We start from the raw sequence: 72,089 nt of genomic DNA, 5'->3' as shown, positions 1-72,089 counted from the left end.
TATCATGTATAATGGGTAATTCTTATTACCTCTCACTCATCAGCTTCCATCTCTACCCCACTCCCTTTTACAAGAAGAGTGAAATAAAGGAACTAAGCTACTTTATCAAGACGAAGACAGAAGTACATAAAACACAGATTTGAACGCCGGCTCTGCCCCCACCAGGACGCGGCATACTTTCCCCTCTTACAAAGCATGGAACTTTGCACATTCTAAGTTTTGGTTCTCTGTGTCTCTGCTAGGTGTGGTAGAAAGTATCATTTTGAAGTGATTCGTGTCTTCTGCTTTCTTAAGCTGACCGGTCGTTTCTGTGACATCAGATCTAACCCATAATCCCTCAACACCCTCACAGTCACATGCACACAGAACTCTTGAACTCCGTCACCTTCTAACCTTCTGCTGACAGTACGTGGTCAAGAATTGCTTCAAAAGAATATGGGATTAACAAACTCCAAGTTCTTTTAGTTCTTGATTTTAACCTTGAATTCAAATTGTATACTACTTGGTGACCTTGGCAAGTTATAGAACCGATTTCTTCCTTTGAAACAGTATGACAGAACTATTTTTCAGAGTTAATGTGAGGATGAAATAAAATTATTTGAGGCATAGAGTCTAACATAATGCAAATACTCAATAACAGTATCTAGTACTATTGTTATTGTCCTGAAAACAGTGGCAACAACAGAAAGGATGAAGACTGATATTCCGTCGCCCACTTAGCTTCTCAGTAAAAAGAGGCAAAGAATTCAGAGGCCAAGTTAAAAAGTCATGTAGATACGAATTCTTCCATTTTTGAGATGAGGGAATTGAGGCCCTAGATAAAATGAATAGTGATTCTGATTTCTGTAATGTTTCAGCTGCCGCACAGCCAGAATGACCCGCTGTGTTTTAACAGTTATTGGGATGATCTGTAAGAAATGTTATATTCTGAATAGACATCCTTGTCTCCTTTTGAAACTTCTCTGTTAGACCTTCTCATGGCCACCCGGCCCAGGCCAACGTGAGCTCAAAGAGTTAAGTTCATATTCATTTCAGCTAGAACGAGCCATATTTCAATAAGGCAAATCACGAGCTATAGAAAAAAAGTAACACAAATCTCAGATTTTAAAATTTAAATTATTTTCGATTGAAGTTTTAAATTTTAAATCATTTATTGTTTTGTAGAGCATGGGCAAGTTTTCTTTTCGTTGAGAAATCTGTATAGATAGAGCAATATTGAAATCGCAAATCTTTTGTGAACTCATTCAAAGACTACCAGTATGCCTTAGTTATCAGTAGCAAAAAAGGCATGTTTCTTTGGCAGACGCACACACACACACTTATATGTACTCACGCGTGTATCCACACATGTGCATTCATGCATGTGCGCACACACACATGCTCACACACACACATGGAATCACACACATTCACATTCATATAGTCATTATATGTTGATTATCCACAAGCTACTAGAAAATTTAGAATCCAATCTATGATCCATGTCTAGCATTAATATAAAATGGTTTGGTGTTCATTTGCATGTGAGTTAATACTACCCTTGGCCTTATCTTCATACTTGATTTTTTGACCTGGATCGCCCTAATATTTACCGTCTTTCTTTGTCAGGCATAATTTGGTAAGCTTCTCAAGTCCTATGGAATAAGAGAGAATGAATAAATGAAGAGCGAGAATGAAGATAAAGCTTTAACGTACACAGTTGGTCAGATGGTACTTAACTCCTGGTGTCCCAGAAAGACCACTTACCTGGGGGTCAAAGTAGGGTATTGCCCGTCTTCACTAATTTAAAGTTAGGGGGTTTCTGATTTATGGCATTTTATCTTCCATCTGCCTGTTTGTTAGGAGAACCCCTTTCTTTGTTCAACAGTCTTGAAAATTAGTTACAATTTACAGAATGTAAGTATAAAAGGGTGCTTGCAAATACACTGTAACAAAACAGTTTAATTTGCAGGACAATGTTAAGTTTGAAGTGGTGTGTGAATGTTATCTTTAACAAAATGTGATATTTGACTGAGTTTTTTAAGTATGTGTGGCCCACCTGGTCCTCAGAAGCCCAGATGGGATCCCCTACCTCTCTCCGTAGGTGCTAGGTCTACACCTGTCATATGACCCTGTCTTCCTGGAGCAGCCCCAGATGATAAGACCCACACCTGTTTCTTGCCATGGACGTTGCACCTACAGAGACCTGCCCTGGGAATCACTATCCCTCTGTTAACAAGGCAAATCACGATCCAGTTTGTAGGGGACCCGTGGTCTTGGAGAACAATGTCTCCCCTCCTTCCTCACTACCAGCCTACCCCATCTGCTTAAAGAGGCGAGACAAGGACATCCCATTCCCTCTGAACTCGGATACATCTCTTTCCTGGGTCAATGGAAAAAGGGATGCAGCATTAGTCCTGTCTTTTTTTCATTCCTACAACAAGAGTCCGTTGTCTGTGTACAAAGGCCCATCGATGTTGAATAAAGGGAACCTAACTGATCTATTTTTGAAATCGGAAAAAAAAAAAACAACCCTACACCAATACCGTTTGATCCAATTAGCGCATCCACTAGCTAGCTGAGCAAACTGCTTCAAGTCACCAGGACATTCTAGATTGTTGTTTCCAAGATTAGTGATCCTCCAGTTAAGCTCTCAAGTTCCTTCCAGGTCTATTTAAGAATCTGTAATTTTATCCAGTATCCTGCTTCTAAGCCAGAACTTTAGCTCTCATAGATGAAGGACAAAAATAATTTCTGTAGAGAGTATGCCACATGCAACATTCAGCTCAGGAAGGACAAAGGTTCTTCCCATTTGAAGCTAAGTGTCATTGCTAATATCTCAACGTACATTCCCTGTTAAACATGACAGTGGCAGAAATTCAAAATAAGCCTTAGGAACGGCTTCCTGATTTTATTTGTTTCCCACTGAGAGTCTGGGCTTTTTTAAACTCACTCACTATCTTTCAGGAGATTTTTTTTCTGAGCACAGGTCTGCACAGAATCAAAGACATGAAATGATGGTCTCAAGAGCTCTTGCATCCTTATAGCTTATTTTTCCTCCCATAATGCTTTTTTATTTTTCCCCTGATCATTGAAAAAGAAAACATTGCTACTGTTTCACTTCATCATAATTGCTATAAGACAAACTTAGGACATGCTCTCAGACACTGTCTTCTGAGTCTGTTTGACAGCCTTTTAAAGTCTTTCGCTCTTTGGCAGGGGAATTCAAGATCTGGGCTTCATATTGGGTGGGCGCCCAGAGTAGAAGAGACAATATAGATGATTCTTCAGAAAAGGACAGGGCACGTCTCTCGTCAGGAACACTCAGAAAGCACTCACTGAGCGCTTAGGCGTGTTAAACGTGGGAAGAGAGCACTGCCGGTGAGTGACTCTAGTAGCAAAACGGAAGCAGCTCAATTCTCGCAACTGGAGGGAGCCTTAGGGCCAGAGAGATCCTTTGCTCAAGGTCCTTTATGAAGAGCTACCTCGTCCTTCTCTTCCCTCCCTCCCGCCATTTCCCTTTTCTTATGTAAGACAAAGCCTAAAGCTAAAGGAGTGACCTAAGACTTTGAAAGAGACGTGAAAGCATCTACATCATAAAGGAAATGTTTGCTCAGGAGCTGGTGATATTTTTTCCAAGTCGGACAGGTCTTTTCATGCATTTTAGAACAAGTTTCACCTTTCTAAAAGGCAGAAGCACCCTTTCGAGCCTTAGAACAACACTGCCCGTTCAAGGCTGTGCCTACACTTGTCCCCTGATCAGTCTGATTAACTGGCCGCCAGGACGGAGCATGCTGGGAGCAGAGCATGGCTGAGAACCCAAATTCTTGGGCACAAGGAGTACAGCTCGTTTGTGTGATCTGCTCATATGTGTGCAGCACTTTATCCCCAAAGCCCGTGTTAATCCTTAGGGGAGTTACGAGAACTCTCTGTACCACTGAGAGCTAATATCATGAAATGGAAATCAGGCAGTCCCTACCCTGGCAAACCAGTCCCTAGATTTTACATAGAACCTAATGTTTCCTTTCAATTGCCAGGACAACGTAAAGTATTAAGTTCGTTCCTTTTTCGAGTGCAATGCCCCATGAGTGTTTGTTTCATATACGATGCCACCTACCCCTCAGATCCCCCCCTGACTCTTTCTTCCCTTACCTCCTTCTTGAAACTCCCAGCACCTCTTATTCCTTCCATGCTAATTTTTTAATAAATGTGAATGACATGAATTGAATTTGGAAAATATGCGGATCATTAGAAGTCACTGGGATTGCTACACAGCACACCTGGGAATTAATGGTTTTGAGCAGGGGTCAGGCCAAATCCGGTCCACCTGCTGTTTTTCTTTGTCTCATAAGCGAAGAATGTGTTTACACTTTTAAATGATTTTTTAAAATCAGAAGACTGACATTGCCTAATATGTGAAAATTATGTAAAATTCAAACATCAGTGTACATGACTACAATTTATCGGAACACAGTCCTGTTCATGTATTTGTGGATGGTCTAGGGCTTCTTTTCTGCAACAAGAGAGCTGAGAAGTTGCAACAGAGACCCCACGGCCTACAAAGCCTGAAATATTTACTGTCTTGCCCTTTACAGAACAGGTTTGCCAGTCACTCGTTTAGAGTTTCACCTTTATTTAACCCTCTGAGCTTTATATCTCTCAAAAACAAGGGAGTTAAGAACCTGTAGGATTCACGGAATTTGAAGTCTCAACTTGCTTCAGCCGCAGGGCTCTCTGGGGAAAAGCTGAGCTTTGCCTGTAGAAATGTATTGTGACTAAGGAGATATAGGTCGTTGAGAGACATATTTTACCATCTGCAGATGCCTGGGAGTCAGCTAGAGAGGGGTAATAGGTATACTCTGAGGTCAGAATGCGCTTGCTCTGAAAATTTGAAGACACTATGGGTAGGAACATGTGTATCTCCTTATGGGATATGCATTTCCCTGAAAAAGTTGCACTTAAAAGAGTTACACTTAAAATCTTTTGTTTTTCTTTTTTTTTAGTAAATTGAATAAGGTCCACACAGGAGAGAATCTATGTATTTAAATTCCCTTTTGTTCATATTATATACGGTATTATTTATCTCGGGTCACATAATAAATTATCGCAAACGTAGCAACTTAAAACAACGTGTATTTATGATGTCACTGTTTCCGTGACGGGAGTTCACGCATAGCTTAGCTGGATGCTCTGCTTCAGGCTCGCAAAACGCTGCCATCCAAGTGTTGGCTGAGGCTGTAGTGTAAACAAAAGGTTCAACTGGGGAAGGATCCACTTCCACGCACACATGGCTGCTGCAGAATTAGATTATTTGTGGCCTGTTGGACTTGGAGCCTCCGTTTCTTTTTTTTCCCCTGTCATCTTTAACTCTTTATTTCATTTAATTTTATCTTTTTATTGGAGTATAGTTGATTTACCATGTTGTGTTAGTTTCCGGTGTACAGAAAAGTGATTCAGTTATTTATCTATATAATGTACATATACCTCCTGTTTCAGATTCTTTGCCCTTATAGGTTATTAGAAAATATTGAGCAGAGTTCCCTGTGCTCCACAGCAGGTCCTTGTTGGTTGTCTATTTTATATAGAGTCCTGTGTGTCTGTTAATCCCAGCCTCCTGAATTGGAGCCTCAGTTTCTCACAGGCTATTGACCAGAGGCTGCAATCCCTTCCATGTCATGTGGGCCTTTCTGTAGAGCAGTTTACAACACAGCACTTTGCTTTATCAAAGCCAGCCACGGGGAGCATCTTCCAGCAAGACAGCTTATTATCTCATGAAACGTAATTATGGAAGTCATAACCCATCACCTTTTCCATGTTCTGCTAATTAGAAGCAGTCAAAATTTTCACTCACATTCAAGGGGAGAGGAGGAGCCTGAGGGTGCAAGTACCAGGAAAGGGGATAATTGGGGGACGATCTTAGCAACTAGACACAACATAAAAGTATCCTTTTTTATTTCTGTGGATTAACCAGGGATGTCCTCAGTGATGAGTACACAAATGTGAGACTTGCAAAGAAAGTCCAAAGAGAACTATTCATTTTTATTTTTTTTATTTTCTTAAGATTTTTTTTTTTTTTTTTTTTTTGGTGTGGACCATTTTTAAAGCCCTTATTGAAACTGGTTCAGTATTGCTTCCGTTTTATGTTTTGGTTTTTCGGTCCTGAGGCAAGTGGGATCTCAGTTCCCCGACCAGGGATCGAACCTGCACCCCCTGCATTGGAAGGTGAAGTCTCAACCACTGGACCACCAGGGAAGTCCCGAGAACGATTCATTTTTTGTTCTCCTTTGCTTGATTAAAATCTTTTTTTAATTTTTAATAATTAAAAATAAATACTTTTTTTTATAGTTTTAACTTTTCCCTGGCTGACTAATTCTGTTCTTTCATTCTCTCATTACCCCATCGTGCATCCTTCTATCCCAGCTTTCATGCTCACTGGCCAACACCAGCTGGTACATCTTGTTCCCTCACTAGAGTCTGAATTCCTTGAGGTCGGAGACTTCAGTTGGATTGTTGCAAACCTGCCTGACACAAAATAGACCCTCAATAAATATCTGCTGAGTATGTAAATGAATGAACAAATAAAAGATTTTTCTGCTCACCTTTCCCCCTTTGATCCAACCCTTACTATAACGCAGTAAGATGTAAAGATAATTTACTTTTATATTGCTTTTATAAATTCTTCATACAAACTCATATACATTTTCCCCCAAATAGTGCATCCTTAAAACCTAGAGCTTACAGAGGTTGCTCAGGGCCAGAATTTAAAACCAGTGTTTTTGATTTAAATTCCTCATTTTTTTCCCCTAGAGCTGCAACGTGATGTTTGACCTTGTCTTTGAAATGTTGACCAACTGACCTTGATTCCAAGGACCTTGATTCTAAGACATGTGCTCCCCTCTAAAGTGTGGTATAAAGGAGGGGGGAACCAAGGGCATCTGGTCAAAAAGCTCTTTGATGGAGGTGGGAAGGATAGACGCACTTGTGTTTTCTTATGATTAGGATCCAGAATGTTCTGAAATGTACTAAAAATAAATGTCTTTTTGCAGCCCCTTTGCTGGGGAAGGCTGATTTTTGAAAGAACTTGGGAGAGAATGTTTGGGTGAACTTGTATACCGTACCATAAATATTTTTGCTAAAATTATAGAATTGTCTGTTTCCTTTCAAATTGCATCAGGACCCAGGCAAGAGCGATGAGTTTTTAATGTGGAAATTTCATGTGCACGTTTCGGCTTCTTCCTTTTCTTCTTCAGCTTTGCCAAGTCTCACTTTATGTTTAGTAAAGATTGATTTATTGGTGCTTTTTTGGCCTACCTGCTGTGTTATGCAATTCCTCACTAAATTCAGAGACACGACCATCAGTTTGCAAACTTGTTTAGTTGCAGCCAAAAAGAGGTTTGTTTATCAGAATTCAAGCTGATTTATTTGCTGTGCTGAATGATTTTTGCATTGCCTAAAGCCCGATCCTTCTCTTTTCCTCCATTTCTTCTTGGAAATTAAAAAAATATATGTATATTAATGAGACACAGTGTGACTTATTCTGTTCCTCAGGGAATCGGGAAAAAGCTCTCTGATCTGCTGCTGTTTGGAAACTGGAAAATGATAGAAATTGTTACTTGGAATGGCCTGAGAGAGGAAGCCCTGGAAGCTGGATTTTTTTTCCCAATAAGATGTCCGTAACTAGGCAGAAAAGGGGAACCCAACAGAACGATCTGTGAAAGTAAATACGCTCCTCTTCGGTAACTGTAAATAGCAGAGGAAGGTGTCGAGAGGCACTGATGCTTTTAAGTGGAAGGCGCTGTGACCAGGGTCACTGTGCCTGGCCTCCGCATTGCGGTTCACCCTCTGCGGACAGACTTCAGATGTGGTTTCAATCCCATTGAGTGTAATTGACATGAATGCTTGCTGGGTCAACGTCCCAATAATTTCTCCAGCAACTGCCTCTCTCTGGACGTTGCCAAGAATAGAATCCAGTTCAGCGCAGAGCGAGTTTGCTCCAAATTCTCATCAAACATAATTTCCACTTGTTTTCAAACTGATACATTTTGAAAGGAGCATCTCCTGTTCACTCTGGTTTCCTGAGATGACTGTTCAGCTGCACATGTCTTTGCTTTGCGTCAGCACAACTTGAGCTGTATTTATAATCCAGCGTATTAGCTCATGTTCAATAGCACATGTTGAGTGAGTGAGTCAGGAACCTCCTAATGTTGGTGGAAAAGGAATTTAAAGCTATTAACCCATGAAAATTGGGTAAGGCGCCATTAGGGGTGCCTGTTACGGGCTGAATTGTATCCCCCACCCCGCAAGTCCGTATGCTGAAGTCCTACCCCTCAGTGCCTCTGAATGTGACTGTATTTGGTTGTAGGGTCTTTAAAGACGTAATTAAAGTTCAATATGATCATTGCGGGGTGGGGCGGGTGGTATTCCAATGTGACTGGTGTCCTTATAAGAAGAAGGGATTAGGACATAGAAACCACAGACCAAGGGATCTGCAAGCCAAGAAGACAAACCTCAGAAGAAACCAACCCTGCTGACACCTTGACCTCAGACCTCTAGCCTCCAGAATGGTGAGGAAGTGAATTTCTATTCTTTAAACCACCCAGTCTGTAGTGATTTGTTGTGGCAATACTAGCAAACTAACACGAGGCGTCAGCCTTCTAGCGAGGGTGCCCTTTTCAGGCAAAATGACTCTTTCTGGAATTCAAGTTAGACGCCATGTAGATGTGGCTTCATTTCTCCTGTTGCATGATTTATTTGTGCAAGTGACTTGTCACGTTAACCCACAGGCTTTCCCTTGACTTTCTGTTGTTTATCCTGGCGTTGGGCCTATATACTGACTTCTCCATGGGTGTAAGGAAGCATTTCACAGAAGATCTAGGGGACAATTTTCTTTGAAGAGATTATATTGATGAAAATAAGAATAATTGGGGTGTAAAACAACCATTGTTTTGGTGCCTACGTGGAGAGAGTTAAATCACATTACCTAAGAGCCCTTTAAAGATGGCTACTCGAAGGGCTTCCCTTCCCTGGTGGCGCAGTGATTAAGAATCCGCCTGCCAGTGCAGGGGACACGGGTTCCAGCTCTGGTCCAGGAAGATCCCACATGCTGCGGAGCAACTAAGCCCGTGCGCCACAACTACTGAGCCTGCGCTCTAGAGCCCGTGAGCCACAGCTACTGAAGCCCGCGCGCCTAGAGTCGGTGCTCGGCAATAAGAGAAGCCACCGCGATGAGAAGCCCGCGCACCGCAACGAAGAGTAGCCCCTGCTCGCCGCATCTAGAGAAAGCTCGCCCGCAGCAACAAAGACCCAACGCAGCCAAAAATAAATAAATAAATAAATTTTTTAAAGATGGCTACTTGATATAGTAGAAACAGCATTAAACCAGAAGTAGATAGTGAAATTCCCTAAAGACTTTGAAGTGCTAGACAAGTGCAGTCTGATCTTTAGAATAACCTTGGGATGTAAGTGGGGCGCTGTAGTATCATTGCCATTTTTCAGATCAGGAGGCAAAGACTCAAAGAATTTAAGAGAGTTGTAAATTAAGTCTTCAAGCCTCAAACTCAGGTCTTCAGATTTGAAAGTCTATCCATTTTCTCTCCCTCCACACTGACCCTGTAGATTTCTACATTCAATGAGGAAATGAAAAAAGGAATGTAGCATATGTCTTTTACATAGAAAATGGTCAGCAATGTTAGATGAAACTGATATTGTTACTGTAGGAAAAACCTCAAAAAGAAGCAAGATACGTGTGAAGGATTGATCAGTTTTAGTTCATTTATTACTTAATGAGGGATCTTAATCAAATATGTCTTTTGTTAGACATTCTTGATAAAAATCATCGAAAACGCATTAGTCTATTTTATTAAAATGTACAATATGATATGCATAATTTGTATTTTATTATATTTATTAGTTATGATATAATTTCATTTTTAAATTTTCAGAGTAGGATAGACCATTATGGAAAAGTATGAGATGGTTTTATGAAGCTATTCTGACCCAGAGTTCTTCCTGAAATAAGCCATTTTGATTTAAGAAAATCAGCAAATACCCTGCAGGTACTTCGTAGTCAATGAGATTTGGGGAGATTAAATTTTACATTAATAGGAATATACTGAGAACTTATTTTGTGCCCGGCCCTATGTAGGCAACAGAAACTGTATAACGAAAGTAATACTTGAGGAAGTAGAATGTGGAGCAAGGAGAATATGTATGGGAGGAAGAGATAAGGAGAATTCATTACGAGGCCTTGTGTAACACGGGTTTGATAATATGATCATAATTAACATTTTATTGACGACGGAATTTTTTTTATGGACAGCACAGAGTTGAGTCACATTTAAAACTCGTTCTGACAATTTCTGTCTTTAATTGGTGTATGTAGATATTTATATGCAATGCAATTGTTGATATCCTCAGAATTAGGTCTACCATTTCAATTTTCGCTTGTTTGTTTTTTCCCTGTTTCCTTATCTCCTCTTGTTTGCTTTTTCTTATCTTCTACTAGCTTATTTGAACCATCCCCTTGTTTTGTATTCCTTTTTAATGCAGCTATTGAGATTTTGATTATGCCGTTTTGTAGAGTTATTTTAGTGATTGTTCTTGGGAATTACAATATACATCCTTAACTTCTGTCAGTCTACTTATAATCAAAATATTGCCACTTCACATTGAAAATAGAAACTTTACTCTTTTCTTCACTAAGTTCTTTTCATCCTCCACCCTTTGTGCTGCAGTTGTCATATATTAACCCTCCCTATACTTGAAAAACCCCATCAGGTAGTGTTACAATTTTGCTTTCAACTGGTTTAAAGAATTCAAGAAGATAAAACCCGTTCATTATTTCTACCTAAATATTTGCTATTTCCTTTGCTCTTCCTTGGTTCTCCATGTTTCAAATTTCTGTCTGGTATCATTTCCCTTCTGTCTAAAAAATTTAATTTAGCAATTATTTTATTTCAGATCTGTTGGCAAAAAAATCTGTTCGTTAACCTTCACCTGAGAATGTCTTTGTTTTGCCTTCACTATTGAAGAATATTTTTACTAAATATGGATTCCTGGTTGACAATTATTTTCTTTCAGCATTTAAAAAATGTGATGCTATTCCTTTTTGATCTTTACGGTATCTGATGAGAAATCTGCAAGAATGTAATCATTATTCCCTATTGACAATGCATTGTTTCGCTCTAGATTCTTTCAGTATTTTGTTTTAGCCTTTAGTTTTCAGCAGCTGGATTATGATGGCTCTGGGTATAAGTTTCTTTAAATTTATTCTTTCGGAGAGTCACTCAGTTTCTTGAAGCCGCAAACATGCTTTTGCCAAATTGGGGAGTTTTCAGCTATTATATCTTCAAATCATATGTCGATAAGAAAAAAAACTATATACCGTAGATGTATTAGAAGTAGAAATCTCATTTGGCTTAAAAGAACCCCAGATTTCATTCTAAACCTATAACAACCTGGTTACAAAGTAGCACCGTGTTCCGGAGAGTCTGAAGATTTAGGAGTCAGACACCTCATTTAGTTGTATGTCCTTGGTCATGTTATTTCAGTTCTCTGGGATTTATCTTACTCATTTGTAAATCCAGGGTGTTGGATTCGAACAGAATTCCCTAGTCTTTGGCTAATGGATTCCGAGTGGATTTATGTGTGGATTTCTATTAGTGAACTGCTGATATTACTGGGTATGTGAGTGTCTGTGACTATCAGTGGTTGATAACCACTAAAATGACTAAGCACCTTAACATCCATTACTATGTAAGTCTAAGATGAAAAATAGATTATTTCACAAAGTCATCCAAAAACAAGAATTAGGGCAGAATATTATTGATAAAACTGCACCTAAGGAATAAGATTGTAGGAAAAGAACAAGCCAAGAGGGATGCAAAAAGGAAAAATATCATGTGAAGGTTGTAAAATATCTTCTTCTGAGAATTTGTTTTGGTTTATTTAAGATGGTTTTGCAGAAAGATCCTGCAAAGCATGGTTTAGTTTATAAGTGACTCAGCCACAGACAAGAGAATCTTTCCACAGATACCTAATTTTTTTATTTTTGCTAATGAGTGAAGAGTAAGTAAAACTGTTGAAATGATCACATCTGCTAAATATTCTAGGTACAAGCACAGAAAATAAGAGTGAATGTAATTGTGGGAGTTGTCAAGCAATCCACAGGAAGAGGACAACTAGATCAATGGCCCAAGAAGGGAACAGATGTGTCAGGTTTGAGAGAGAAGGAAGGTCATGTGACTGGTCATGGTGGGCAGTGTGAAAATTCATATAAAATGGGGTCAGAGACAGATGAATGGATAAAGAAGATGTGGTACATATGCACAGTGGAATACTACTCAGCCATGAAAAAGAATGAATTAATGTCATTTGCAGCCACATGGATGCAACTAGAGATTATCATACTAAGTGAAATAAGTCAGAAAGAGAAAGACAAATACTGTATGATATCGCTTATATGTGGCACAAATGAACATAGATCTAAGAAACAGACTCACAGACATAGAGAACAGACTTGTGGTTGCCAAGGGGGAGGGGGTTGGAGAAGGAATGGAGTGGGAGTTTGGAATTAGCAGATGCAAACTATTACATATAGGATGGATAAACAACAAGGTCCTACTATGTAGCACAGGGAACTGTATATTCTATATCCTGAGATAAGCCATAATGGAAAAGAATATGAAAAAGGATGTACATATGTGTATAACTGAGTCGCTTTGCTGTACAGCAGAAATTAACACAACATTGTAATTCAACTATATGTCAATAAAAAAATAAAATTAAAATAAATGGGGTCAGAGATGTAGGCAGGAACTGGGTCAGGTAGGACTTTGTAAATTCAAGATTTTATTCCAGTTCTCACTGGGGAACATCTGGACTATTTGAAGGCAAAAATTGAAATGATAAGATGTTGAAAAGCTCATGCTGACACTGTCAGAATACAAGTGGATTATATTTCTATTTTTATTCAATTTTCATTAATTGAGTACCTACTTTATGTCAGACATTGTGTTAGGGGCTTGCAATACAAAGATTAAGTAACAGTCTCAGAACCGAAGGGGCAAAGCAGATATATGATCACGTAACTACAATTTAGAATGATAAGGACTTTTTAAAGCATGTAAATAATTACCCCCCCAAATAAATCCCTTCTTCAGTGATTTACGTGCGTGTCACCCATATCCCTAACATGAGAATCTCCTTTACTTTAACAAATACTCCACGCCAGAACCTTGGTTGGGATTTGGTCGGGGTTGGGGGGGGGGGAGATTAAAAAAAAGGAGAAATGAAGGTCTCACATTCATTCACTCTTTTTTCTTCCCTCTGAAGTGTAAGCATGGAAGTTTAAGAATTCATTACTCTTTGCTGGAATAGTTGCATCAATAGTAGCAAGAGAAGCAGAAGTAGTAATAGTGACCGTAATAACATGGATCTCTTGTTCATTTGTGTTGTACTGTGTAGTCCGTACAATGTTTTAGACGTATCTTTTATTTGTTACCCTTCTTGTTCTCAATACCTCGTGGTGGAATAATAAAAACTGACATTTTACCTTCTCTATTTCACTGCTGAAAAAACAAACAGTAAAAGGAGTTGTGTCAGGGACTTCCAACCTTTTTAAATGACAACCCAAGGTAAGAATTGTCTTTTGCTTTTAACATGGTAAGCGCATTATACCTACATATTGTATAGTACATCCAAAATAAAATTGCATGACACAAGACTTAACCTTATTATATACAAAGCACTCCCCTATTCTGTATGTATTCTATATTAACAATATTCTATTCCATTTTTTTAAATGCTGATCACAACCAAGTAAATTGACGGGTTGCACCCTACAGTTTGAAAAACGTTTAAGTGTTTGCTCAAAATCACACAGCTGATAAACTGAGGGTTTGGTGTTTAAACTCAGGTCTCTGCGCTCAGTTTAATGTTCTTTCCACATAACTAACATCTCTGGTCCTTCTTTTGGTCCGTTTCAATCCAACCCACTAACTTAATCTTCAGTAAGAGGCTTCAGTAAGAGAACTGGGTTTTGAAGTGGAATGGACCCCGTATTCTTCCCTGGTGTCCATACATCCCCAGCAGGTGTGTGAATGAGGTTCCTGGTGTCAGTGACCCTCCCTCATGAATTTCATGCCTTCTCTCAAATCTCCCTCATACCTACCCTATGCTTTATGTAAAACATGCTTTGCCATTCCCCGAAGACACCAAACATGTCCTGACCTTGGACACATTATTTGTAATGTTCCTATTGCTGGAAATATCCCATCATGACAAACCATCAATCACCCTTAGACTAGTAATTATCTACCTCTTAGTCTTCTCTGTGAAGTGGAGAACTGTGAACTTCTCTGTGAAGTTCCTTAGGTTTGAAGTTAGAATTAACATGAGTTTCAGAACATGAAATTACACTGGGACAATGGTATCAGGTAAGTGTGACTACCTAAACAAAGTAATTAAATGAGTTTTAGTTGATCAGAGTTGAAAAAAAAAAAAAACAAAGGTAGTTTTCTCTTTAAATGCCCGGTTGTTCCAGAATGTGAAAAATAATAGTGAGTCGGGCATCCCCGGTGGCGCAGTGGTTGGGAGTCCGCCTGCCGATGCAGGGGACGCGGTTTCGTGCCCTGGTCTGGGAGGATCCCACATGCTGCGGAGCGGCTGGGCCCGTGAGCCATGGCCGCTGAGCCTGCGCGTCCGGAGCCTGTGCTCCGCAACGGGAGAGGCCGCAGCGGTGAGAGGCCCGCGTACTGCAAAAAAAAATAATAAATAATAATAAAAAAAATAATGATAATAGTGAGAGACGAAGCATGAATGGATATGGGAAGTTGTAAAAGGTTTGCAGAAAAGGGATTTTTCTTTACTTTGGTTTATAATACCTTCAAATACATGAGCCTGGAAAGAAGTAATAAAATGTGTTAAAATTTTGCCAAAATTGTCTCAAGTTAATTGGTTTATTTAAAAGGAAAAAAAAACACTGGTGAATCATTTACTGCCAAGTATTATATTAAAGCAAAATTCGAACTGACTCAGTTAAGATGATAAATTATTCTTAGAGCTCTTACAAGGGGTTGTAATAAGTTGTTTTAAAATTGTCTGTGTAATCTGTCCAGGTAGCAAAGTTTCCATATCTTATCATAGAATTGTCTGTGGTTTGTGTTCACTTTATCATACCTTTGATCACAAAAAAAAGAAAAACCTTACTTGTGATAAAGTTCCTTACAATCGTGTTTCCTTACTATGTTAATTTTAAAATAGTTTAATATCACTTTATTTGGATTAAATAGGTACCCAATGATTGTTTCTCAGGCATCCATCAGCCTATTGTAATCAAGTGTCAAAATCTTCTGTGTTACCACATTTAATTTTGTCTTCCCAAGATCAAGCCTTAAAATTGGGGGATAAAATCAGGACACACTAAAACTAAAGGATTTCTTAGAGGGCCCCTGGCAACTCACAGCGATCGATTCTTTCATCGTATAAAAAGAGAGATGCTAGAAGTAATTTTGATGGTTTCATATGTTCGATGCTTCTTAATTAGCTCAACTTTATTATAAAATCTGCATGGGAAAAACTGTCAGATCAGAAAGAATGTTCAGCCTTTTCTAGATTAAGTCAGTGTAGGTAAAGTGTGATTATTATGGGTTTTTTTTTTTCAGATATTGTACACTTTACGGAAAGCCCTAGAGATTTTGCAATGCTTTCTCTGTTCATAATATATTCTTATCCTCAAGGGAAATAGTGATTTCTCTCTATGAAATGGTTTGTACGAAATTCCAATAGAATTTTACTCCCACCCTTATAGTTTTGGTTACTATAATAAATTAACCACAGACTGTCATTCTTATTATCCAACGAGTCTCCATTTTCCTGTGACGCTTACCTACAAAGCAAGCTATTGCAAGCTGATGGTGTTTCTACTACAAGCTACAGGCTGGAACTTGCGTCTTTAACACAGAAGAGTCTCCGAGTCCTGTGAAAAGATTATGTGAACTTTTGATCCGTCCAAGAACAGGCTCTGGGTACAGGATTCTGAGCTAACAGTGCTTAGACAATTTCAGACTGCTTGAGCGAGCTGAGTCGGGGTTTCCAGGACTCTTTTGAGCCCAGAGGCAGACATACTTCATGAAAGCAGACCACTCACCCTCAACACCCAGCAGAACATGAATATATTACATAGAACATAATGAACTACTACTATGGTTACTTGTTTTAACAAAATAAAGCTAGCACTGTTTTGTTACTGTTTGGGGATACAGGAAGAGCTCTCTCCTCCGACTAAGTATCAATTTAGTAGGCTATGCACTTGAAAACTAAAATGAAACATTTTAAAGTGGTGTTAACATCTTCCTGTCTCTCAGAATTCAGAAACAATTACTTCTCCTGAGCAGGATAAGACTCGGTCCCCCTTTGTGCCAGGACGCAATTAGACAAATGAATTCTGCAACCAAGATCTGCACGGGAGTGTCATGTTTGAGAATGACTCTCATTTAATCGGGAATGACAAGCCCAGTAGTAAGGAATAAGGATTGAATTTATGCGTGGAACCAATGCCTATAACATTCTTCCAAAGAACTTGAACCTGGGCTTGGCTCACAGGTAGTATTGGAGCCACTTCCTGGAAGATCAGGGACTTTACAAGAATTTGTAAACTTCAAGAAGAGAGAAATTCACCCAAATTCATAAATACTGTGAGTGAAATCTGGTGGAGGCTATGCCTTGGACTTGGCTTTCTAGCCTCAGGGCAGAAAAGTAACCGAGAGAGGCTTTTTTAAAGTCCGGTTGAGATTCCTTGTGACATTTCCAAACAGAAGTCCATTCTTTCGCAACACTGTTTACTCAGTGCTGTAAGGTTCTAGTTTTTCCAGAGTCAATTCAAGGAGGATTATATGATTAGTGTACACTGTTGCCACAGGTCAAATGTCACAAGACCAACCTTTCTTGATCAGAAGAACAGGCTTTGAAAATCGTTTATGATCACAGGAGCTAAGTGGGCAATGGCGGGATGCTAGAAAAATAATCCCAATAATCGAAAATAATCCGAAACTTCAAAATAGGGAGAAGAGGTTACTGGGAGTTCTTTGAGCAAAGAGCGGCCCTTAAATTTCTGTTGTCTTCCTATTTCACAGTTTTACAAGGGGCAGAGGGATAGATTTCTGTCCAGCAGAATGGAAATGGTTTCAGACCGGTGAAACAGTAACACCAAAGGTATATGGCCCTGTGTAGTATTAGCCAATTTTGTATCTGATTCAGCAATTTTAATTTTCTTTTCTTAAATTAAAGCACAGGCACATGTGTGTCTGTGCTTTAAATTGGTCATAACATCCTGTTTATGTTATCCATTAGTTAATCATGAATAAATTCATTAATAATGAGTTGATGTTAAGTAAAATCTTTGATATGTGTTTGTATTTGGTCCTTGTTTGGTGAATGAGGAATGATTGCCTATCTACAGGATTAGCTCACTTTTTTTATACATGAGCTTGACTTTTTGTTGCCTATAGAATAAAAGCTTTATGACATTGATGAGGGGGTGAAGATAGTGTCGATTACTAATCACAGGAAACAAGCGCATACTAATTCAAATTCAATACAAAGTGAAGATTTTTGTTTGTTTGTTTTTTAAAGAGAGTGGGTGTGTTGATTGACACGTTGGTTGACCAGGTTGAAAGAGCGAGTGAAGATCTGAAGACAAGAGTGAGAGAAGAAAATTGTCGTAGACATGTATAGAAGTAAGATAGGGTAAAAAGCTTTGGGATAAGATTTGAATGGGAGACTGAAATTGCATGGAAAAGGTATGCAGGAAAACTGATGTATAATATGCAAAAGGAATCATGAAGGGTGGTAATACTGAGAAAATGAAATTGCGGCAATCGGTTTGATGGTAGATTTTCTCCTGTAGCCCAAATACCACTCAAGTTGAAAAACAATAAAGTGAAGCGTTGTTTCTTTGCACTGATAAACTGGAAAATTTTATAGGACCTCATGGGGCCAGAGGTCACACTGAATTTAAAGATCAGATGTAGTGAGAATGAGAGAATGCAAAGTTGAAGAGCTAGGAACTGAAATGTTAGTGTTGGATACCTTAGTATGGCAAATCTCGAGGTCATGCACAGGAGTGAGAAAGTTGCTGAAAGAGTAAAGTTAAAATTCTAAGTTATAAGGAAATGCAAAACAGCCATGTTGGATATGACATTTACATTGATATAGACATCATCTACTAAAGTTGGGTGGTGATTATAAGTCATCAGTGATATAAAAGCGAGTGACTTTATTAGTAAAGAAATTGATAAATATTCATAAGGGGTGGAGAGAAGTACAGATGAATAATTCAACCTATAAAAGAAAAGAGGGTTTTTTGTTTTGCTTTTGTTTGTTTGTTTCCAAAAATATGTAAGAATAGATTGAGAATTAGAATAGGAGAAAACTTACCCTAACTTTGGTCCATGTCTGTCACATGTTGCATGAATGTTTAAAAACCAAGCACTGGATGGGACCCAATAAAAACCGGGGTTCACAAGAGACACCCAGGATTTAATTAGATTTGAAAAGAGCATGGAGCAGCTTGTGAAGGAGTAGATATTATGAAGTAGTTTCTTTATAATGAAACAAGGGCTTTCGAGTTTAGGTGGTCCTACAAATTACATGGTTTAAATCTTTCTCTTCACTTGCCAGCCAGTGACAATTATTTTACCCCTGAGCCTTGTTTATCTATTCAAGAAAAAAAGGGATGATAATAACCTTCACTCCATGTTAAATGCTTAGCCAGTTCTTGACATGTAATTAGTCCTTCGGAATTGTTAGGTGGTATTTATATTCTGCAGAAGAGATCGGTAGTGGGCCAAGTAACCAGTGAGAAATGCAGAGCCAAGTTGGGGAAAGAACATAAAAGGGAATTGGTGGAAGAAGTGTTCTGCATTGTGGGATGGAGGGATACTTTAAGAAACAGATAACATGGGCCAGAATTGAGCAATGCCAGGGAGAATGTGGTCAAGTGGGAGGTTGGAAGAAATATTTTGGAGACAGAAGCAATAGGACCCAGTAAATAGTTGCAGGTAGTTATGGGAGAGAGAGGGGATGAAGGAAGATATCCAGGCTGTGAGCCTCTGTGATTAGAATGGTGATTCCATTGACAAAAGTAAGAAATTTAAGAAGTTCAATCTGGGAAAGGGGTACGGAGATCCAGGGATTCCTTTTGTTTAAAATAGAGTGACCTGGTGGATGTGGAGAACAAACGTATGGTTACCAGGGGGGGAAGGGTGGGGGAGGGATAAATTGGGAGATTGGGATTGACATATACACACTACTATACATAAAACAGATAACTGTGGGCTTCCCTGGTGGCGCAGTGGTTGAGAGTCCGCCTGCTGATGCCGTTCGTGTCTCCGTCCAGGAGGACCCCACATGCCGGGAGCGGCTGGGCCCGTGAGCCATTGGCCACTGAGCCTGCGCGTCCGGAGCCTGTGCTCCGCAGTGGGAGAGGCCACAACGGTGAGGGGCTGCGTACCGCAAAAAAAATATATTCCTGGTCCTGAACTAGATCTGCTGGTTTGGATGCTCTGGTGAAAAGCCCCTGAAATGTTATTTTTAACAAGCAGCCTAGGTGATTCTGAAGTGAACCAACCACCTGTCTAGGAAAATAATGGAAGTCATTAACTGGAGTAAACTGTCAAGACAGAGGGAGGGAGAAAGTAGGGGTGGGGATGGGGGTTAAGGGTCAAGATAAAGAACTTGGAGAAAACCTTCATTTATGCAATGAAAGGAGAAAAATATGCTAAAGACAATGTAAAAAAATATAAAAGAAAGCAATAAGGAAAGTGGAAGACAAAACACGAGAACATTTCAAGCACTTGTGGGTGGTCCACAGTGCCAAATATTTTACAGCAGTGCTTCTTAAACTTCAATGCACAAACGAATCACAAGAATTATCTTGTTAAACTATAGATTCTAATGCAGTAGGTCTGAAAGGAGACCAGAGCTTCTGCACTTCTATCAGGCACCCAGGTGGTGCTGATGCCAAAGACACGCAGACCACACTTTAAGTAGCAGGACTTTAGAGAAATTGATACAGCTTAATAAAGAATGAGCCATTGGATTCTTTAACTAGGATGTCAATGGTGACTTTTAACAGAGAGGTTTTTAAGATGGTAAAGAAGAAAGCCAGCTGGCATGGATTTAAGGAGTGTGTGGGTAATAATGAAACAGAGGCATTTATTTTGGACTACATTTGAAAATTGAGGCTACAGGGAAGAGAAGCAAAAAGCAGACAAGGATAGCAGGGTTCTGAACTGGAAAATTATTTAATTTAAAGAACACGGTGGGCTGAGATAAAGTAGGACTTGCTGATAAAAAGTAAATAAAATATATGGGCTTCCCTGGTGGCACAGTGGTTGAGAGTCCGCCTGCCGATGCAGGGGACACGGGTTCGTACCCCGGTCCGGGAAGATCCCACATGCCGTGGAGCGGCTGGGCCCGTGAGCCATGGCCGCCGAGCCTGCGCGTCCGGAGCCTGTGCTCCGCAATGGGAGAGGCCACAGCAGTGAGAGGCCCGCGTACCGAAAAAAAAAAAAAAAAGTAAATAAAATATATTATACACTTACCATCTACTGCTTAGGAAGATATAGGTCCAAAATTACTTTCCTTAACGAACTAAAAAGTCAATCGATAGCACTGCCCCCGTATTAGGAAGACCTTAAAATATTTAACTATCTGTATCTTATTCCCATCTTACATATCATTGTTTTCCAGTATTTTATTTCCACACTGCTTTCTTATTAAATTAGTTGCTATTGTTTTTGTTGTTTTATGTGAACACTTGTCTAGATTTACCCACACGTTTACCCATATTATTTCTCACCATGCCTTCTTTTTTTTCCTCAAGCAAAGAAAGCATAACAATACCAAATTTATTTCACACAGAATCATTGCAACGTTCACCATACCTTCTTGATAATTAAATTCTTACCATGCGGGTGCAGTAAGTGTTGTTCTTCCTGAGTGGTCTTGCTACTCAAAATGTAATTGGATCAACAGCATGGGTGTCACTTGGGAGCTTAGTAGAAATGGAGACCCTCAGGACCCAGATGTAATGAAGCAGAATCTCTACAAGGTCCCTAGGTGACTTACAGGCACATTAAAGCTTGAGAAGTTCTAAATGGGACCTGCAATGCTACATTTCTGGCACCTTCCAGGTAATGCTCACGCTGCTGTTTCTGGTCCAAGACATACACTTTGCAGCAAAGTTTGAGGTTCATTTAGTATCATTTACTGGTAATAATCATAGGTTTTGATGTTTGAAAACGTCTTTATTTTTGCTCATCTTGGAGTTATTGTTGAGGATGACATGAAATTTGACATCGAGATTTATTTTTTCTTTCATTTGAGAGATAATCCTCTGTTTTCTCATTTTAATTGTTTCTTTTGGAGAAATTTTCTACTCGTATCATTTTCCTTCCTCTATAGGTAACCTGTTTTTTTCTCTCTCGATGTTTTAAAAATGTTCTCTTTGTCTTTCTGTAGTTTCTTTACTAATGATTTAATTGTAAAATTCTTTTTTCTTTGAAATACTGCTTCGAGTCTACTGTGATTCCAGAATCTAAGGGTTTGAGTCTTTAAAAATGTTAGAGTGTTCTTAGTTATTTTCTCTGTGAATATTACCTACCCCACGTTTTCCCTATTCATTCCTCTGGAATGTTTTTAAAAACATTTGGTGGACCTTCTCCATTTTTCTTAACCTCTCTTTTTTATTTTATAGATTTTTGCTTGTCTGTATTGCATTCTGTATAATTTCTTGAGCTCTACCATCCAATTCATTAATTCTCTCTACAGCTGTGCTTTCTTTATCTTCTGTTTAACATCTACATTGAGTTTCATTCCAATGACTATATGACCATATTTTCCACTGATATATCTCTTCCTAGTTTTCTTTCAATACCATAATATTTTGTTTCATATGTTTGGCTCCATCGTTTCTCTACTAAATCAATCCAAATGCATTATGTTTGCATCCAAAAATTCCTCTATCAAATATTTCTGGAAGTCTACTATGTTCTTTGTGCAGGATATTGCTTATGGTGGCTTGTTTCTCGAGTAGTACTTCTCAGACTTCAACACATACTTGAATCATCTGTGCCTCTTGTAAAATTACATGTTTCAATTCACTCAGTCTAGGGCAAGGCTTGAGGTTCTTCATTCCTAACAAGCTCCCAGGGATTCTGATGCTGTTGGGCCACATGCCAGTCTCTGAGTAGCAAGTCCTAGGGTATTTTATTATTTTCCATTATTCACTTATGTTTGAGGGGGAATTATGTGGAGGAATTTTAGGTGAACTGGATTGAAAATCCCTCTGGAAATTGTTTTAATTTCTGTCGGGAACAGTAAGCTGGGACTATTTCATGTGTATGCATGTGTGCATGCTGAGTTCTTTCACTTGTGCTTTTCAGGATCTTTCAAGTGGTGTGACTTCGTATGCCAAATGTGCTTTAGGGCTAGATTGTTATGAGCTCTCAGAGGAGAGTTTTTCTCCCTCCCTTCCCCTCTAATCCAGAGCCAGAATAAGAAAGCCAACATTCTGTGTCATATCTCTTTGCTGGTGGGTGGACATTTTCTATTTTACTCCATCATTAAAGGTGTAATCCTTCAAAAATCTTGATTTTATGTGATGGTGTCAGGTCCAACTTCCCACCTAGTATGAGCCAAAGACTTTCTCTTCTCTTCCAGCTTATTCATTAAACTCAATTCCTCACGACAGCCAAGCGGTAAGTGACAGCTCACTCTATGGTTCCAGCCTTCTCTTCATTTTTTAACCTCTTGGCGTGTTTCTTATATTTTATCTGTTATTTCTAGATGTTTCACATTGGAGTATATTTCAAGTTATCTAGTATACAGTATTATTGGAGTATAAATCTGCTAAACATTTAGGAGGATTTCTAAACAAGATGGTTAGAGGGTTTTTTTTTTTAATACCTAATGTTAATAGTTAAAATCCTAAGAATCTGGAAGGTCTGAATTCTAAAAGACTTCCAAACAGGTGGAATTTTACTTTATTGAGAATTTTGTCAATTAACTCCACCATTATTACCCTGAATTTTTCCCTTTTTTACCATATGTGTTGGTGTCGTATAGACACAGCCTGAATCATCATGAGGGTTAGAAATGGGGTTTGAATCTATAAAAAGCTTAAAAAAATAAGATGTGATGCCATGGAGACCGATGGTTTTTTTCTCTCTCTCCTGGGGAAAGATTCAGAACCAAAGTTTTAAGCACATGTAATTTCAGATGACTAAACCCAAGTACAGGTACGTCAACTGGGGGCATTTGCAAATGTGTCTGGCTCTGATAACTAAGACACTGTTGAAGAGATTATTCCACCAGTGCTTTATTCCCGTTTCTTGACAACGAACTGGCTAAGAACGTAGTAATGTAGACACTTTATCTCTCAGATTCTTTAATTCTTTACCTGGTTCTATAAAAAATAAAATAAAACACAATCTAAGCAGCCAAGTGCCCCTCCCCCCCGAACTTGAACTATTTGGGGCAATCATGAGTGTATAATATGCTGATACCCAAGGACCATAGAGAAGAGAGAATAGTGGACCCAAGTGGCTTAGAGTCTTGGGAGAATAAAAAGGCTCCAGAACTCCATCCCTCAGGTTGCTTCCAGAATATCTAGTGTTCTGCTCAAAAGAGGCTTTAGAACTCAAGGATGATGCAAGCAATCCTGGGTAAGAAAACAGCATAGAGAAGTATAGGAAGCTACTCTCTAGTAGGGAAAAATAATGGGAGGAGAGCCAAACTATGAGTGATAATCATTGTAGCAAGCAGTAATATAGAGTCAAGGAACTGTGTATTCCAGGGATGAGCAGGTGGGAAACGAGATAATATAGAGAAGTCGTTCAATATGCACGCTCTAGAGACCGTGGAACTAGCGTCAAATTCCACCTTTACCACTTACTAAGTATAGGATCTTGCACCATTTATTTAACTTTGCGAAGCCTCAGTTTCCTCATCTATAAAAGCAAAGTACCAAACCTCACAAGGTTGTCGAAATCATCACGTTGAACCATAATGTAAAGTGCTTAGCATAGTATCTGGCATCTGCTGTGTGCCCCCAAATAGTCAAGATGATGAAGATGATGATAATGGTGGTGGCGTTAGATTTAGCTAATAGGGTCTGGACCAGAAGGCTGAGGATCCAATAAAGCCTGTTCGTTTGATTGTTCATTCATCCACTTAATGATGCATCAGACATTCTGTACACACCAGATATCATTCTAGGTATCTGGAATTCCAGGCTGGAATGGTAAGCAGGGAACAAAGACTAATGCACAGACTGACCAAAGCTAAGAACATACTACAGGGCTTTCCTGGTGGCGCAGTGGTTGAGAGTCCGCCTGCCGATGCAGGGGACACGGGTTCGTGCCCCGGTCTGGGAAGATCCCACATGCCGCAGAGTGGCTGGGCCCGTGAGCCATGGCCACTGAGCCTGCGCGTCCGGAGCCTGTGCTCTGCAACGGGAGAGGCCACAACAGTGAGAGGCCCGTGTACCGCAAATAAAAAGAAAAAAGAACATACTATAAATGAGAGGTTCCATAAACAACCACAGCTCATCACTGGCATAACCTACGTAATCCACCAACAATAAGACCACTTCTGGATGATACCAGGTGTTAAGACTGAATCCACTGATGTGTCTCCTCACCTGTCACTGCTCACTTGGCTGGTTATGAAGAAAAAGCTGGCAGTGATGGTAGCCATATATGGCAATAAGAAGTATTACTGAAATGTGATAGACTATAGTTAATTCTGAATCACTCACTCTTCTGCCAGGAGCTTGACTCTTCCTAAGGGTTATTCTGGTTCAATAGAAGGTGCTCCAAAATGCCTTGAAGTCTGATGCTTATGTCTGAGTGTTGATTTGGCCACACCCTAGTTGTAGAAACCTTAGCATATGAATTCTCCTTTCTCATCTTCAGTTTCTTTTTTTTTAATGAAGTATAATTGGTTTATAATGTTTTGTTAGTTTCTGGTGTAGAGCGAAGTGACTCAGATATCTATATAGATATTCTTTCTCAGATTCTTTTCCATTATAGCTTATTACAAGATATTGAAAATAGTTCCCTGTGCTAAACAGTAGGACATCATGGTTTATCTGTTTTATATATAGTAGTTTTTATGTGCTAATCATAAACTCCTAATTTATTCCTCCCCTGCCTTTCCCCTTTGGTAACCATGTTATTATGATGGTAACATTGTTTCCTATGTCTGTGAGTCTGTTTCTGCTTTGTAAACAAGTTCATTTAAATCATTTTTTAGATTCCACATATAAGTGATATCATATGATATTTGTCTTTCTCTGTCTGACTTACTTCACTTAGTTTCATAATCTCTAGGTCCATCCATGTTGCTGCAAATGGCATGATTTCATTCTTTTTTATGGCTGAGTAGTATTCCATTGTAGAAATATACCACATCTTCATTATCCATTCATCTGTCAATGGACATTTAGGTTGCTTCCATGTCTTGGCTATTGTAAATAGTGCTGCTGCTATGAACATTGGGGTACATACATTTTTTCAACTTAGAGTTTTCTCCAGATGTATGCCCAGGAGTGGGATTGCAGGATCATATGGTGGCTCTGTTTTTAGTTTTTTAAGGAACCTCCATGCTGTTCTCCACAGTGGCTACACCAATTTACATCCTCATCAACAGTGCAGGAGGGTTCCCTTTTCTCCATACCCTCTCCAGCATTTATTATCTGTAGACATTTTTTTGTGTGTGTGGCCTTTTGTGTGCTGTGGCCTCTCCTGTTGCGGAGCACAGGCTCTGGACGTGCAGGCTCAGTGGCCATGGCTCCCGGGCCCAGCCGCTCCACAGCATGTGGGATCTTCCCGGACCGGGGCATGAACCCGTGTCCTCTGCATCGGCAGGCGGACTCTCAACCACTGCGCCACCAGGGAAGCCCTAGACTTTTTGATGATGGCCATTCTGACTGGTGTGACGTGATACCTCATTGTAGTTTTGATTTGCATTTCTCTAATAAGTAGTGATGTTGAGCATCTTTTCATGTACCTATTGGCCATCTGGATGTCTTCTTTGGAGAAATGTCTATTTAGGTCTTCTGCTCATTTTTTGATTGGGTCATTTCCTCATCATATTCAGGATTGTAAAATTAACTAGCTAATGGGAAAGTACACCGTATAGTAGATAACAGTCGATGTGCTGAGCATTTCCAGAGCCTCTCTCTGCCATGTTTCGCCCAAACAATATGGACACACTGCATCAAAGGTCTCCCTTGCTTCTGAGGTTGGTTGAATTTGACTAACAGGAAGCACTGGGTGGCTGGGAGGAGAGTGATATCAGAGTATTTATCTCCTCCTACACCCCACATGACCTGTATTCATTTAACAAAGTTCATAACTACCATCAGAGGTCCTCTCGCCATATTTTGCTCTCTAACTACTGGTAGTTGCTACCTCCCCACATCCCTAAGGTAGCAGTCAGTAAGTCAGTTGGCTCATCTTATTTTCTGGTTTTTCCAGTTTTGGGTTTGTTTCTTTTTTAACTCATTCCAATTGTATCCAGAACACAAAGAGTTCCTTGCTGAGCAATGTGGTTTGACCACGAGGCCATCGCAGCCATTCACTAAGTGCTCGCCTGCATTGATTCATCCATTTCTCGAGGCAAGGTAACTTCTAAGAATGGGAAGCATTGGGGTTTTAAAATGTATTATCTGTTGTTGAATGTATTTCAGTAAAACATTCTGTGGCCACCGAAGGTTCAACATATTGGACCTAGAATTGAAGATTGCCTTTTCTGCACTAGTGGAAAACTAAAAGCATAAGGTGAAAAGATTAACCAGTTTCCTATGATGACAAGTTTTCATTTTTCCAAGATCTGCTTTATGGAGTATTTCTTCCAAACATCGAATTCAAAACTCTTTGCCACCCAAAAAAAAAAAAATTTTTTTTCTGATATTTTTGTCAAAGATTCCAAGCCCTTAGCCTTTGTCTTTGCACTATTCCACAAATACACATTTTCATATCTTTTATTTAATTTGGTTTGGTTTGCAATATCATGGTTGCATGGCAAAGTGATTTGTAATTTCGGAGTCTTGAGTTTTAACATTGTTATTCCTACCAATGAACCCTCTATCCTGGGGGATATCATTTACCTTCTCTGTCTTTTAACATATTCATAAATAAAATGGGAATATCGCTCTCTTCCTTTTTCAAAGAATTACTATCAGATAACCTAAGCTATCTTGTCTGTAAGTACTTTAAATAGAATAACTGCACAGTTTTCAAATAGTCTTGAATAAGCCTATGATGTTGAAATAAAATCCAATTAGATACACAGGTCACTTACAGTAGGGATTATTGAGATTAGCATAATATCAGGAGAAAATAATGAGAAACACACATGTTCAGGTACATTAACGCCCATGGTTTTTTAAAAAAAATTTTGTTTTTTTTTTTATTTTTTGGCTGCATTGGGTCTTTGTTGCCGCGGGCGGGCTTTCTCTAGTTGCGGCGAGGGGGGGCTACTCTTTATTGTAGTGCACAGCCTTCTCATTGCCATGGCTTCTCTTGTTGAGGAGCACAGGCTCTAGGCACAAGGGCTTCAGTAGTCATGGCACACGAACTCAGTAGTTGTGGCTTGCGGGCTCTAGAGCGCAGGCTCAGTAGTTGTGGCATGTGGGCTCAGTAGTTGTGGCTCACGGGCTGTAGAGCACAGGCTCAGCAGTTGTAGCGCATGGGCTTAGTTGCTCCGGGGCATGTGGGATCTTCCCAGACCAGGACTCGAACCCGTGTCCCCTGACTTGGCAGGCGGCTTCTTAACCACTGAGCCACCAGGGAAGCCCCAACGCCCGTGTTTTAATGATAGATATTTATGTGAGGCTACAAAACTGGACTAATGGATCCAAATTCATACTGGTTTTCACCATCAAGAGTATGATTTCATGCAACAAGAGGAACACCACGTCCAAGGGGTTGGAAAAATACGTCTTTGTGTCAAAGTCCTAGATAACACATCAAAAATCTTAAGGACATTGTTCCTCTACTTGGAAATCCTTCCTGTCAAGTGATGCTGTCAGGCCACTTTCGCATGCTCAGCTGAGTCGGTGGTTTCACAGTGATCCGTGGCCCAGGCAGACAGCACATGAAATGTCTCCCATTCAGTGAGGGCTCCAAGTCCTCTATAAAAATCTCTTGGTTTCTCAGCTCATGACCTTCTATTAAGAGATGAGAGTCATGCTATAGGCAAGATAGAATTTTGAACTGATAGTCACATGAGATGGTACATGCAAAGGCCTTCACATCACACCTGGGACAAAGTTATTATGATAATAATAATAATTAATTTTCTCATGTAAGTGCATCCTTTTCATTAAATACTGGGAAATAAAACTCATGGAAAGTATCATTTTTAATAGGACTAATATGATCCTCCCACTAGTATAATCCCTGTAATTATCCTTTAAAATCACTTAGATCAACCATGACTGTTTATGGTTTATTCCTCCGCAAAGAAGGAACACACCTTTAATACTGTTGTAGTCTTATCTTTACACATTTTAAAACTCACATATTCAGCTTAGCTTCTCCAATGATAAACACAAGTCAGAAACACAAAGAGAATAAGTAGACAAAACACAGGAAGACGAAACAAAAAAAGTCTGAAGAACAGGTAGACCTGGACCTAATGGGAGAAGATAAAACGAAACCAGATGGAGATTTTATACCTTTATTTTTGTTTCACTGAGTGGAGCAGACAGATAATCAAAAACATTTCCTCACTGTTACTTTTCTAATCTCCTCTGTCACCTTCCACCAAAATATTAGGCCAGACAGAGGCTCTCTGTGTTCCTCATCTTCTGTCATCTTCTGCTTTAGAGAAACGTATGTTTTTATGACCAAGCTCTGACATGATCACTGAAAGAAGCTGAGTAAATATTTTTAAGATAAGCCTGGAGATCTTACTGTCTCTAAATCATCAACGGACAAAAAGAGAGAGAGACAGGGAGAGGCAGTTTCCTATTCAAACATGCTGCTTAAGAGCTAATGGGAGTATTATTATGATTGATGGGCCAGAGTCTTTGTCTTCAGGAACACTTAATGGGGTAGGAACCGACCACTATTTACATTGGAGGTGAAGCCACGTTTTACTTCATCTGGGGTCAAATATTACCGAATGTGAAATACATTCTTCACGCTGACACTGCCTTCCTTTCAGCCCAAACTGGGTGTCTGAGAATCCCCCCAAATCTCCATTTGTAATACTCCCAAGCTTCAAAGTTCAGTGACTAAGGAGAAGGATGGGGCTGCTTCAATTCTAGGGTGGGTGACTAATAAACTATAGGTGAGAAACGCGTATAGTTCAAGTGCTGAAAAACTATAAATGCTGTACATGGGAGCAAGTACACAAGGCCTATTAAAGTAAAATGGTCTCCACATAGATCAAAACAGTGGGTCAAAGATGAAGACTTAGAGAAATAATAGCATAATAATTGCAATGCGGTTCTGTCATTAATGATTATGGCTGGAAAAAAAAAAAAGGATGTTATGTATACAACCCTTCCAGCTGATAAACGGAAGACGATTTTCGTATCCTAGTTGATATTCCAACATTGAGCACAGAGAAATTTCAGGTCAGTGCATTCTTTTTCTTTCTGGTTTGTGACACTTGCATTTAAGTGAAGAGAACCAGGCAAATGTTTGAGATTAAACAGAAGGAGCATTCTAATGAGAGCTTTGGAAGGCTTCTCGAGGCCAAATCCATGATTTCCGTTTGATAACCAATTGCCTTAAGTAAAAGAGAATGGAGGCCAGCTCGGGACCAATGATGCTATCAGGTTCACTCCAGGATTGAAGATTGGCACCAAAGTCTTGCCTGTGTTCCTCCCTGCTTCAAATTCCTCCACTCCCATTTGTCTTTAAATCTACTCCAATCAGGGTTTTGCCTTCACCACTCTGTCAAAACTGCTTTCATCATAATCATCACTGACCTGCTTCATAAACCACAGCCAATTATTCATTTGATAAAGTTAACCATTCCCTTCTCCTGTGCTTCCAGAACATTATATTCACCTAGATTTCCTCCTGTCTTTCTGGGATTTTCCAGTGTCTTTGCTTGTTCTTCTCATCTCCCCCACCTCTAGATATAGGTGTGCTCAAGGGTCCCTTTGGGGGACTTCTTTTCCTTTCAGTCTACACTCACTCTCTCAGAAAAACTGACAATGCAGAAATTTATATCTCAGCCAAGACTTCTCCCCAGAAATCTAGACTCATACTTCCAGCTGCTTAAATGAAGTCTACTCTGGCACAGAGAGTAGAAATCTCAAACCAAGCCTGTCCCTTGTTGAACTTCCGATCTGCTCTCCAAAATCTTTCCTCCCTCAAATAATGACAAACTCCCCTGACTTTATTCTGCAGTGTCTAACCAGCTATGCAATCTACCCAGTGGTTTTTCATTCCAATATATTTTGCACTTCTAAAATTTCTGTTTCTTTTTTTATGTAATTTCCACTTTGCTGTTGAAAGTCTAATTGTTTTCCTTTATTGTTTTCATATTTACTTTTAAATCCTTTAGCATGCTTATAATTGTTCTTTTAAAGCCTTTGTTTTCTAATTCCGTTATCTAATTTCTGAACGTATTTACATTTATTGATTTTTCTCTTGGTCAGGGCCACATTGCCCTGCTTCTTTGCAGGTCTCCGTATTTTTATTATGATGTCTTCCTTGCTGTGATTTTCTTACTGTTTATTCTGTCTGATGCTTATCGAACTTCTTGGATTCATTTATATTTTTCAGCAAATTTGGAAAGAAGTTTACCACGAATGCATACTAGACATATAGATACTAAGTTCTTGAGTATTTGGATTTTGTTTCCTCGTTATTGAGTTTTGTTCTGGAAGGAGTTAACTTACTTTCATATCATTTTGATAATTTTAAGGTGTGTCTTTGGGCTTGCCTGGGAGTGTGTCTTGCTATGCCCTTCTAATGTGTGGACTCAAATCTACTGAATGTCCATGATGTTCAACAAAATCTCTTGACTCTAGTTGGTAGGAAATTAAAGGTTTCACAGCCCTGTTCAAGCTCTAATCATTGCTTACCTCAGCTCCACAGAAACTTTTCCTTGCTCAGTAGTTGTTCTTAGCCCAGGCTCCTGGAGCATCAGCTCACACGTGTACAACTTAGGATTCTTCAAATACTCAGTAGGATCCTAGGCAGATTTCAGGAGCTCCTTCCTGGCACAGTTCTTTCCCACTACTTCTCTGCCCTACAAATTCCCGCTGTGCATCAGGAGCCCTGCACTCCATCTCTCTCTGCAACTTAGCCAGACCCCTGTTTTCTGATGCAGCGTCTCCTTCCTGCACTGCGGTGCAGAAAATTGTCTCTAGACCGAAAGCTGGAGCACCCAAGGCTCTCACCTCATCCACCTCCTTCTCTCAGGCATCACAGAACTGCACCACATGACCCAACATCTAGAAACAGCCATTTCGTATATTTTGCCAGGTTTTATGGTTGTTTCTAGTGGGAGGATTAATGCAGTGCAGTCACTCCATCATGGCCAGAAGCTGGACTCTCTCCTTTGTTTTTTCATTCTCAGTTTCTGTTGTCAGTTTTATAATTCCACCTTCTTCTTAAAAGTTCTTCAGGGTGTTACCTTTGGCCTTCTCATTTGATTCGTTCTCTAGGATGACCTCATCTGCTCTGTGGCTTCAATTATGAATATGCTAAGGACACCTTACATCTACATCTTCTTGCCAGGTTTCTCTTTCCTATGATTCTGAATATGATAGTCAATTGTCTATTGGACCTTACCAATCAGTATCTTCAAGTCAATGTCCAAAACTGAATTCATCATCTCTCTCCACAATGGCCTTTCTTCCTGTTTTCCTTATTGCAATGATCAGAGTTACACCATCCACTGGACATGCAAACCAGAAATCGGGTTTACCCCAGCCTCCTACTTCTTTCTGAGTCCTTACATCTAGTCAGTTAACAAGCCCCACGCATTCTACTTCTTGAATATTTCTCAAAACCACATCCTTGTTTCCTTAAAAAACTAAAAATAGAACTACCATATGACCCAGCAATCTCACTCCTGGGCATATACCCAGAGAAAGCCATAATTCGAAAACATAAATGCACCCCAATGTTCACTGCAGCACTATTTACAATAGCCAAGACATGAAAGCAACCTAAATGTCCATCAACAGAGGAATGGATAAAGAAGATGTGGTACATATATGCGAAGGAATATTACTCAGCCATAAAAAGGAACAAAATAATGCCATTTGCAGCAACATGGATGGACCTAGAAATTGTCATACTGAGTGAAGTAAGTCAGACACAGAAAGACAAATGTCATATATCACTTATATGTGGAATCTAAAAAGAAGGGTACAAATGAATTTATTTACAAAACAGAAATAGAGTCACAGATGTAGAAAACAAACTTATGGTTACCACGGGATAAGTGGGAGGAGGGATAAATTGGGAGATTGGGATTGACATATACACACTACACTATATAAAATAGATAAGTAATAAGGACCTACGGTATAGCACAGGGAACTCTTCTCAATACTCTGTAATGGCTTGTATGGGAAAAGAATCTAAAAAAAAGTGGATATATGTATATGTATAATGGAATCACTTTGCTGTATACCTGAAACTAACACAACATTAGAAATCAACTCTACTCCAATAAAAATTCAACCCCCCCACCACCATCTTTCTCTCTATCCTCAGTACACTATGCAGATACTCCTAATTTCTCCCATACATCACTGCAGAATTCTCCTAAGAACTCTTATAGAGCATTTACTATATGCCAGGCACTATATTACTGTATAGGTAAGTACTATTATTATTACAGATGAAAAAAAAAAACTGGATCAAAGAGAGAATTTCTTCAAGGGTTGCACTGTTATTACTCAGAAGAGCTAGAATTTAGATCTAGGATTTAGATTCTATCCTCCAGAATCTTTGGTCTTAACCACGAGTCTATACTGCTTCTCAAACTGACTTTTTAACCTCTGTATCACAAATCTATAAGAAACTGACACTGACTTTTATTAAGTGTGGATTTGATCATTCCTGTCCTCTACTTAAAATCTTTCAGTATATTTTCATCTTCAAGGTTAAATCTAAACAGTAAATTCTCTGTGTACTCTATTCATCCAAGAACAAGAAAGTCCTCCCTTCCTATCCATTTTTCTTTGATATAGTTAAGTTCTTTTCATTATAAAATCACTGCTTACGTGTCCACTTTTAGGGAAATATTTCTTCACACCTTTTCTCTTACCCATGTCTAGGTTTCAAACTCAGGCTTCATGTTCCCTTAAGAGGTAAGTTTATTGATATCTCACTATTTATCTCACTATTTCAATCATCTGCTAGATCCTGAGCTGTCTCTTCTGCATTCTGTTCCCAATGTTAGCACATTGGGAACAGTATTTGACACATTCTAAGTGTCCATTAAATACTTGAATGAATGACTGAATGAATACAAAAATGTGTAAACCCAGGTGCATTCATCCTAACTCAAACCTCTATGTAGCCTTGATGTTACCACTAACTGAAGTGCTAGAAACAGTGAATAGAGATTCCTTTCCATGAGAACAATGAATCACCCTCAGATGAATTGCTTTTAGATTTCAAAATGCCAGCCTCTTGACCTTCGGGGTAGTTGAATGGCATTATATCATTAATTCTTCACAGAGAAGCATTTGTAGTGACAGAATACTTAAGAGTAAACAATTAGGTTTTCTAGTAGCAAATCATCTTTAAAAATGAAGGAGGAGATGACAAATGGTCATGGTGATTTCTCCTCATATACAGAAAGGTTTGGGAAGCAACCACCAAAGTATTTCTAGTAACAGGTACATTGTCCATCTATATCTGTCTAAAAAATGCTAAAACCCTGGTGTACAATTCTAAGTCATGGTCTGAAATCCAGCCTTAGATAAAATTTAAATCTGTATGGTTTACACAACTTACTATTTCCCCCGTCCCTACTTTTTCCTGCTTCTTTACCACTTTGACCCTGGAAGTATAGTATTTCCGTTCTGTGTCCATATCCACGTCATCTAGAAAAGCTCAGGAATTCATCTGGCCAAAGAATTTGTAAATTTAAAGTTTTTAATTTTTTTAAAAAAAGTGTTTCTCTAGGAGATGAAATAGGATTCAGGTCTGTAACTTCTATTTAGACATAATGTTCCTACAAGGGAAATTCAGCCAGTGGGGAACAAAAAAATAAATTGTCCTCTGCTTACCTCTCCTCACACATTACTTTGTTTGTTTTGAACATGAGAGAATAAATATATGTGCTAGGAAATTGCCCTGATGAATCCTTTTTTTTTTTCACAGTGATATCCATCCCCAACAATTTCTTACCGTTTATAACAGTTTGTTATTGATACTAATCTTGGGATCTCCAGGCTGTGACACCAACTGTCTAGGGAAGGTAAAGGGATTTGGTTTCTGAAATCCTGTAGTTCAGTGCGACGTATTAACAGAGCTGGTTTCTCCTGAAGATCGTGGTGATCTCTGCTCTATCTCCACTCACTAGACATACAGGAGTCTTTGCTAACATCTTGTCTCATGTCCTCTTCTATGCATTGGCTTTTGCTCTTGCCCATGGTTTTTGGACGTGTTGAAATATAAAATCAGAGAGAGCAAAGGTCAACACTCACGAGAGAGGCTTCCAACAATTATTTCTGTGAAAAAAAAAAGAAAAAATGTTGGGCTGGTAGCAAATCAAGACAAATGGCTCTAAGTTCAATCAGCATCCGACACAGCATCCGTCTCTTTCTTTCTTTCTTTTTTTCCCCCCAAACAAACTTCTTTTTTTTTTTAGTTTACTTATTCATTTTTGGCAGCATTGGGTCTACATTGCTGCGCGCGGGCTTTCTCTAGCTGCAGTGAGCGGGGGCTCCTCTTCATTGGGGTGTGCGGGCTTCTCATTGCAGTGGCTTCTCTTGTGGAGCACGGGCTCTAGGCACACGGGCTCAGTAGTTGTGGCACGCGGGCTCAGCAGTTGTGGCACATGGGCTTAGTTGCTCCGTGGCATGTGGGATCTTCCGGGACCAGGGCTCGAACCCGTGTCCCCCGCATTGGCAGGCGGATTCTTAACCACTGTGCCACCAGGGAAGCCCAGCATCCATCTCTTTCTACATTTCTTAATGAAAGTCAAGTGGGAGATACAAAGTCATATTGCCGTGATTTCTCGTATAAGCTCGATTGAATCCAACCTTCCTGATAAGTCGTATCTTCTCTCTGTCTCTGGTGCTCACTCTGTCTGCTGTACACACGCGCACACATGCACACACACACTAGGCACTGTGTCCTCCTCTTTCCCGCCACGGTATGCAGAGTTTCAGTGTTCGGCAGTGTGCTGGACTTTTGTACGTTTCCCTCCTCTCTTAAGCATGTGTGTGATAATGAGATGATCACAGATATGAAACTTTAAAGAATCATCACAAACCTTGTCCAGCACTGTAGAACCAACAGTGACCCTTTACTATCCCTCTGTGTTATGGTTCCATAAACACAACTTGTATCGATTGTAAAGATGTTATCGCTGCCTTTGGAGAAAAAATATGTTATGGCCTTTTGGGTTTATAGGGAGAACCTAAGGAGTCAATACAAGCGTGTGAAAATATGCTCTTGTTTCGGACACTGGGCAGGTAGTTATTCCACAAGATGAGTAGGTATGTCTCCTGTGATAGTTTGAGTATACTGATTATCTCAGAGAATATACTTACTAGCTGTAATAAAGAGACAGTGGTTATAGCAAAGGAATTTCACCCTTACTGCCCTACTAAAGGGCTTCTCCTGGCACAGTGGAAGCTGGCTTCATCCATAGCAAATTGCTCAGGACTGTCTCTTATCTGTTCCAAAGAGAAAGAATTGGCTCTTACCTACTGCCCTTTTTTTTTCAGTGCATTCACATTTTATTTTCAGAGCTACTGTGAGCAATTCGGAGCTACTTTTGGTCAGCAATTCTAAAACCAAACAAATGCAAATTCCATAATTTATATGTACAATATTATAATGAATGGTGTGTGTGTATTGTCAAATGCGGGAGTTTTTGCGCAGGATCAGATATGCCCCACGTATATATATACACGTTTGGGGCTGAAATTCAGAAGACAAGAGTTCTAGTGGTGGCCCTGTTACTTTATTTGTGTGACTCTGAGAAAATTCCTTAAATTTCATTTAATGCAATGTCTTTCCTGTAAAGTGAAGGGGTTGGACTCCTACTTCCCTTCCAGTTCCCAAGTTCTTTTCTACACAGCCCTTCAGAGTTTGTCAAAAGTTGTGATATGTTTATGGCACAGGTAAGGCCTGTATCATGTAATCTAAACATAGACTGTCTTCAGTCATACTCAGTTATGTTGTATTAAATCCTTAAAAGCCAAGTTTATCGAGATTCACCTTCCTCTTTCTATTTGAACCCGTAATTATAGGATTCTAATGCTGTGGAGTCAACTTACTCCCAGCCCTCATTTTGGTCACAAGGTGTAATGTAATCCTCTCAAACTGTGGAGCACTAAAAATCACACGAAGCCTGAAAAATGCCAAAACAAACATGTTTTTAACAGATTCAGGGAAAGCAGAAAGAAAGTGGTGTTTTCCCCAGGAAACCGTCCGCACTCTCCGAAGCCAGTTACAGCAGCTTTGTTCGGGCCTGGCCTTCTGACGATCAAATGGAACCACTTGGCTCGAAGGAGAATTCTGAAGTCGCTGGAGAAGAGGCTGGGAGGAAGTTCTCCTTGCTGAGGTGGAGGCTACAGCAGTGCCAAGATTTCAATCATTTTCCCCTTCAGTCTCTTAAGGGATGTTTCCTAGTCCACGGGGCTGATTTATAGTCTGTTGTTTTAACAACCACACCTCTCCTCCCGAGGGTCAAGTGCCTGGTTGGAAGAGAACACCGACACAATTTATTTTACTCCGTGGTTCACTCCTGAGTCAAGCTGGTGAATGAGCTAGAAGTGGTTTGGTGCCTAAAGATCTGTGAGTGTTTATATATGGGATGTTATTCACCCAGTGGACAGACTTCAGCCAGAAGGTCATTTTGCCTATGTTTGTGTGGGTGTAGAGCATGTCACTTTCGTCTAGATATTTGCAGTACAGAATTTTGAAAGAATTTATTTGGAAAATTATGGTGTAAGAAGACACACTTGAAAAGAAGCCTAAAGATAAAATATAATCATTAAAAATAGTCAACAGTGAACCCCTAGTTCTGCATGTGCCTTATTTTTTTTTTAAATAAATTTATTTATTTATTTTTGGCTGTGTTGGGTCTTCGCTGCTGCGCACAGGCTTTCTCTAGTTGCGGCGAGTGGGGGCTACTCTTTGTTGCGGTGCAAGGGCTTCTCACTGTGGTGGCTTCTCTTGTTGCAGGGCACGGGCTCTAGGCGGGCTTCGGTAGTTGTGGTTCGCAGGCTCTAGAGCGCAGGCTCAGTAGTTGTGGCGCGCGGGTTTAGTTGTTCCACGGCATGTGGGATCTTCCCGGACCAGGGCTCGAACCCGTGTCCCCTGCACTGGCAGGCGGATTCTTAACCACTGTGCCACCAGGGAAGTCCCTGCACGTGCCTTATTTATTCCATGGGTAATTCAGAGCACATTTATAAATGCTCCTTTGCCTTCTGTCAGTTTCCCTGGTCACGGGAGACCACTTCTCCCTTGTCTGCCTTTCCCACCCAGCCGCCCCATCCCAATATACAGCTGGTACATGCTTAGTGAATGAAATTCATTTTAACATTAACATAAGTTGGAAGGGAAATCGAGTAACCAAAAATGTCTGCTTTGCAGGCATAAACAACTTTTGAATTGTCTTCTGTTCGTCATTTTCTCCATCAACGCTCCTCTCCACTTATACAGGTAAATAAAAATCAGTGTAGATAAGGGTGTGTGTCTGTGCCAGTGTGCGCGTGAAGATGGATTACACTGTTCAGGAGTTCAGTACTGGAAAAGTACACATTTAATACTAAGCATTTAAAACCATATATGGAGAAAGGACAGGGGAAATCACTCCTCCAAGGGAATTTTTCCTCTTTTCCCAACTGTTCCACATAAAAGGTGCCCCAGGGCTTCCCTGGTGGCGCAGTGGTTGAGAGTCCACCTGCAGATGCAGGGGACACCGGTTTGTGCCCCGGTCCGGGAAGATCCCACATGCCACGGAGCGGCTGGGCCCGTGAGCCATGGCCGCTGAGCCTGCGTGTCCGGAGCCTGTGCTCCGCAACGGGAGAGGCCACAACAGTGAGAGGCCCGCGTACCGCAAAAAAAAAAAAAAAAAAAAAAGGTGCCCCAAAGATACTGTTGAATAAATGATTGAATGGGTGAATGATTATCCAAATGAATGATTGAATGAATGAATTCTGTAGCAGCTGATGACTGTGTACCATCCAGAGTATGCCTACCTACAAGACTTTTGCTACAGAAACTAATACCCAGAAGTGAGATCCGTGAGACAAGTTTGTAGGCAACTTGATTTGTTCTTGCTGCTTAGGATATGGAAACGAAGCAAAGGAAACCAACCTATTTCTTATAATTAATTTTTATTGGAGTATAGTTGCTTTCCAATATTGCGTTAGTTTCTACTACACAGCAAAGTGAATCAGCTATACGTATACATATATCCCCTCTGTTCTGGAAGGAAACAAACCTATTAAGTTTCCTCCCATTAACTGAAGGGAGGAAGGTGATGAATTGTGAAGCTTTCTTCGAACACATGCAAAAATCTGATAGAAGTGGGAAATTGAAGAACACAGACTTACGCTAAAGACAATATACTTATTTCAATAGAGTTAAGTAACACTGCAAATCTAATTAAAACCCCAGCGCATGGAGCCTTAGGTTAAGAGACAAAGGTGAGTGTGCACACCAGACTCACCCGGAGTTTGTGTTTCCTCTGATTCTTCCATATCCCTATCAAGGCATCACTCAGCCCTGAGTTGAGCAACTGAACCACCTGAGAGCCTGCAGTGTCTAATCTTATAATTCAAGAACACTGATGGTGAAATTCTCAGAAAATATGTATTGACACTCTGATTGAGACATGATTTTGAGCTCAGCTGCCTGTGGTTCTGCTTTTGTTTTGTTTCGTTTTGTTTTCTTCTGCCTACTCCTCCGCAGTGTCAGCTATATAAATCAATACGCGTTGTACTTGCCAAATGGGAAGTTATCAAGAAAGAAGCTGGCCTTCCCGTTTGTTGCAGATTGCCCCATTCAGGATCAGCTAGCCCAGGCAGGATTTGTCCTGACTGGCTTGCAGAATTACCAGTATCCCTTTCCCGCCTGCATCCCTTAGTATTTCCACTACCAGGAAGGAAATAACCACACTCTTTGCAAAAGATTAAGATGCTCATTTTACTATGTAAAATATGTCTCAATGTCACAATCATTGTTGAAATAGAAGTATAAAATGAGAAGAATCATTTCCTCTTTGTTTCATGAGTTGAACTTTTGATGTTCTTGGCCAAGGAGGGGGAAGGGTTTGCAGAAAAAGAAAACGCCTTTCAAGGTAGGATATATATATATATATATATATATATATATATATATATACACACATATATATATATATATACACACACACAATTGATATTACTCAGCCATAAAAAAGAATGAAATAATGCCATTTGCCATTTGAGGCAACATGGATGGACCTAGAGATTATCATACTAAGTGAAGTAAACCAGACAGAGAAAGACAAATATATGATATCGCTTATATGTGGAATCTAAAAAAGAAATGATACAAATGAACTCATATACAAAAGAGAAATAGACCCACAGGCATAGAAAACAAACTTATGGTCACCAAAGGGGAAAGGGGGGCAGGGATAAATTAGGAGTTTGGGATTAACATATACACGCTGCTATATCTAAAATAGATAACCAACAAGGACCCACTGCATAGCACAGGGAACCATAGTCAATATTGTGTCATAGCCTATAATGGAAAAGAATCTGAAAAAGAATATATATATATAGGTATATAGTTTTATATACCTATATATATATATATAAAACTGAGTCACTTTGCTGTACACCCAAAACTAACACAACATGGTAAATCAACTATACTTCAATAACAAAATACAAAGGATCTAAAAAACAAAACATAAAATAAGCAAAAAGAAGAAAACTGCTTTTAGTAGAGGTTACTGGAGGCAGGCTTGTTTTACTTCAATTCTGTTTATTTTACTTTTCTCTCTTTTCAATTCTGGGAAGGAAATAAGCAATTGTTGTCTTAAAGATTAAATGTCATGATGTTTTAATGCCATTGGTTTCTGATAAATAACTTGTTGCTGAGGACGGAGGTTGCTGGAAGACTCTCCCAGAATCAATTCCATATAAGCCCAGAACTGGTTGAGCAGAGCCCCAGCCTTGATGTGGGTTGGATCATTTTTTTGTCTGAGGCTAAACTGCCTTCTTAGTTCCTTTAAAAAAAAAAAGTACTGATTTAAGGAGACTGATGCTGTGTCATCACTCCTCAAGTGCTTAAAATAAATAGTTAAAATTCAGGCAGTGTGGTGAGGGGTACCTGTGCTGACATTGTATAAAAGAAGAAGCTGGATATAGCTTGTGTATTTGTATGAAAATGAGACCAAGGGGGCTCCAAAACTGAACCCAACTGAATTGCCCATAGCCCTGTTTGGATAACTAAATAATAGATGATTTCTGTTATTGCTTTTGTCACATACTTTATATTCCTAATACGTAGAGTATGTTTTGGAAGCTCCCTTTGGATGCAGGCAATAAAGAGCTCTTTATCTTGTTGCTGATTTTCAGATGCTACAATTTCAGGGAGAGGAAGAATGGTATGTCCATGCGTGGTGTATACGATGTATAAGACAGTATGGAAGATGAACTTCAAAATCACTCAAGGGAAATGAGCCTATTTTTCCACATTGATCCATGTATAATCACAGCTGACCTCCTCAAGTAATGCCATGATCAAGTGCTAATTTTGTAGTGAAATATGATGCCACCAACCTCAATGGCAGAATGGCCACAAAAAATAAACTAATCCCTGATTAAAGACTAACGTTAGGAGACAAATTCTTACCATCCAGCCTGGTCTAACTTTACCCAGTGGGGCTTTTGTAGAGGGATATAGGTGATTAAACTTTAAGCAGTTTGGAACTTTATACGAAAATAAGCAAAGACTGAGTGAAAGCATGTTAATGGCTCAAAATAAATTTTCTTCACATTTGAAAAAAACAAAGCACTATCTATAAACCTGTCTTAAGTGGCAGAGTTTTATGTGAGGAGGTGAATAATATAATTCCAGATCTTACATATTTATTCCCTGGCTTAAAAACATAGGCATAAAAATCATTCATTATAATAAGCATCTTAATTAAATATATATTAAATAATTAAATAATTATAGTTGCTTGATCAGATAGTCAGAAGAACAGACTGTTTCCTTTTCTTCCTGGAAAATTATGTGCCTTTATTCTTTGTGATTTTAAGAAATTGGAAAAAAAATGTCAGATTCAGTGTGAGGCAGGTAGATGTACTCCAGTTGCATTTGGATTAGTTATCATTGGCTGCTACTGGTTTAAAAAATCCGGCCTTCAAAACCACTAGCAAGAGAGCAGCTCGTGTAATCTAATTTAGATTTAGGGAAAAGTAGGAAACCAGTGGGTTTCAGAAATACAGGCGTCTAATGATTTTACCAAGGCTGAGCTTAAATTATATAAGATTGTCATCAGAGTCAATGCTAAAAGAAATTCGAAAACCACTAGTTTAGTCCCATGAAATTTTTCTATGGTTGATTAAATGAGACCCAATTAGCAATTGAGGTTGTGTGTCATAGTTACAAATATATCTTGACTTGGCTTTATACATTGTATTGAATACTTGAGTTCTTGCTACGTTGTTCAGGTACATGAGTTCAGAAACGGCCAGAAGAGAGAGAGACAGAGAGAGGGAGAAAGAAACACACAATAGCCCCGCACACCGAGAACATTCACAGAGGGCATGTGATAACCAATGCTGGCTTAGGAAAGTGTTGATAAACGTGTGCCCTGTTTGGTGAACCACAGAAGAGAACAAACAATAACACTGTGTTATGTAAACTACAGTGACTTCAACAAGCAAGTCTGGACAATTCAGGGACAGGGTCCTCAGATTTTGGGTCTTATTGAATAACTGTGATTGGCACTCAAGGATTCAGCGGGAATACTGCTACACGTTGTTGTGTGATACAAATGAACTTGTTTACAAAACAGAAACAGACTCACAGAGGCAGAAAATAAACTAACAGTTATCAAAGGGGGAAGGAGCGGGGGAGGGATAAAGTAGGAGTTTGGGATTAACATATACACACTATTATATATAAAAGAGATAAGCAACAAGGACCTACTGTATAGCACAGGGCACTATAGTCAATCTCTTGTGATAACCTATAATGGAAAAGGATCTGAAAAAGAATATATGTGTGTGTGTGTGTGTGTGTGTGTGTGTGTGTGTATATATATATATAGAATTGAATCACTTTGTTGTACATCTGAAACTAATGCAATATTGTAAATCAACTATACTTCAATTAAAAAAAAAGAGTTACCGTGGATTGAATGAGATGCGTAAAGCACTGAGCGCTGAGCATTCAACGTGTAGCTATTATGATTCTTGCTCCCAAGATTCCTGGGATGGAATGTGGCTTGTTTAAAAAAAAAGAAGTGAGAGGAAAGGTCTAGTCCTGGGGAATGGAAAAAAATGAAATTTTAGTTCCTTATGACTCACTGACCACCAGGGAGCCATTTACAACTTATCTGTATGTTAGCAATGAGAAGTATGTCTGTCCTCTCCCCCCAGCAAATGGCTGTTAGGATAAGCTGATGCAAAAGGAAAAACTCTGTCCCTCTGGGTAGAGAGTTTTTACTCTATTTAAGATAAATCTGAGTAAGCACATCTGTTTAACAGTTTACTTTACCGTTTAAATGCCAGCTGTAAACATAAACACGTAGCCCCAAATAAAAGTGTTTATGTGTGGGCATCACCCTCATCATTTTTAACGTCATTCATATAATGTGTTAGGGGTTATCAGTACTGTCATTTACTGGTGAACCCAGGGGAAATCTGACTGACTTAGCTTAAGTTTATTTGGTGTTGTTATTCATCCTTCATTTATTTATTTACCTTTTGACTCTGCTTGGTTAAAAAATGTGAGTGATTACAACCAAGAAAAGTCCATGAGTTTGCGGGAATAGGTATAGCATTGGAATTATTTGCGAAGTGAGTACTGAGGGGACCAGCTGATTTAAAAAGGAGAGGCAGGCTTTTGAGCTGTCTCAAGGCCTGCATTTGCATAACAAGGCCTGCGTTTTGCACTCCTCTGGGTCTTTGTGGAAAGGGGGTACTGAAGTAATTTCTTATCCTTCACTCCCTCTCCCACCCCCGACTCCAAGCACTGTAAAATGACGCATGCGTTGTACAGATGATCGTGTCTTCTTGAGATTCCTGTTCTGAAGACAAGTGCCTCAGTCAAAGGCCTTTAGGGGAAATAGAAAGACTGAGATCAACAATGCAATTTTCTGTGAAACTTGAATATTCTTTGTGAATTGACGTCTTTTCAGGCCCAAAGCCTTTCTATATCATCCATATAATTTTATTAGGAAAAAGAAGAGCTGGAGAAGATTTTCTCAGGAAATATCAAGACATCAGTATGAAAGGAAAGAGTCTAAACCAGAACATATTCATGTAGGGATGCGGTGCATCACACCTACAGAGCATCTCCCCAGATACGATGAAACTCTTATTTGGGATGAAGATGAGTCCGCGCTGGTTTGGCAGTGGCCTCTATGCAGGAATCCATGCTAAATTCAATAAATCCTTCACAAAATAATTACAGAAGACCCAGGCGATTTGACTTGCTGTTATCAATTTGGAACTTTGATCTCTATTTTTATGAAATGCTGTTCAATAACATATTACCACAGTCATCCTTTCTACTCAAGCTGAGGGTTAAATATTTTCTAAAGGATATTTTAAAGGCAAGTAGAAAATCTATGATGGGAAATTACAAAGGTAGACACCTCTGTCATAGGAACTCATGAACGGCACTGCCCTTAGATTTGGGTGAGATCAGCCAGCCCCTGTGCCAAGGTCATACTTTAGAAGATGCCATTCTGTCCCTGGTCTGTATGTATCCCTCTCCATGGAGCAAGGAGTAAGGAAGAGGACAGGCTCCCTAGTAACTATGCTTCCCTTCTAGACTATATTCCGAGTATCCAGAACCATGGAATTTCCTGCCCAAGATAGGCTTGGCCTGCTTCCAGACCAGTCCTCATGAGGTCATCCCCCAGACATATAATCCTAGGTCCAAGGAGCAGAAGATGTTGGGGAGTGTGGAAGGATCTTAGACCTCCTAGGTGGGTATCTACATACACACCTGGAAGCCCCTCCATGGCTCAGGTCAGAAGCAGGAGTAGTTAGAGATGGGGGTACAGGCTTTGGACCAGGTCCTGGGGACTGGTGTTTTCTCACTCTCAAATGCCAGTGAGAAACTCCAAAGATTCTGAAAATTCTAAATTCAAACTCAGCTCTCCAAGTCATAAAGCAGCTGTATTTGTCAAGAGAGTAGAATACAAAATGTCTTACTGAATGGTTTTTTAGCGCAGTTTATGATTTAAATAGTTAGACATATGGTACATGGCTCTTGATTTTAACTCTTACCCTGGATCCCACAAATGTTAGGAAACTGCCTTCTTCTTATCTGTATTTGTCTTTGATCCAAGGGAGTTGCTGGTGCATTCAGAGGGGTGCTAGACCAACCTGAAGGCTTAGAGGGGCTGGAATCGGCCAAATGCCCACATTTCACGAACACTAGTGGTCCCTATCTATATCTCCCAAATAAAATACAAGAGAAAGGATAGCTTGGCTTCTAGGTACTGGGGCAGCCATATTGTCTAGTCCTGTGTCTCCAACTCGGTGTCTATAGATAATAAGAATATCTATTGATGGTAGGGATACAAAACAGATTTACATATTCCCAATGGTATTTTTTCATCTCATTCCTGAAAACCAGAGATTGATTTTGTGTTAGTATAGCCTTCTCTCATCTAGCGCCAAAATTCACGAGCGCTAGCGTCTATCGCAGGTGGCTGAAAATGTCTTAAAGAATTTGGGGGATGTTTTCCCCGATTTTGAACATCATTTGTAAACATTTCAAAGTGCTCTTTATCTTTGAGGTTATTCATTAACATTCCTTTCTCCTATAAGAGTCCTGAAATCCGCATGTGTGATGATAATTATTCTCGATGTCACCTTATGAAATGAAGCAATGGAGTCCAGAGACATAACAGTACTGATGGATGGTTTCTCCACTGAGCACTACCCCTCATCTTCCTGTTTGCTCTGGCAGAGAACGATTTAACGGGCCAGCTCAATTCCCTGGGAGTGATTTTAGTTTGCAAGGGAAAGGAGTAGCCCGTGAACTTGCCTGCGTGTCTATTAATATGTTCAAAACACAGGCTCTCCATCCTTGCTTTGTATCGCGTTGTCAGTGCACCGTACACTCCAGACTGATGTCGTGCATGAGACACGTGACCTGCCCCGCTTTTGCGCAGCCCCTTAGAACAGTCAGCGTTCATTTTGCAGCGTAAAGAACAGAATCGATACTAGCACTGGAAATAGTCCCGTCACGTTGCTTGCGCTGGATTGAGCAGATAATCTGGTTGTTGATGAAATCACAACTCATGCGTGTCCTGCCTCATCTAACTCCAAGATTCAATGACAGAGTGATGTAAGTAACTTGCCAGCAACAGAAATAATTACGCGAACACCTCAGGTTCATTTCTTGCCTCGTGGAACGAAATGTGAATTGTGTGCTTGTTGATTTGTCAGAAGTGGGATTATTCTCTTCTCCCTTGCCAAAGTTAAGAAAAGTTCTTATCTCGAGTCTTCTGTTTGCCCCCCAAAGACAGCTGAGTTTGGATAAATACAGGTTCTGCCAAAATTCAGTCCCATCTGTGAGATGAGTTAGAAAATTCTTAGAAGTCTTATTAAGGAGCATGATTGAAATACCTCAGGGCTTTTAAAAAAACATAAGCAGAGTATAGATTAATGTATTCTACTCCTTTTCTGTCTCAATGAGACTAACTTTCAGCTCTATAAGGAAAGTATGTGCTTGTCTTCTGTGTCTGAAACTTTGTAAATATTTCAATAAATCATTTAATTTTCAGCCAAGTCAGTAGAAGCTGATCGTCTATACCAGGTGTTGGCAAACATTTTCCTTAAAGGGTCAGAGAGTGTTTTAGGTTTAGGGGGCTTCATATGTTCTCTGTCACAATGATTCTACTCTGTAATGGTAGCTCAAAAGCAGCCACGGATGGTATGTAAACAAATAAATATGGCAGTGTTTCCATAAAATGTTATTTACAAAAACAGGCTGTTTGGCCGGCAGACCATAGTTTACAGATCCGTGATCTATACATACATAAAATTGGAAGGATAAATACTTCGGGGTCCTTGGCAATCTCACCCTCATAAATTTGATCAAAAGTTTTTTAGAATAGTATCCTGAGATACAGATCATCGTCAACAATGGCCACTTAAGAAAATTTCTCTTAAGGAAACAAACATGTTTTCCAATGGATTACATCTAAAATACATAGTCCATAAGGATATTCTTGGCTAGTCTTTTTTTCTAGCAAATGTTCATTCTAATGAATGTGTACCCAATTCTAGGCTCTGTGCTAAGAACTTTCCAAGCTTTGTGATAAAGCCAAACAGAATACCGTGGAGTGGGTTTACTAGTGAAGGGTATACCCTGACAGCAGGAGGTGAGTGCCCCACTGAACATCTGTGCTTGGTTTGACTCTTTTATCTCTTTCTAAAAGAACTCCATCTGAAAATGGACAAAGTCTGGTGCAAATAAAATGCCCTGTTTTATTACATCACTGTATCTATCTATTTCATAACATAGTGCAAAGGAGAAGTTAAAGACAAAGTGAAATTTCCAGTCCAGATATTTACTGTCATAAAAAGAATCTTTTACTCAACTATTCATCCAAAAAGATGGAAGGAAGGAAGGAAGGAGGGAAGGGGGGTGTCGGGGGTGAGGAAGGAAGAAGGAAGGAAGAAAGGAAGGAATGAAGGAAGGAAGGAAGGAAGGGACGGAGGGAGGGTGGGGGAGGGAGGGGGAGGGGGAAGGAAGGAAGAAAGATGAAAAACCTATCAGCAAAATCTATCTTGTTGTAAATTTATTTCTTTCCTGGGTGTATTTTTGGACATAAAAGTGTGTTTGGGGAGATAAAGAGGGTTTAGATAAGTAGCTCTTCATCCATAAACCATTTTTTTTAAAGTTGTATTACAAAAGAAAAAGTATCGGTGTAGTGGACTAGAGTTATTTGCAAACAAATGCCACAGTGGAACAACCTTTTCATATATGATATTAGTATCATCAGTGCCATGTGATTCATGGTAATGGGGTTATTACATGGAGCAACACAGGAGTGATACTGGTGTAAAGAAGATATTTTATTTAAAAAAAAACCACTGTGCAGTTCTGAGGTTAGAACACACTGTTCAAAAATATTGAGAAAGTAACTGAGCATACGTTATTCAAGGGTTTAATACATCAGAAGAACACTGCTAATTGCTGAAAGGTGAACTTAACTGAATAGGTAGAACAACTATAAAAATTTCCCTGTGAATCATATGTTTATTTAGAACAATTGTCATTTGAAATGACTTGTGATCTCCAGGATTGAAGAGATCTGTGTGTCATTCCAAACTACATCTATTTGCTGAAGAAACACAAAGAGCTTTTCATATAGAAATTTGTTTTATCCCTGTTGGACTTGAAAGGGAGAACATCAATAGGAAATTCCATTTCCTTTCTTAGATACCTTCGAACGAATGGGCTTCTTCAGCTTTGGATAAAATAGCTTTGCTAAAGAAATTCTAGTTTGAGAATAATTGGAGGTCAAAGAACATTTGAGTGCTGTGTGCTTAAGAAATGGAGAAGCTCTGCAGTTTCAAAGGAAGTTTGATAATGAAGAAGGTTGGACAGGTAACAAGTTGGCAATGGCATTGGCTTCAAAGCAAGATCGTGGATCTGGGTGAATTATGCTGTCACTTCTGGAGCAAAACTTAAATCCGTGTAATTCAGAACAAGGGCGCTTATCACATTAAAAATGTTTTCGAATTATTTCTTATGTCTCTCAGGCTTTTTACATATAACTACATATCTTCCAAGTAAATATCTTCTAATATGAGAGAGAGATCCGTCTTTACCCAAAGGAATATTTTGATCTAACTCACCATGTCAAATCTCAACATGTCTTATAAATCTGAGAACTGTATCTCAGTTTAGGTTCTAACTTTAAAAAAAAATCAGTCCTTTATGTATATTGGGAACTCAGCTGTCATTCTTCATAATTTATAGATTTTAATATATCCTCTAAAGTAAACTTGAACCTTACACAGGTAAAATATTTACTATGTTATTAGTCATTTACCATAATTAATGAATGAATTTATTTATGTCCTGTCAAGTCAATAGGAAAGTTTGGGAGCTGAGTAAGCTATTTTACCCTTTTGCAATTATTGAAATAACGTTGCACTTTAAGTGTCTTCTTCATTGTGGAAATTTAGATGTGCTGAGAGAGAGAGAGAGAGAGAGTGCAGTGGCCAGGCCAAAGCTCTTTATTTTTTTCCTCAAATGGACTCTGAAATATCCACAAATACTCCTGTTCCTTTTCTCATCTGAACTTTAAAGATTGACCTTGCAGAGGTGGAGAATCAAAGACACCATCAGGAATCAAGGAAGAACGCGGAGGGTGTCTGGGTGATATACACACACTTAAAAGGAACTTCTTACAATAGGACAAAATAAAAGAGCTTTCTTACAGGCATTTCTATTTTAAAATAATGCCTCACAGCACCATATGATGAAAGATCTTCAGAGCACATCATGTTAGTCATAATGGAAACTGCTTTAATTGAATGGCATGGAAAAAGGCCTGGGGGCTGCCAGGGAAGAGCCAGGGTAATCACATGCTATCAGAATGGCCTCACTGTCAACTTATCTAAAATCGAGGGCTCCCAGCCCACTTTAACTCTCATGAACTACCTTTGGAAACACATTCAGGAATTAGCATAAATCATCTTATGGAAATAAAAATGTGCCACCCATAAAAATAATCAAAGGGGTTTCTTATCATGTTTCTTTTAATAGTCAGCTCCTTGGGAGGGCAGGGGGGATTGAAAACAAATCCATGCAAAAGAAACACATACAAATTTATCTTGGAGAAGAGATGCTACTGTAAAATAGTTCCAATAGACTGGTGAGATTTTTCAGAATTTTAAATTGGCAGTTGTCTGAGATTCAGGAGTTTAAACACTTTTCTTTTTTTTTTTTTTTACTTTCAATGATTAATTCGAATTATTCTTGGCCTATTTCTGCAGGTTCTGAGAACCTGTTTAGAAAGAACTTTGTCCTAACAATTGTGAGGAGCTGCACATTCAAGCAATGATTTCCACTCGGAAATTTTATGCTCCAGTAAAAAAAAAAAGAAGTATAGGAAATATACCATTTAATACACACACACACACACACACACACACACACACACACACAGCCACATCCATACACACCCTAGAACATAGACAAAAGAAAATACAGAGCATTCCAATAGATATTTTTGAAGAGAAGTATATTATGCGTGTTGAGAAGCTACTAGATCCTTGGGAAACTTGACATTACATAGCATTTGTTACATTTATTATTTTAATAATGAAATGTCGCCACTTAGCGACTCATGTCGCCAGCAAACTCTTCTGAGAGCCCTATACGTTGGGTCGTGAGGACGTTTAAGCAGAGGCTTCGTCCCACAGAGTTGCTTCCCACCTCTGGTCCTCGGACTTCCTTATTTCAAATGAACAGAATGGAGGAGCATCAAAGATGGGCAGCTTACTCTACGTCATCACTATGACAAGAAAGACTTGTAAAGAGGCAGCTCGGAAGACAAGCAAAGGTTCCCTGCATCAAGTCTGCAACAATGAGGGCATCTTCCAAAGTCGACCAATTTTTTTTTTAAGTTCTTTTGTTTTAGATTAATTTTATATTGGAGTAGAGTTGGAGTAGAGTAGAATTATACATATATATTTATGTATATTATGTATAATATAGTAGATTTATGTATATAAAGGTACATATGTATATGTATATAATATGTATGTATATGTAATATGTATGTATATAATATGTATATATTATATATGTATATATAATATGTGTATATATGTAATATGCATGCATGTATATGTAATATATGTAATATGTATGTATGTATATGTATATAATATATGTATAATATATTGGAGTAGAGTAGGATTTTATGTTGTGTTAGTTTCTGCTGTACAGCAAAGTGATTCAATTATACACATACATATATCTGTCCTTTTCCAGATTCTTTTCCCATATAGGTCATTACAGAGTATTGAGTAGAGTTCCCTGTGCTATACCGTAGGTCCTTATTAGTTACCTATTCTATATATAGTAGTGCGTGTATGTTAATCCCAATCTCGCAATTTACACCTCCCTCCCTTCTCCCTTGGTAACTGTAAGTTTGTTTTCTACATCTGTGCAAAGTCTACTGATTTTTAAGCTGTGCTCCATGTACCAGGAGTGGGAAGCAGGCTCTGGAACGAGTGTGTGTGTGTGTGTGTGTGTGTGTGTGTGTGTGTGTGTGTGTATGGGGAGGGAGGATTCATGATAATTATGAAGACATTTGAAGAAGGCTTCTAAAGTTACCAACCCAGAAATTGTGACCTTTGTGCTTTATTGGTCATAAAATATGAAACCAATGAAGTCTAACCCAACAATTCAACATCTGTTTGAATCCCACTGCATTCTTATTATCACAATGGCTTTCAGCATTTGCTGAAGAGATTACTAAATATTTATACAGATGATTCAAAGGCTAATTCAGTAATAGATGATTCACTACCATTCAGCATAGCAAAGTACTTATGAGTTTAGTCTCTAGAGTGAGATACTCCCCTGTAATGCAGTTTCTCTCTACATTCAAGCTGATCACATGTGAGACATGGACTAACTTTTAATAGCACGATTTCCCTATCTGTAAAGTGGGGATAACAAAAATAGCTAGTTCATGACATTATTGTAAGGATTAAACGTGATAATGCATGTAATGTACTTGACAAAGATCAATACAGGTTAACCATTATTTTTTATGTTGTTTATAATACCAACATGATCATCCTTATTATCATTCAATGCAAACAACCAGTTTTATTCATATCTGACTGCAAATAAATCTCCTTATATTGAGATCTGGTTCCTTGAGTTTTCTTTCATTAATTCTAATTTAGCCCCTCATGGCAGGCAGAAAAAAGGAAAGAAAGAAAATAAAGAAAGAAAGAAAAAGAAAGAAAGAAAGAAAGAAAGAAAGAAAGAAAGAAAAAGAAAGAAAGAAAGAAGGAAGGAAGGAAGGAGAAGGAAGGAAGAGAGAGAGAGAAAGGAAGCTAATTTTTACATGGTTAAATACAGTTATTATTCAATTGTCCCTAGTACAGCTTTTCTGTTTCGGCTCTGCTGCCAGCCAACCTTCAAACTTACATGCAGCAGGAGGGAGAAGGGAAGGCAGGGAGGGAGAAAGAGACAGAGAAGGGGAGACAGGAAGGGAGGGGTTGGGGGAGGGGAAAAGAGACCTATTCTATTATTCTGTTATCCTGGCTATATGCCCATATTCTTCAAATATTTTTAATTGGTATGATCTCTTCACTGTTCTGATCACTGTCTTCTGATGGTGCTACAATTTTTCTGCATCTCTTTAAGGGAAAGTTACCCTTTATAGAAACAATATTTCCAGGTGTTCTGAAGTGTTTAAAAATTAATTATAGAAGGTGGCAAGGGCCTAAAAGAGTAAATCATTGTAAACCCTAGTAAATCCATTGTAAACCCTAGTCATTGTTATCCTATCCATAGAAGTGGGTTTTTCCATCTATTTGTGTGTGTGAGTTTAATTCAAATTATTAAGATTATTTGCCATGAAAGTTTAATAAGAACTTATGCTAGCATTTTGTTTTCTGTTTGTTTGTTTGAGGGGAGGTTAGTGTTAGAGGTTAGCGCTCTCAAGATGGAAAGGCCTTGAAATGCATATGCAAATAAACAAATGGGTAGTGAGGATGAATCACGAGAATAAGTTGATTGACAGATTTGTGAATGTGTTTAAATTAAAGATGGATAGCAAAGTTCCTGTGTCATTTATTGGTTCAGTTCAGTGGTCAAGAACATTCCAAGAATGAAGTGGAGGAAGTTTAGAGAAACTTTAATTTTTGTTACTTAAGGTAACAATTTTTTTTCCATGTCAAATGTTGTTTTAATTTATTACAATACGGAACATTTGAGAGATAGGAAATAGGCAGTATTAATCTATCAGATTCCCATGTACAAGAGAAATTATATGATGTAACACTTCCTGAGTTCTTTTGTACTCAATAATTATTGCTCAGTTAAAAAGCAAAGTTTAAAATGGTATTTATAATATAATCTAATTTTGTTTAAAATTGTTATCAATAATAATATGATAAGTATGTATGTGTATGTATTAAAAATGAGAGGAGTATACCAAACTATTAGTTACAGTTGTCTTTGAAAAGGTACGTATAGAAGCCTTTTTAATCTGCTTTCTGTAATGTTTGAAGAGTATGTAGTGAATGTATTGCTTTTGAAATGATTACTTTTCTAATTAGAAGAAAAATACAAAGCTAAAACATGACATGCATGATCAGTCTATTTGTAGAGCGATGATTCTTCTTTTCACCTAACGAATTATTCATCAAAGGAATAGTAGCCTAAAGGCTGAAATATATCATTACCTATACCTACGGTCCAAACATGTTACATAACCATTAGGCTATATATACTCACTGCAGGTAGCTGACCATGAAGCGGTACCATTCCATCAGAAAAAAAAAAACCTCAGAAGGTCGTGGGTTACGTGTAGCCTACATATTTCGGAACTTGTTCAACCATCTCAAAGCCAACTTGTCCAGGAAAGAGAAAGTCATGCTCAAGCCGTGGACTTCCAACTGCTGAGCTCTGTTCCAGGAAATATCCCGGGACAACCATAAGATATAAGAACACCTAGTCTCCGAGTAACTCGGGCTCCAGTTAGCGTGTAGCTTCGTAATGCGTAATGAGACCCGGCCACCTCCTCCCCTCGGGGAGACACTAGGTCCAGGTGGGAGCATGCTGTTCTGGGCTTTGCACTGTGTGAGTGAAGAGATCGCATGTGAGTCTGAGCGGCTGCCTGAATCAAGCACCGCAGTTCAAAGGAAACGTCTAGCTACTCCCCTCCATGGCTACATGGCTTCATGAACAACAAGGAGACTGATCCCCTACTAATGGCTTTGAAACGATTCCATCTGCCTGAAATCCTGCTGACACACGTGCCCTGTAGACAAGCATTCATCTGAAAGACACGGCATAGCCCTGGAGTCGGCAAGATCATCGACTCAGGAGCTGGACGGTCTAGGTTCAAATTCTGGCCTGTGTGTGACCTTGAGGAAGTTACTTAAACTCTGTGCATCTGAGTTTTCTCACCTGGTAAGTGGGAATAGTAATAGTACCTATGTCATCTGTTGCTAGGAAGATTCAATGAGTTAATATTTGTAAACACAAGAAAGCCTGGAACATAATAAGAATGGTATAGTGTTTGTTAAATTAAAAATTACCTATCATAACTGTTTCAGGGATAGCTCTGGACCCTGAGAATTGGATTCGTTCCTCAGTTTTGAAGAAGTGCTAGCTTAAAAATTCAGATAAATTTCTATAGGGGGACAAATAAGGGAACAATGAATTCTACTCAAGGAAAAAAGGAAAATCATTTCCGCAGAGATAGCACTGGGATTCCCGGCATGAGTGAGAGACTGTCTGATCTAGAAAAGTAAAGGTGGGGCTTTCCAGTCAGAACAATAAACATATACTAACACATACAAACAACATATACATGCAGAGACCTGTGAAAATATCCACTAGGCATAAAAAAAACATAGAAAGCTTTGGAGCATAGGCAGAATAAAAGAGACTGAAGCTGTTGATTTGATGATCCCTTCAGTGATAACTGTGGAAATTCATTCTGTGAGCAGTCATCGAAGGCATTCTTAAGTAGAAGGCAGAAGCAGATTTGTGTTAAAGAAAAATAAACCTGGCAGCACAGGAAGGAAAATGGATTAGTTGGCGTGGGATGGGAGGTGGGAAAAACATGGCGGAAGTTGTTCAGGTGAGCTGTGAAAGTCTCTCCTAAGACAGAGACAGTGGGAGTGAATGAAGGGAAAAGTTTCTTGAGATAATCTGGAGGTGAAATTAATGACATGGCATGACCGATGGATGTTGAAATAGAGGGAAGAATCAAGGATAATACTCAATTTTCTGGTTTGGGCAGTTTGGAAAGGGAAGTTTCTACGAGGGAGCAGGATAGGAGGAGGATGGAGGGAGGCAAGAACTGACTTCACTTCAGATGTGGATCTGGAGTTGTCTAGACAGTCTTATCTAGTTGTTGAAAAGGAAGGTAGAAAGGTCATTTTAAACTCAAGGAAAAGGTCAAATTAGGAAACACAGATTCAGGAGTCACCGTACATAGGGTTGACAGAAACCTTAAGGATGAATGAAATTAACCAGGGGAAATGGATAGAATGATAAGAGAGATGCAAGAACTTTGAGGAAAAATAACATTTAAGGAGACGGGCAAAAGAAGTGGCTAAAGAAAATGAAAAGAAAAGCTAGAGGTTGGCAGGAGAATCAGAATAAAGAAGGTTCCCGTTTGTTTATTTTTATTCACTCAATTCATTCATTCATCCCATAAATATTTATTGAGCACCTGTTATGTTCCAAGTCATGGGACTCCACGGAGGGGAGATACCACGTCAGGGAAACAGACCAACTTCTTACTATCATGGGGCTTTAAATCTATTGCAGAAGATGATTTAAGACCATCACCAAAAAAAAAAAAAAAAAAAAAAGTCATGTGAGTACATGTGTATTTGCAAATTAAAATGTTTTCCTATGAAGGAACAATACCAGTCCTATGGAAACACAGGTTGGGGATCAGAGGAGGTTTCCTGAGGAAGTGGAGATTGGATTGAGATGTGACTAGTAGTCAACCAGGTCAGGTTGCTGGGGTGATGTTATGTGCCGGACAGGGTGGACAGTGTATGTGAACCTCTAGACTCTTTCTTATGACTGCAAAGATACGACAGAAAATGGGAAATAAGTATGGGATGTCCTTTACTTCTCATGCCCCCCTCCAGTTTCTGGGTTGTATGTAACTAGAGGTCTATATTGTAGTACATGACAGTACAGTCGATGCTAAGAAAAGGAAAATTCCTAATCAGATGGGTCATTACAAAGGACAGTGTCTAGGTTGTGTGCAGGTTATCCCCTCACCTCACAGAGTCAGTTCTGAAGGAAAGTCCTTGAAATCAGTATTCTTCGTTATAAAGCCCAGCACTGGAATCCTGCGTCTCTGGTTACTAACAGCCAAAGGATAGCAGCCTTGCTTGGGGCAGCAACAGAGGCACTTATACGGAGAGGACACCAGGGTTCAGACTCCTGCCCAGTGTGGTGGCGGGAGATCACTGCCTCTGCCTGACGGCTTTGTCACACGGGTCTTCAGGAAGAGACAGCCATAGACTTTGCAAGCTGGGAGCACTTTGCACTCACGTGATGGTCAGGAGAAGCTTAGCAATAGATGTGCCCTTATGTGCCTCTTAAAATCAAGGTTCTTTTTCCATATCCCAAAGATTCTTTGTTTTGTAAGAGAAATGAATAAGCAAACTGCTCTTTGAAGTAGAATAAGTAGAAGTCCGAAATAGAGAATTAGAAAAATAAAATTAAGCAACCTGCTTTTTCAAGTGGAATAAATAAAAGTCTGGAGTACAGAATTAGAAAAATAAAATTACAGATGACATACAACATACATACGACAAAATTCCCGCTCCACAAACTCTAGCCCGGTAACCATTGCAAGCCCTCTATGGATTTTAGCCTCATCTTATCAATACCAGCCTTTGGAAAAAGTCTAAGGAGTCTTGTTTTGAAGAAGAATTCAAAGACTACAGAACAACAAACACTAAAGATCAAAAGTAACACAAATGAATACTATCTCAGTAAATGAAATGCTGAGTATGTAATTAACCCTGGCAGAGGTTGGCTAAATTCATCTCTACAAACCACCTCAATCCTTTTCTACAGACGCTCAGATTTTCTATTAAAGTAGCAATTTGCCTTCAAGGTCACGTTCATACTTTGAGGTACCACTCTTAAAAAACTGTTACCGTACAGTTGATCCAGGTGAATGGAAGCTAAAATTTTTGTGGTAAGCACGCTGTAGTTAGAACTAAAAATATTAATGTTCTACACATGAAACTTAGGTAATGTTATAAGTCAATGTTATCTCAATTAAAAATAAATTTTAAATAAAAGGCTGACTGTAGATTAACTAACACCCTTTTCACCAGACAAAAAACACGTTTCACTCAGTAGCTGCAGCTCTTTTCAAAATTTGTTCCATGTTTATAACTTCCCCTGGCTTTGCTCTATTACACTGTGCTATGTTTTTCTTCCTTGTTACAAGCCATATATTACTATGGGCTCTTGTTGGTTGACTAGCAGCCCCCACCTCTGACAAATAATTTGGTATGCTGATTACGAAATTAAGGGCTTCCGACAGAAAGTAGATGTTAATTGCATTTCACTGATGACATTCTAAGCCTTTGTATCCTTCTAATAATGTTAACTTGTTAGTTGTTACAAAGTACTGCAAATCCATAAAATTTCCATGCTGAACATAAAATGATTCATAGCTCCGTCACCCAGAGATGAGTACCGTAAACATTTTGGTATGGTTTTGAAAGAATTTCCTACGCACGCGCACGCACACACTCACACACACACACGCACACACACACTGTGTTTGATACTGTAATTATAGCACTAACTCAGATCTGTGTTCTCTTTTTGCTTATTTGAAAAACTGTGAGGACATTTGAATTGTGTTTATACACCAAACTCTAGAGTCTAAGACTAGTGAAATCCTCTAAATATAGTTGTTTTGTAAGAGGCAATGAAGAGAGCTAGACTAGGTACTGAATTGTAGCTCTGCCCTAGAAATCTTCTTGGAAGCCAGGCCCTATGGTTTTAAATAGTAAAAGAGGTCAAAGTACTAGATACACTGCCGATACTGATGTTATCTAAAGAAGAACCATGACTTGGAAGACGGGGTATGAGTGCTGTATCTACACAGCCACATTTTGCAAAGTGAAAAATTCCCTGTTTTTTGTCTTAGCTGTGAAGACACAGTGTTTTCATTGTATGTGATTTCTTACAAAAATCTAATTCAGTCAGTCCAGTTTTCAATGTGTGGATGCGCTAACGTCTTATTCTATTAACTATTGAAGAACTTATTTAAAACACCGTCAGGATTTTAGTCCTTAGAACTTGAGATGCCCAGAGGATATAAAACATAAAAGTCAATTAGAATGCAAACGTCACATGCCTGAGTAGGACAGCATTTTATGGAAATCAAGAGGAAAGTAACAGACTTTTAGAATGCACAGTACTGATATGCTGGTCATTTGAATCCACAGGACCTGCATCTGGTTTGGGTTGAGTAAGAAGGTTGAATGTGATGATTCTGTTTCAGAGTGAAAAACTCTTGACTCTAGAAAACAGCACTTTCTCTTTCTTTTATGTTCACATATTTACAGGCCACATAGGATGGCAACACGTTAATTTTTTTTTTTTTTTTTTTGCGGTACGCGGGCCTCTCACTGCTGTGGCCTCTCCCGTTGCAGAGCACAGGCTCCAGACGCGCAGGCTCAGCAGCCATGGCTCACGGGCCCAGCCGCTCCGCGGGATGTGGGATCTTCCCAGACGGGGGCACGAACCCGTGTCCCCTGCATCGGCAGGCGGACTCTCAACCACTGCGCCACCAGGGAAGCCCCAACACGTTAATTTTTTATCTCAATAAATAGACTTTGTGCTCAGAGTTCAAGGAGGGTCTGTTTGCTACCAAATTAGATACCATAATAATCACGATGACTTCTGTAGTTTATCAGTTACAGTATTTAAAATAGGGTACGTATGGCCAAAGGGAAAGAGTTGACACTGTAAAGTATATTTGTTTACACAGATAGTATCCTTATTTGACATCTCAGAAGTAAGTCATGGGAGTCACACTGTGGGGCCCAGAACACCAGCGGCATCCTGACAGGTGTGACTAGGATGACGCACGATGGTGCAGGTTAGAGGCGTCCTCTGTTACCCTTTGGTGGATATCCCAAGCTCTGCTGCAACTTCTTAGCATAGCTTCATTAAGCGCAACAAAAAGCATGCACAGGGTTTCTCCCACAGGGGACCCCTCCTTGGAAAATTCTGAATTAGAAACCGTTGCCTTTGTGCAACTGGGTTAGAAATTTCACAGTGAGTTTTATGTTTTCATAAACCTTCTTGCTTCTAGGAAGAGGAGAGCTGGACTTTCTTGCTACATTTTGGCACTTCCAGGCCGAGAGAGAATCCGGAAGTGGAAGTGAATGTGAAAGCCAGGGTAAGACAGAAAGAGCGCGACGAGGAAAATAGAACTTCTGGTCATTGACATAACTTCTTCCAGGGGACTAGGTGGATGCTTGAGAAAATTCTGATTTTATGTGATCTCAGGAACTCAATATCTGCCTTAAAATGTGAGTATTAAAATACTGGGATACCCATCAAATATCAACACCAAGAGTGACTGTAATGCAAACTGTGGACCTCGAGTGATTACAATGTGTCAATGTAGGTTCATCCCACCCTGATGGGGGATGTTTATAAAGGGGGAGGCTTTGCATGTGTAGGAAAGTTCTGTACCTACCTACCTCTCAATTTTGCTGTGAACTTAAAACTGCTCTAAAAAAAATAAAGTTAAAAAAAAAACCAACAACGATGTTTCTAATGGAGAATTTGACTCTGATGAAGATATGCTCATATTAGATTGAAAGAAAATTCCTCTTCCAAGAAATAAAGCACTTATAAGGTAGATACAGCTAGAACTGCATGCAAACATTTTTTTTTTTTTTGGTACGTGGGCCTCTCACTGTTGTGGCCTCTCCCGTTGCGGAGCACAGGCTCCGGACGCGCAGGTCCAGCGGCCATGGCTCACGGGCCCAGCCACTCCGCGGCATGTGGGATCTTCCCGGACCGGGGCACAAGCCCACGTCCCCTGCATCGGCAGGCGGACTCTCAACCACTGCGCCACCAGGGAAGCCCCCACATGCAAGCATTTTTACTTGCATCGTTCACGAATAAAATAATGCGATGAAGATGCATGTTAAAATACATACAATCTAAGGACACTCTTGACTATTGGAGCCTGCCGTCAAATTGGGCAACACACGAGCCACTCAATTGTTGCAACAGTTATTCTGACAACAAGCAAGAGTTTGATCCACATTAAAATTTCTCTCTTCCCCCTCCGAATTTACAACGAAAACTCCGAGGAAATTACTTTCATAAAACTCTGCTCTTTTTTCTTTGATGTTGCAACTTTTGGCTGGCAAGAATCAGGAAATGGCCCTGACACTGCCGGGGAGAGAGAATACATCCATAATAACCAAACCCAAGAAAGCCATTTAAAAAGGCCTAAAAGTCCTTCACCTGGACCATACAGCTCTTAAGTAATATGTTCTCCAAACGGAGTTTTCACCAGTGTGTTGCCATCTTCCATTTTCTTAGGATATAATTTCCTTCAGGTCTGCATGAAGTTAGGGGAGACAAGTTGCCGCCAAAAATAAGAGTTTGTGTTTCTATAGCATCTGTTTTGGACAGTGTATATAAACAAGAAGAGGCCCCACCCCGGTTCAGGACAAAGAAAAATACGTATCTTGTTCTGAAAATGCAACTACATGAAAAAAAAATGTGGGGATGGAGCCCAATATAAACACAATGTCAGAACAAAACAGAACCACCTACAAAAATCTTTCCTGAAAAAGCACCCATTCCTGAAGATGATGCATTGCACGAGGGCTCACACACAGATTTACTAGCTACCCAGAGTGGTCTTCTCACAAAGGCTTCTTTAAGGGAGAACCTTTAAGCCTTGAGGTTAAAAGAAAAAAAACAAACAGCAAGTTATGATTCTCAGATATCTGTTGCCATTCTAAATATTTAACAGAAGTTGGGTGTGGTGGGGACATGCAATTTGATCCCCAAGAGTTGCATCTTGGGTCCAATGGATTGGAGAGTGATCTGAGAATCAACATTCAGGGACAGAGGAATGAATCCCTAAGCAGCTCCACTGTTAAGAAGCGCATCAATCAGTCATTCTATGCCTTTACTTATGTTAACACTGAGACAGGCTGGGACCTGGGACCTGGGACCCTCTGCTGCAGGGCTTGCACCTGGACACACGTCTCCTTGAACAACAGAACACAAAGAAACTATGAGGGACTAAAAGTAACTGCGTGCATGTGCAGTTCGGGCAAATGATGGACAACAAGATACAGAAAGGCCAAAAAGACCAACTGCGACTTCTGAAGAGCTGGGAGCAACAGCAGGGTGCTGTGCAGGCCCCCTGCACTCGACACCACCAAAGGGGTGGGCGGAACGCCCGAGCCACCACTCCCGCCCGACCCCCGGACACACCCCTTCCCTCACCCCATATTAGGAACCAGTTCGCCCCCCCTCGGGGGAACCTGTTACTTGTTCTCACTCCCCCACCTGCTGCAGCAGGGGCCCCAATAAAGCCTTGTCTGAATTTCTTGTCTGGTCTCTAATCAATTTCTATTTATTAAAGAAGGTCAAGAACCCTGGTCGGTATCGACATATATATATATATATATATATATATATAAAATTTATTTATTATACAGACGTATATGTACGTTCACATGCGTGTGTGTGTATCGCAGTATTTTTAATGCATGTGACTGCAAATTGGATGGGATACTTTTTCAACTGCAGGCTCCCCAGCACATTGCAGGAGTCGAGCATCCCTAGATCCCTGATGTTAAATATTAGACGTATCCTCCAGTCACAGTGAAATCCCAAAATACCCACACATATCCCCAAACACACCCTGGAGAGCACTACTGCCCTGGCTGGGAATTACTTCGTGAACGCGCTGACAGGCGAGACAGGGATTATTCCCTCTTGAGGTTCCGGCAACCAGAGGCCAGCTTTGCTGAGTTCAGCACCGCACCTCAGCCAGGGGCTTTTTGCAGGGAGCCCCATCCACCACCAAGACCGAGCTTGGCAGGGAGACTTCTTCCAACTTCCCCACTTAGACTGTTTGCTTTCACCAGTGCCCCACGCTGATCTACCCTCTTTGATTTGCTGACATTGATAAGTGAAAGGAAGCAAATGCAGGAAGTCAGAGGAAAAAAATCAACTTTGGATTTTGTTCAAACTGTAAAGAACAAACATATACTATACCTTCAGTCTACATAGATGACCCTTCATTTTCTGGTATTTCTTTTTAAGTTTAATGAATTATTTCAAACATTTTAGAAGTGTTAGAGTTTACTTTCTCTACCTTACCGTGTTCAAATACTCTAATGTGGTTTAAAAAAGAAGTGGTTGCAAAGTACTCTGGGAAAGATAGACACAGAAAATATTAAATGAGGGTCCTGTCTAAAATGGGGAAATCAGATGCTTACAATGTATCAGACACTGTGGTAGATGTTTTGTAAATTCCTTTCGTTTATATCCTCACACCATGCGTGGTAGATACTGTTACCACCATTTTATACATGAGAAAACTGAGCCAAAGAAAGTTTAAGAAACTCTGAAAAGTACTAATAAGACATATCTCACTTTTAGAATGCATGAGTTTAAAAGTTAACGTGTTTTTTTTTGTTTTGTTTTTTTGCGGTACGCGGGCCTCTCACTGTTGTGGCCTCTCCCGTTGCAGAGCACAGGCTCCGGACGCGCGGGCCCAGCCACTCCGTGGCATGTGGGATCCTCCCGGACCGGGCACGAAGCCGTGTCCCCTGCATCGGCAGGCGGACTCCCAGCCACTGCGCCACCAGGGAAGCCCAAAAGTTAACGTGTTTCTAACTTTGACACCAATACAAATATTTTGACACCAATTAAAATGTAAATACATGTTCTTCACCTTCATCCTCATGGAATCCAAAGATAGCCCCTTTGTTGAAACTAAATGTATTTCCGTTATTTTCAATGATTTGCTCAAAGAAGTGTGAAAGAGAAATGATATCTGTTGATCATCCCAGGACTTTTCAGGAGACCTAGACTCTTCCTGTATGCCCTGAGAGTTAAAGATAGAACACAATGTACCCTTCTGGCCCAGCTGTAGATACACCCAGAATGTCACATGGCCTTGAGATGTTTGGTAGAAAACCAAAAAAGAAACAAAGGCTTCATCTATATGTGGCAAGGGTGTAACCCTGGAAACAAGGGTGTAACCCTGGAAACAAGGATGGGTAGGCACCTGCCACCTGCTTGCTACTCACTGCCCTTCTCCTTCCCTTTCTTCTTTCCTTCTTTCCATCTCCCAGGGAATATTTACTAAGTGCCTAATAAATGCCGGGCTTTGCGCTCGTGTCCATCTGCCCCATCTCTCAGAGGCTTCTTACTCAGAACATTTTCTCACCTAATCTGTCCGCCCTCTGCTTTAGGAATACGTCCTTGGTTTTTTCTATTCTTCTTGTTCTGGCCCGACTATTAGGAATGCTCTGTCCCATGATCATTTTCGTTGTTGTCCTTTTTTTTTTTTTGCCACGATTCTGGTTTGGAGAGCAACAGTTACAGAGCACGGTGCTGTTTTCCTTCCCACCTCCAGCTTGCCTCCCTCAAGACATTTCTCTAGTTGGAATGTTAAATCTTGGAAAATGGTGGTGACTTATTACATCTACCCTCTGCCCATCTCCCTGATGCCCTGTGGCTGGAACTGGGACCCTATGGAATTAGATGGTGGTGTGATTTTTTTCCTGGGCCAGCTCATGCTCCTACATTTTGGTTTTCCAAGAAAAATGGTCTTTGGTTGGACCTTTGATTTTTTCACTTTTAAGGAAAAAAATCAGCCACATGGCTTAAGACCTGAAGATCTAGTTTCTCTTCACGGCCTTCTTCAGAATGATCCAACTTTCACTGTGCTTGGAAGACATTCATCAGGGTTCCAGCTGACCACGTCCTCATGCCATTGAAGAAAAGATTTCTTCTCTCTTTTCTTTGCTTTTTCTTTGTTAATTTTGTTGTTTTGGCTGTATTTTGTGGAGGACTGCCAAATAAAAGTGCCTTTACTCAGTCGTCTTCTTCAGAGGTCCTGACCTAGGCAGATTAAATGGAATTTGTCAAGACACTTAAATGTCATGCAAGGGAACCGTTACTCAGCCTGCTTATACACAGGGAAATAAACTCAGATTTTTTCCCCCAGTAATTTCTAGATTAATACAGGTAGCTTATGAATTACTTTGAAGTTCTCAGCGTAAATTGTTTACTAATTGTGGATCCTAAGTGACACTAAAGGAAGGTTTAGCAGGAACCTGAGGTCACTTCATTTAATCTGTAGACTTCAATCTCTTTTCCGTTCATGGAGGAAAGAATAGATGAGAACATGAGTGGAGCTTTTTCATCTCAGATTGTCAGAGGGAAGAGCAGAGCAGAGGAAGCCGGGAAAGACACAGTCGAAAATGATACAGGGCTACCTAGAGCTGATGTCAGTGTGTGTCTGTATGTGTGAATGCATAAAACGTGTGTGAAAAGTTGGGAAGCCTAAGTGGTAATTCCCGGGAGCAGTCAGACTAAAGTGATTTTCAAGTACTGACGGGCATCGGTTCCCAACTCAGCCCTGGTGGCCATCTTTGACAAAGTCTGAACAGAAGCATTCTCTGGGTCAGAAAGACCACTGGAAACACTAGCCATAAATCTAAGATATTATTAATGGCATACTTTTTTTTTTTTTTTGGCTGTGTTGGGTCTTCGTGTCTGTGCGAGGGCTTTCTCTAGTTGCGGCGAGCGGGGGCCACTCTTCATCGCGGTGCGCGGGCCTCTCACTGTTGCGGCCTCTCTTGTTGCGGAGCACAGGCTCCAGACACACAGGCTCAGTAGTTGTGGCCCACAGGCCCAGTTGCTCCGCGGCATGTGGGATCTTCCCAGACCGGGGCTCAAACCTGTGTCCCCTGCATTGGCAGGCAGATTCTCAACCACTGCACCACCAGGGAAGCCCTAATACTTTTAATTGTATCTCTGTAAAATCATATCACTGCTGCTGAATTTTAGAGGCTGAAGGTGACATTTTCTTTTTTTTTTAATTTTTATTGGAGTAGAGTTGATTTACAATGTTGTGTTAGTTTCAGGTGTACAGCAAAGTGAATCGGTTATACATAGAAACACATCCACTCTTTTTTAGATTCTTTTCCATGTAGGTTATTGCGGAGTATTGAGTAGAGCTCCCTGTGCTCCACTCCCCATTCATCCCTCACCCCCTCCTCCCCCGTAACCATAAGTTTGTTTTCTACATCTGTGAGTCTATTTCTGTTTTGTAAATAAGCCCCTTTGTATCATTTTTTTTAGATTCCACATATAAGTGATGTCATATGGTGTTTGTCTTTCTCTGTCTGACTTACTTCACTCAGTATGATCATCTCTAGGTCCATCCATGTTGCTGCAAATGGCATTATTTTGTTCTTTTTTTATTATAGCTGAGGGACATTTTCTAAAAGATGTCCCAGATTAGGAAAACCAGAGGGAAGAAAGATTAAGACTGACTAGGTCTTACCTGGAAGAAAGGAGAATCTCTAAAGGTGTGTTCTCCTTTTAAGGCCCCTAAGGAATTATTCTGTTACCTGTAACTTTCTGGAAGGCCCTTCCGGAGCCGCAGGGAGCAGCTTATCTGCCTCTAAGTCCAAACGATTCAATAAAACATTCATTCAGCCATCTTAATCCCCTTATACACGGAGTGTCGATCCTTTCCATAGGTTTTCAAGAAACCATATTTTTCAGGGTTGGTTGGTTTGTTTGTTTTGTCATCCCACTCTTTATCCCTCATCTTCTTCAAACACAAAATTTTCAAACTTCACCTTCAAATGGGCCAGGGAAGCAGGACAAGTTCTAGAGAATTATGAGGTTGATGAAGCTTTTCTTTGTCTCTCTTACTTTTAAGCCACCCACCAGGATACCTTCTGCTGCAAAAGTATTTGCTGAGGATTACCAGAAACCTCTGGGAGTACGAAGAATGCAGTTTGTACAGAAAAGTGGAAGCAGCAAGGAAGGGAATGATGGCCTGGTAGCCAGGCCGAAATATCCAGGAGACAGATTCTCCATCGATGAGGACGTGTTGTAGCCTAGTAAGATGGAAGTTTCTCAGGGTCCTGAGTCAGTGAAGGGTTGATGTATCCATTGGAAAAATCATCCACACCAAGCATGGCACTGACCAGTTTGTCTGCCTGGAAATTGTTTCTTTCGTGGCATGTGGAAGCTGGTAGATACGAAGGAGATACCTTCTCCTATCCTTCCCCCTCCAGTGAAGGGTTCTCCATAACCTTCTCCTATCCTTCCCCCTCCTGTGAAGGGCTTTCCATAACGTTAATCTTTCAACAGGTCTCACGGTGGATCACCCTGGTGTATGTTCATCTTCTTGGGTGAGTTTGACTTTTGGACACGGAGACAAGTACCTTCAAGACCTTAGGCACCGAATCCAGCCCAGTCAACAAGATTCATGGAACACCTGTGCTCCTGCAACTGGGATAGCACTTTGACAAATCAACTAACAGAAAGGTCATGAGACATCGGTAGAATTTTCGTAACTAAACACAGTTCAGTTTCCTTAGATCATGCTTCCTCTTTGTGGCACAAACTCAAATTGCGTGGTGAAAGCATGGTTGGAATACACAGTGTATGTGGATTCCAGAACTGCATGATTCTCTGGAGCTGGAAGCACGAGGAAATCCTGAGATGGAAGAAAATGTGCCTTGCATATAAGTCAGAAGGAATTAAACTGTCCATGCAGCCGTCTAACGAACCTGTCAAGATGCCAATTTCTGGCTGTCGTGTGCATCAGCTGTGCGCACTGATAGATCCCTGGCCTCCTCTGCTTCCATTCCTGCCACCAGAGAAGGGGCAGCAGCTTTGTCCACTGCAAACTAAGACTGTATAACAAGGCTAACAGAGCACCGTGGGTCAAGTTGCAGCAGGAGTGCTGGCAAATACATGGGAATGAGTCAACGCAGGATTAGAACAAAGAATGTAATTCATGGAACCATCTCAAATGTACATGTTGGGATGTGCTGAATCGTCCGGCTGGAGTGGCTATGTCGCAGCATGTGAAGGTGATTTACATAATTGTGAACTGGTGCCCACAGAACCAACGTGACTTGGAAATTTACAACCCTGAAATCACGGAAGATGTACACAGAGGCAGACACAACCTGCAGTACACAAAACCCATGACAGCCCTTGACTACTGTTAAATATTTAGTGAACTCCAATAGGACACAGCTAGGATGGGACTGGTGGCTCCTTGAACTACTGAAGGGCCAAGCCTGGGCCCCCTCCCACCTAAGAATGAAAAGGTTACATTGTTGCAAGTGAGTGTGGTAACCTGGATTCAGCTCAACTGGAAGAGTTTAGGAATGTGAGCAGAAGTGTTACTCTGAATCTATCTGCCTTCCAGAAGCCTTCTGATGTGTCTACCTATAAATACCCTTCCCACCCTCAAAATCAATGTGTATTCTTTAACCTTCCAATCAGCCCTCTCTCCTGACTCCAGTTTCTTTTTTTTTTCTTTCTAGAATTTTTTTTTTTTGACGTGGACCATGTTTAAAATCTGGATTGAATTTGTTACAATATCGCTTCCGTTTTACGTTTTGGTTTTTTGGTTGCGAGGCGTGTGGGATCTTCACTCCCTGACCAGGGATCGAACCCACGTCTCCTGCATCGGAAGGCGAAGTCTCAGTCACTGGACCACCAGGGAAGTCTTCTGATTCCTCTGTTTCTTAATTCAGCCATGCCGAGACCAGCTTTGATGCTTCCAGCCACCTTCTCCTCCACCGTGATTTAAACAGTTGCTACGTCATGTACATCCCTTTTCTGAATCATCTCTGGAGACAATCCCTTCCTTTCCATTCTCAAGTCCAAGTACTTATAGCCTCTTATGGCCTCTCACCTGAACTATTGAGCCATAGGCGCTTAATTAGTCTACAAAGCTCCATCTTCATCTCCTATCCCTCCAGTCACCTGTGTGCATTGGGCCCGTCATCTTCCTAAAAAGCCCATCATTTTAGCTTCTTAAAGAGCGACATCATTCCCTTATTCACAAGACTTCAGTGGTTGCTCACAACCTTCTATTTCAAGAAAAATCATTTAAAGTCCTTAAGCTACGTTCCAATCATATTCCTCGTTAATGTCACAGAGTAGCTACCCCCTAGACGAGGGCTTCTCATTGACATATTGGACTGAACACTTGCTCTTCACGGGGGCCTGTCCTGTGCACTGTAGAATGTTTAGCAGCATATCTGTCTAGATGCTGATAGCACCCAGCCCCACAACTGCAGCAACCAAAAAGGCCTCTAGACATTGTCAAAAGTTCTGGGGTAGCAAAATTCCTGCCCTAGACAAGATGGGTGTCTTAAGGTTATTAAGATATGCCTTAGGTCTCCCATGTTTATATGTGGGTTTGCAGTGGGTGCTCTGCTTGCAATGTCTTGCCTGCCACCTTTATCCCTTCAAACCATACTCATCATTTCAGGTTTATCTCCAAAGCTCCCCGGTACCATCGTCCTCTCTGTTTTAACCAGCCTTCCTGAATAGAAATATTTTCCTTTGCCTTTGGATCCCCACAGCACTTGCTGTATTTCCTAAACCATTTACCTTATCTTGACCATTTTCCTTCAACCTGACTGCTAAAAAAATTCACAGAAGCAAATTTGGGGCCCATTAGACAAACATATAAATATTAACGGCATGCCTTATATAAGCTACTCTCTATTCTGTTTTAATTTTACTTCCCTTCTATTTCGCCTCTAGCAAATCTATTGTATCTTTTTGTGTGAATTTTTTACTGGTGTCTAAATACTAAAAGAAAAATGTCTTCATGTAATTATCTCAAACTCACTGATGAATACAATAACGCGATGCTCTCTTTTATCAAATGTGATAGGAAATAAACCACAGCCTCTTTACAGAGAGAAAAAACAAACAAACCAGAGTGAGCCGGACCCTCAGAACCATCTGCACCTTCCTCTTCCTTTTTACTTGAGGAACCTGGAATCTGGGAGGAGAAAGTGGCCTTCCCGAGGTGGTAGATCCAGCCTGTTACAGTCAAGGTAAGTGTCCAGGCTCCTGTTCAGAACTATTGTACTAGACCATTTGTTCCTCACATGGGTTCCACGGGTCAGTGTCTTGTGCACCACTGGGGAACTTATTAGTAATGCAAATTCTGGGGCCCCTTCTCAAGCCTGCTACTTAGACATTCTGGGGTGAGGGCCTTCTCTCTATGCTTGTCTCGTGCAGGAACTCTCAAGCTCCAGTGCATCAGAATGACTCAGGGGACCCGCTTACATTCAGAGTGGTCCTCTACCACGGGCAGTGCTGGGTGAGAGGTAAGCGATGCAGATTCGCAAGAGCAGACTGGGGAAGGCGGCTGTGCTCAGTATCAAGGGAACAACCTGACCTACTTCCTGGAATTTACAACTTAATGCCGATTCCTTTGTTGACGTAGTAGAAATCTTTACTCCACTTGAATCACCGTAGTGTCTGTTTCATCTTAATTTAGGAGCATAATGAGTTTGCATCACATTTAAAATAAAAACCCACTAAAATTCATTCAGCTCGGATTTTTATCATGTACTGTAGGGTGCAGAAATGCTAAGCATAGGCATATCTGTCTTAGCGGAAAAAAAATAGATGAAAATGCAAACAAGTTCTAGGCATTTTCAGAATGATTTGTTTAAATACAGTGCTTAAACATATAATGACATCCACTAAAATTAAGAAATAGAACATACATACCAAAGCCAATAGAAGAAGAAACAAAGACAAATACATTGATATATTAATGGACGGAGAAGAAAGAGAAGGGGCAAAGGAAAATAGAAAACATGATTATTCATAATATAATAGTCATGGATGTTCTCCTCAAATTTGTTATAAAAATCAGACATGTAAAAATAATCAGACATAAAAAGATAGAGAATAAAGGGTGAAAAATAAAGATATACTGGATAAATACCAAAACCAAACCAAACCAAACCCTAAAACAGCATTACCACATTAATGTCTGACAAAAAATAAATAATTCAAGGCAAAAAGATAATTATTTTGTTCGATAAAGTTACAATTTGCCGATAAGATTTAACAACCATTACCGTGAGCAATATATCAGTATATCATAGTGATATATCACATAACAATATATCTTATATCAATATATTAATATATCATAACTTAATATATCTTTGAAATATACAGGAAGCAAGTGCCCTTAAAGACAAGTAGAAATGGACTATTCCACCATTACGGTAGAGATTTAAACAGACTTAGTTCAGTAGTCAAGAGATTAAACAGATAAAAAATATTTAAGGGTACTGAATATTTGAATTATATAATGATAACATATAGACTTATATGTTATCATTATATGTTATCTAAACATATAGACTTTGTACCTAACAAAGGGCAAATATACTTTTATTTCAGTCATGGCATATTCCCAAGAAAATGGCCATTATGTTGTAAAGAAAATAATATATTATGTTTTCTGACCACAGTTCAATAAAATTATATATTAAAAACAAAAGGAATGAGATAGGCTCCTTACACACACACACACACGAAAGCACACACAAAAAAGCAAATATCCAGCTGGACATTTTTAAAGACTCTTTTTGATAACCTTTGGGTTATTACAAAGTACTCAGACACTTTTAATAAATAAATAAACATGAGAATGCGGCAGGTCCAAAAACTTACGGATTTTGGCAAAAGTGATACTCAGATGATATTTTATAGACTAATCATTATTATAAAACAAAGAAAACAAGAATAGGAAAAATGAACAACAAGTTCAACTCAAAAATCTCAATAAGACCTGAAAAAGAGGTATATTTTCATGGTAAAAAATATGAAAACTATAAATAGATTATAAAGAAAAAAACGAGAATCACCAACAATCCCATCATTATTATTATTTCCTTTCCTGTAACCATAACACATATAGTAAATAATAAATAATTCAGGTCAAATGCCTCAAATTATTTGATGTTTGTACAGTTTCTGGGTTGAACTTCCCCTTTCATCTTACCAATGTCAAAAGCAAGACTCCTTAAAAATGAGGCCCCTGGGCATCATCGTGAGTGCATTTAGTTTCATGCGCGTGTGTGTATGTGTTAGGGTGGGGTGATGGGCAAAAGGAACCTCCTCATAATTCTTTGTCAGGAATTTGGCTTTCTTTTTAAAAAAAATTTGTCGAAAAGAAAATAGATGGTTCATTTTAGCACATTTTCCAGAAAGCTTTCGGTGACTTGAAAATTTGGTAAAGATTTGACCTGCAAAATGAAGTGATGAAGATGGTGAAGAAAAAAAATATACATGTATCTGCAAGGAAGTGACAGCGAAGGAATCCTTCAGAGTCCAATGAGGGGAAATCAGTTTGGGCTCCAAGGTTAACAGAGGAGGTTTTCTTACACAACCAACCCTGATAGAAATATTACCAAACTTCTCTCAAAGAGCAAGGCTGCTTTTGTTTGGCTAGAAGGTCCAGGAAGAGCCAACCTTTTGCACTTGGAAAGCCGTTGTGTTTTGGGGCAATAAAGCCATTTTGTTCAGCTGAAGGCATCTGGGGCACCTAATGCATTTCTTGTTCAGGCATTGACCCGACTAGGAGGTGTGCCAGGAGACTACACACTTCTCCCGGAATAAATGAGAATAAGGAACGACCAGTGTGTCCAAACAAGCTGTGAAATCCTATCCCTCTTGCGTCCTGAAAAGAGTCCAGTGCCCCAAGATAGAGGAAATCGATTCTGTAATCTGATAGGTTTGGCATTTTGCCAAGAATAACAACTTCCCTTCACGTAGCAGCAGGCTCCAGGTGCATAAGTGCCACCTTACACACTCCAGTGCAAAAAAAATGAAAACCACCTTGGCATTTAATGCATATAATATAAGATGACAGGTAATGGGATGGATTTTCTCAGCAAGAGTGGAAAAGAGTCTGCTTGCATTTCTCACACAGACACTGTACTGGAGGTCTTCTGCTTTGATTGCCAAAGTCAGAGCACAAATATAGAAATATAAAATTAGATTACTGTAATTGTTGTTCTCATTTCCTTCATGCTACTGTAAGCTCTTTGTAAGCTCAATACCCATCATAGTTCTAGGTGCTTGATGCTTCGTGAACGTTTCCCAAATGCGACAAGCTCCCTTCATTCTGGGTGCACTTAAATGTCTTGAATTTGGAGTCAAAACTATCTATATGAGAAAATGAAAAACTGCTACTACAAGTATAAAACTAATAGATGTATAGTACTTTATAATTTATGAAGCACTTTTACAAAACCTCTCTCCCTTTAAATCTCACAAAATTCTGTTTTTATTCTTATTTTCCAGTGAGCAAACTAAGGCTCAAAAGTCTTAAGTCCTTAGAAAGGCAAGTTTTTGCAGCCATTTCTCTGCAGAAGATGACTCAGGCTGCAAATCATATTTCACTAAGTGGGGTTAAATGCATCTTACACAGAAATAAAAAGAAACGGGAGAAATCAAATCTGTTACACAAAACTTATAGGTGGTTCCTTAAAGAATTTCTTAGAATGGCAAGTTTCTTTAAGGAAAATAAATACGTGAACAATATATATATGTATATGTTAACATACATGTGAAGTTCCTCAAACACAGCTTTAAGTATCTGCATGGCTCTGGGTTCAGATGGATTGTTTCTGGGGGTTTTGCTGCTGATGTTGTTGATTTGTTTTCGTTTTTGTTTTCTCCACATGAACCTACAAGAACTCAACTCCTCTGTGCCACTGATATGGACGGAGTAATAACCTCCTCTGAGTGGTTGTTCCGTACATCTAGTTACAAAGGTCTGGAAATACTAGATTCATTAAAGTAAAA

The sequence above is a fragment of the Grampus griseus genome, assembly GCF_964374135.1.
Source record: "Grampus griseus genome assembly, chromosome: 20".
Taxonomy (NCBI): domain Eukaryota; kingdom Metazoa; phylum Chordata; class Mammalia; order Artiodactyla; family Delphinidae; genus Grampus; species Grampus griseus.
The sequence above is the reverse complement of the archived record's forward strand: the minus strand, read 5'-3'. Positions refer to the sequence as shown.